We start from the raw sequence: 70932 nt of genomic DNA, 5'->3' as shown, positions 1-70932 counted from the left end.
CTCCAAGTCCAACTCATCTCTGCCAACATTTCTGCGTAAACACCACGGCCACGGGGCCATTTTGCAAGTTTCAACCAGAGCCCCTCTGTTTTGTTTGATTCTGCTTGTGTAAACTTGCGTACAATTTTGTTTAGACACAACGAGGATGTGCTTGACACATCGCGGGGGCGAAGAGGCATTGAGGAAGGGAGAGCGATGAGTGAGGGTGGGAAAACAAAGTGAAGAAAGTCATTTCAAAATGGCTTCTGGACAATTGATTTCTAGAAAGTTTGATCCTCAGGAAATCCACAAATGTGCAATCTGTCCCCTATTTTCTACCCAAATCAGCACGCATATGCAGGTCTTTGTTTTTGAAATTCAGGACAACCCGCTAAAGATAGGCAATAGACTTCTGCCCCATTGCTGGTGGCTTTGAGGAGAGAAGATCCATGAGTGAGTGTGCGCCTCTGTGTCCGTCCACGGCTTATCTCCTATTCTGCAGCAGCAGACTGTACCATATTTTGGGCGGCCAGTTACGGCTGCAGACTGGAAGACCTCGCGTGGCTGTGGTGACTCTTACAGTTTGGCTATCAGCTAACTGAACTACCAGCACACACAGTGCTGTACCTCTGTGCGACTCGGCCGCTGCTGAGCGTGCAGACAGTTTAGTGAGTTTCATTTTTTTTGGCAAGATTGTATGAAGTGTATTACTACGACGACTTTGAGCCACACACACACGCAGACACACACACACACACACACACACACACACACACACACACACACACTTTACTGTCATGTTTTCTACTGGTTTATAGATATTTGTATTTTATTACGTTGCTGACTATCACTTACACTGTGCCGGTAGTAACAGGACTAATTACAAGCCAGTAAAACCTGCTTCAGAGTTCATAGAGGCAGCCTTGCAAAACTGCTGAACTATCCTTTAACTCAAGTGTCTTTCATCAATGTCAAATTTGGGTAGCTTTTCAAACTTTGCCTCAGTTTATCTGCCCGCTCCCTCCCACCTCCGGTCCGTTACATGCTGGACCTCTCTGTGACACGCCGCGGCCGCCGGCGCCCCGCTGCGCCGCCGCCCCTCAGATCTCGCCGCGGAATGAACAGGACGCGTCAGAAGGAAAATAAACTTGCGCGAGGCACATCGGACGTGCACAGAGGGCACCGAAAGATCGACACATTGGACCCAGCTGTGTCCACGGCAAAACTAAATAAATAAAGTCAGAATCAAAAGGAAGAAAGGAGCCGAAACAGGGCCGCTCTTTAATCAGCGCACAATTACGCAATCTTAAATCAATTAGTGCCCTAACTTGTTGACACAGTGCATCTGGGACATGATGGAGTGACTTCCTGCCCGCTCACGCAAACTCCCCCCACCCCCACCCCTACCCCCACCTCAACTCTGCAATTTTCTAAAAGTGCCGTTTGTCATCCGAGGCTCGTTCAGAACACCACAAGGTTCTGAGGTTTCTCAATATCATGCTTCGGGTCTGTTAAAAGCCACAGAGTCTTTGTTGCTTTTCACAAGCGGGCCCAGAGCGTGCGAGAAAAGTAGGAAGTAAATTGAGTGTGAACTTTGACGGAGAAACAAACAAGTCGGATACAAAATGTAGTTTTCAGACGGAGCTGCTGCACTTTGATGCTGCAGTTTAAGTACGATTTAGGAGCGCCAATCTGAATAGTTACACACCACACAAGTCGGCTGCAGCGTCCGACTTGAACCAAAAAGCTCTGAGGAAGAACCTGACATTATGTCCCCAGCCACGATTAATGAGTCTGAAAGCACAAGGCTTTTCAGCAGGCTCCCACATTCCTACCAGCCATGGAAGACACATGATTTTCATTTGACTGCATCTTTGAACTCATCACGGCTGCTTTCCAGCCACGGGGCTGCCGTGCGGTGTTATGACAGCTCGTCGTACGGGAGGCGAGACACTTTCTGTCTCCGGGTGTCCACAGACTGCCAGTATTAATCGCGCGTACGGACGGGGTGAGAGAGGGAGCGTGTGCGATCGTGTGCTCTTATTCATACGGTAAATCTCCTGCTGAATGAGACACTTGAGAGCGAGACATTATGACAAACACTGAGGCCCCTGTTGACGGGCGTAGAGGCGGCGACCAATTGGAGCTGCGCTTGAACTGTGGTTTGACAATAGGCCGACGTGTTAGTCTCTCAGAGGCCTGTTTATATGATCACCATGCATCACGGGGCACTCTGCAGTCAGTGATGACAGTCAACATAAAGCATCGCAGAGGCTGGTGACGATGTGTTGTCTGTGAGTCAATACATAGGAACGCATTTCCCAATCTACAGTGTTGTATCTTCTTAAAGTGGGCTAAATATAGATCCTATAAACCCATACCTGAAATATAACCTAAGCACTTAGATTGCGCCGTCCCCCGCCAGCAGTCCTATTATTTATTCATTTTATGGGGTTTTAAAATGTGAAATTCAAGAATTTTGTTTCAAATGTGATATCCCACATGTGCAAAAGCAGACATACGGCAGGCATCAGAGTAAGCCACATGATACAGGCTCCATTAAAAACCATGAGTCATGGCAACATCTCTGCTTACAGACAGGCTGGTGTCGTCTGTTTTCTGAAATATTGACCGTGCGGTGATTCAGGAAGCAACTTTGTTTAATGTGAGATGAACACACCCAAAGCAAGATTCTACAAGAAGTGTAGACCTGGTGCAAAAACAAACAAGCAAGGACCCAAGAATGAATTGATTTGCAATGACCAGTATCTTAAACCCCCTATGAACACTCTTTCACTCCCAACTGGTGGGACACGCCGAGGGGCACTGATCCCACACTGGAGATGAGAATGGGTTTAACAGTAATACATTACATATAATACGATCATGTCTGTTTGACTGCAAAAGACCTTTTATCATCACACAGGGTTTACATAAATGATATCTTCTTGCCCAAAGTACATTTTTACTTGCCCATCTTGAAACTGTCAAGCCGGCAATCTTTTTTGATGAGGACTGTCAAATGTGACGTATTGTAGCAGAAGTAAAAGTATAGCACAACTATGCAGATACAGTCTCCCCCTTTGCTCCTTTAAACGTAGCCTCACTTGATTTCAATAAGACATTTAATGGTCTAAAGGCTTCGGTGCACCATGTCCCAGTCTCTGACATCACTTTTGAATGTGTAGGTAAGGTCGAGCAACCAGCCACATTTAGGATTCAGGAGAAAAGCTGATCCGCCTGTCCCAGTCTTCAGACAGACCGGACACATCCGTCCACATTCAACAGATCCAACATACAAAAACTATCCGTGGAGCCGAACACCGCTGCCTGATGCTACACTCTCCAGCAAGATGCCTGATGTCAGATGCTGCGGCAGGATGGGCGGGATGCCTTTTCCTCTTTTGTGTGCAGAAGACCTTTCTACTCATTGACCGGAAGTGAAAGGCCTCCAGCTGCTGACAGTTTGCACACTGTAAGTTGGAGCTATACAGCGGCAGAACTGGTCAAATCTGGTACCAAAAGACTGAAAAGGTGGGGCGACGTAAAAACATTGAGTGGAATGGGTCTGAACCGTTACTACATAATATACTTCACACTTTCACATTCATGATTTCACATGGAAATATTGTACTTTTCCACTACATACGTTTTTAATAACAGAGTGATTATGCGCCAAATTTAATAATGAAGTAAAAATGAGTGTATTGCACGTTTGCATTTTAAAGTAACGTTATCAGGACAGTCTCACAGCACTCTGGAGCAACAGCAAGTTGACATACACACATATATAGTTTATAAATCAGTTTGTTTTCTAAACAGGTACTGTTCAGTAGTAACTGTCCCTGTGAGGGACAAACCACTCCTTCTTTGGTTCATGTTCAGTCTGTTGCTTATCTTAAAGGTGTTAAAGACCAGCAAATGATGCTACGGAAGTGCGGGCGCACACCTACATTAACCGCCTTCAAAGTAACCCCACCCGCACCAAAAAAATATAAAATGCAATTATCGCATGATCAAATAATTAACGCTGTTAATCAAATGAAAACTGGGCTGGGCAAGTTAACGCAATAATAACGCGTTAACTTGCCCAGCCCTATATATATATATGTATATATAAATATATATATACAAAATTACTAGTTATTGCATCTGTATCAATAGCTCCGTTAAGGACAACACTCGTTTCACTTCAGTAAACATTTGAATATGGGGAATTTGCTATTTATTTTTGTTGCCACATTGAGTTCTTTGTGTTCGGCTGTTACAGATGCTTTCAGGCATTAGTCAAACGCTAAAAAATTGGAAAGGTCAGAAGGTCACCCAATGATGGCAGGAGGATGAATACAGTTGGATCATGAATGACCACCGTGGAGAGCAAGATGAGGGCAAATGTTAACTGCACGCCCTTCACAAGCCGTGCTAGAAAAAAGTCGTCAAACTCTCACTTTTCAAATGTTGGAAAAGAGAAATGATAGTTTATTGCGTTTCCAGGCAACTGGTTTGGAGCGAATAAACTTTACCATAGTTCGGTCAGAAATTGGTGCTAAAAAAGATAGATATAGAGGGAGAACTTGAGGAATTTGTTTTTAATTGGTCTTTCTTGTCAACTAGTATTAGGCGTGTTTCACGCTGTCCCGAGAGTGCAATCGCACTTTATGGGACTATTTAAGACATCGGCAGCAGAAACAGCTGATCAGTCGTGCTAGTTAAATGTTACCTATATGTCAGAATTATTCCGTTAAGGCGTTGCATAATTCATCCAGCACATTAACTATTTTTCACCACAGTATAAAAAATACCGTGATGGAGCGTAAAAACTTTCCTTTGTGATTGAGGAGGTTTCATCAAATGTTGACGTTTCCATACAGAATTTCTCATGCGATGCTTCAAAATACATAAGAAATATGTCAATGGAAACACGGCGACTGTCAACAAGCCCAGAAGCTCGAACATCTTATTAAATGCATCAATAGTTATGTCTTCATACCGTTCCCATAAACAGCTCTGCTGATGTTACCTGATGACAGTTCACGTCCAGTGAAAACGTTCAGTGAGCCGCCTGAAAAACAGATTGAAAATGTGATGGAAGAGACGAGGGGAGAGGAAAGAACGCCAGACAGCGATTAAGGTAATTAGATGAAAGCTAGTACAAGGTCAGCAGACAGAGAGGACGAGTACAACGGAACAGACGGAGGAAAGAAAGACAGAAAAGAGACAAAGAGACAAGTGGGTAGAAAAAAATAAATGGAGCATGACAGGAGACGCTGGGCAAAGAGAAAGAAAAGCAGACAGTAAGGGAGACAATGGGAGGAAAGGGGGAGAGAGACCGAAAAAGATAAAGAAGGAGATGGGAATATAAAAAGGGGGGCAGCAAGAACGTGCCTCCTCCATTAGTCTGTTTTAACACAGACGTTCCAAAATAAAGACAGCAAATAGAGCAGAACCTCGTCACCGCCGAGAGAAGAACAGAAGGAAAGAGGAGAGGAAAATAACGGGATATGATTGGAGAGAGCAGATGAAAGGAAAACAAGAGAGGGTCGAGAGAGAAAACGAGTGGACGAGAGGAGAGGACAATGGAGATGAGAGGAAAGGAATCAAGAAAGGAAAAGAGAGGAGAGAGTGAAAGATTAGAAAGGAGATGAAAGGAAAAAAGAGAAGACACAAGAGGAGATGAAAGAATTAAGAGAGGAGTGAAAAGGAAAAAAGGGAGGACAGGAAACAAGAGAGGATATGAGAGAGTACAGAAGAGGAGAGGACAATGGAGATGAGAAGAAAGAAATCCAGAGGGGAGAAGAGAGGAGAAACGGTAAAGTTAGAATAGAAGAAAGCAAATAAAGTAAATGAAAAGAAAGGAAAGAATGAAAGTAAGAAGAAAGGAAGATATAGAATAAATAAATGAAAAATGAATTGTTGGAATAAGAAAAAAGAGGAAAAGAAGGAAAAAGAGAACGGAAACATGAAGAAAAAAAGATGAAAGGGTTGAAGGAGGAAATGAGAAAACAAAGAGCGGAGACAAAAAAGATGATAAGGAATGATAGGAAAGACAGAACGGCGTTAGGAGAAGGCAGGAACAAAGAGTAAATAAAGACACCACATGAAGAGAAAGCCGCGCATAAATAAGACATGGCCTCTTACATTGTGATCACACAGACCTTGTGTCTGATTTCATGCTTTACCGCCTCGTTTGAACTCGGTAACCCGCTTTTAATCAGCCGCGGTTCACTAAGGCATCCAGCGAGCATCCAATAAAGCTCGTCTCCGGGTTGAAGTCAGACGTGGGTTGGCTTCCTCTCGCCGGGCCGTAAAGAGCAGACTGGAATCGTTTGAATTAGCGGCACAAACACGTGTGGTGGATCCCCGCCAGCCTCACTTCCACCTCCTTCTCCAGCCCACCACAACACAACGAACGATGCGGTGGCTAACCAGAAAGCTAACGGCTGTAAACAGCCGGGCCCGCTAACAAACAGGAAATAGGCAACACAAAACATGTGATGACACAAATACAAAGACAACCCGCTGCTCCGACATGGAAAACTGGCAAGTGTCCGTTTCTTTAAGAGACAAGAGCTTCTTTCTTATAGATGGGAATATCTTTAACTGCAATTCCTCTACTGACCGCTAGATGCTGGCTTCATAGTCATCCATGTCAACAAGCGTACACTACCAATATCTACACCGTAACAGTCTCTGCTTTGCACACAGCTTTGATATCGTTAACAATGAGGTCACTCACACAACTACACAACCTTCTTCCGTGCACTAGAACCCACACAGCAACAACATTCTCTCCTTCTGCAGAGCGTGGGTGTGACCACTTTTGGAAGTGTCAATCAATCATGTATTTCGCAGACCGCCTCCTTCGCAGCAAAGCAGGGAGACCCGGGGACCGGCTGAAGCTCCTGAGCCGCAGATGCATGGACGTTGTTTAAATTCTCGTTACCTACCGCATCAGCTTAACTATTAGGTCGTTATGACGTGCTCTCACAACTCTCACTTCCCAGCTGTTCCCCAAATTAAGATTTTCCCAAACTCACAGCCAGAATGAGCGATGCCACAGTTCATTCATAGATCTCCACGGGGTTCAACGTGAATGTGTTTGCTTGTTTGTTTGGGAAATCTACTTGCCGGATATCGACTTGCCCAGAGCCAATACTTTCCCCTTTATGAATACTTTTATTGATTGGCGGTTATGAAATTACAACAGAGACCAATGTTGAATGTGCTGTAACTCTGTTCGTTATGTATACATGACATCTGTTGCTTCTGTCCATCGTTGGAGAGGGATCCCCTCTTCTGTTGCTCTCCTTTGTTCCCTGTGAAAGTGTTTTTCTGATCTGATGTGAGGTCCCGGCACAGGGATGTCAAATGTCTACAGATTGTAAAGCCCCCGAGGCAAAGTTTTGAATTTATGATTTTGGGCTATACAAAATAAACTGCATTGAATTGAATAAATAGGTACGTCCATCACCAGCTGACTTTCTAGATATTTAGCTATAAACATGTTTAGATATAACGAACATATAACATAGTGTATATTTTAGTTAATGTAAAATTGTTTCAGCTTTAGCCCATTTGTTGGCGTATTAAAAAGGTTTGAACTTCAACTGTAAGTTGCTGGTGCGTGACTTATTATTTTAGTAATAAATAGCAATTCTGGTTCAGTCGTTTCCATCAGAGACTCCCAATGTGTGCACCGCGGTCAGCCAGGGAACCAAAGGATGACGCAGGTCTGAAGGATCTTCAGTTACGTTACATTTAGCTGACACTTTTATCCAAAGCGACAACGGGGAAGCAATTTGGGGTTAAGCTTCTTGCTCAAGGACACATCGACATGGATTAGCAGAGCAGGGGTTCGAACCACCAACCCTCTGAGTGAAAGACTGGAATGCTAACCACTGAGCCCCAGTCGCCCAAGTTAGTGAGTCAGTATAGAGCCACGTCACGTACTGACACGTTGACATGCTCATGGACTGGTATCTCTATTCCTTTCACAAAAGGAACGGTGAATTATTAGTTGGATGACATGTATGATGTGTTTTCATCAGATTTATGTAGCCAATGTTTACAGCCTCTCCACACTCCAGTAGAAAGCACCGACTGAGCTGGAGCCTAAGACCAGGGATGGAGTTTTAAAATAGTGTTTGTGCGTGGAACTTCTGAATTCTGACAGCAGGGAGGCTTTATATCAGATGTCTGAAATTCATCCCCCGGGGGGGAATCCACAACTCGACAGCTTTACTCTGCGCCGCCGCCTGCTGCTATTAGTGCGCCGTCTCTCACTCGAGCTCTCCAAAAGGCTCAAAGAATGAGGCTGCAACACTTACGAATGCCAAAACACAAGTCACACAGGGCGTCCAAAACCACACGCTCTTTTTTATGTTTGGGATCTTTTGCTCTCGTCACTCGGCAGTGCGGGAGACTGACAGGATGAGATGTGTTCGAGCACATCTTGTGCAGGACGACGTGTTGCACGGGGCAGGAAAAAGGAGGGAAAAAAGCATTACTCTGACTGACGCTAAGTCAATAACGCAGCAGCGGGGCTAAATGGGGCTGGATCTGTCAGTGGTAAAGCACAGCCAGATATCTGTAGGAGAACTCTTCAACCCCAACCGCCCTCCCAACAGCACAGAGAAACAAGCAGCAAAACAGCAGAGATCATGGAAAACCTCCAAAGGATGACAGAGGGACTCTATGGAGAAAAGGCGAGCTGAGCCCCAAACACACACACACAATTACAATCACACACATACACACAGGAACATTCACACACCCTTAAGCATACTCTCTTAAACTCAGACAGATAGACATATTCAATCATGTACTGATTCAGATGGATGCACACACCCAAAAACACTCAGGGATACACTCCGAGGGCAGATAAACATTGAGACACACCGCAGACTTCTTCAACAGCGTACGGACACTTGGGAGCTGGAAGATGGGGCTTATATTTGAGAAAAAAAACCTTAAATGGATATAAACTTAAAATTTGTAAAACTTGGAGAAAAGAAATATGGTTGATTTTTTGTCTCACTTCACCTTGAAAGGTGTGATTTATGTTAATAAAAAATAAAAAACATTGTGTGGTGGAAGACACAGTGAAATATATTGTTTCTGTAAATTATTATTAAATGATCGTTTGAATGTCAGCATTAGAATTCAAAACACAGCCCTACTGCATTTTATTTTTGGATTACCGTCGACTGAGCCCCATATTTTGTAAATAGTCCCTTTAGTCATTTAGTTCATCCATCATTCAATCATCAAGTCCATCCAGTCCATCAGCCCTGCTACTGGAGACACACACAAAGAGGAGGGATGTTTCTTACCCTGACAGTTGTGTCCGTCGTGGGCCAGCATGAAGCCATCGTAGCAGGTGCACCTGTAGTTGCCAGGTATGTTGATGCATTCATGGACACAGCCCCCGTTGTAGTCATTCTCACACTCGTCCATGTCTGAAAGAGAGAGGTGATGTTGTTACTGACACTTGAATGAGTCAGTTGGTTTACGAGTTATTGAGTGTTGTCCCACAGTTCTTCCTGTCAATCACCGAATACATGAAATATGTTTTGTATTTTAAAGGAAGGATTGGTCATCTTGAGAAAGCAGCAAGTGTCCGCTAGCTTTTCATTTTTTATTTTTTCATTGCATAAACAAAACAAAGACAATACATAGATATAACATCAACAGGAGTGAGACAGTGAGATACAGGCCAACAAGACATCACATATTCAGTGTATATAAGTATGGTGTTTGTCCATGAGAGAGACGAAGGTGTGTGTGTGTGTGTGTGTGTGTGTGTGTGTGCGTGTGTGCGTGTGTGTGTGTGTGTGTGTGTGTGTGTGGTGTCGTCCATCAGCATCCGCAAGCTTTTCAAACATATCCAACAGAAAACAACCAACATGGCTGCTGTTAGCACTCATACATGTTAAGATAGCAGCTTGAGGAAGACTCTGGTGAAGAGTATGGAGGGCGGGCAGGAAGCTCGTCCAATCATCACAATCGGGCCCAAATGAAATGATTATTGTCAGAGCATTTGGTTTATTGATTGTTTCAGGATTTAAAGAGAACAAATACATCAGAAAGAAGATTACCAACCCTGCCTTCAATGCGTTTTTGGTGGAATTTGAATATATAGTAGACGTCCAGGTGAGTTTCCCTTGACACTTTTAAGACCGCAGACGTTCCTGATGTCTGGACATCAGTCGGAGCGTAGCAGCAGGTTACTGCAACCAAACAGATGATAATGACGATGATAATAATGATGATGATGATGATGAAGATATTAGGTTTGTTTTAAAGCTTTACGTTTAACTTTGGATGCCAGTGAAGTTATCAACCGGCCTGCATTACCTTGCAGAAATGGGGGGTACTCGGTAAGGAGGGCGGTCTGGTGGGGGAGGGACAGAGGAGAGTGTCAGCCGGTGTTTATTCGTCTGGGGATGCACCCCCGCCCCCTTACCCCCACCTCCGTGCTGAGCCAGCGGAGGGCTTTCACGGGAGTGGCTCACAAGTGGTTGCCATGCCGAGCCACTTAAGCAAACAGTCCACTCCCCTCCCCTCCGTGTGAACGGCAGGAGATCCGGCAGGCAGTGAGGAAGACCACCCCTCCCCCCCCCTCGCCCCCGTCCTCCTCCTCCCTCCCTCTCTGCACTGAGGATGACACAGTGCAGGTATCTGCGTGGGATTCTTGGTTCCAAGCACCGACACCGACTCGTTCTCTCACCGTCTCTGACTTGATGTCAGGTTGTTGAACACAAAGCAACTTGTGGCATTTCCCCCGACTGTCCCTCCAACTTGTTCTTCACTCTCGTCCTCCACACTCTCTCCATACACTCACTTTACAGCATGGCTGCTGCGTGTCAATGTTACTCGTTCCTCATCTGTATGTCTGTCAGCTGACTTCATTAAAGATATTTTGAAAATGAAGTCACTGGTAGGTAGCAGCTTAAACCTGACAACATGCAAAGTCCTGCACTTTATATTCCTGCCAACAGCCAAACTTCAGTAAGAGACAAAAAACTAGCTCATGTTCCTCCAGGCAGCAGCTTTGGTTTCTTTTACATGTGATAGAGAAAAATCTTTTACTACCTAGATAGAATTTCTGGGAGACATTGTGGATGTGACAGCATGTGTGACACTGGTGTGACTTTGTGTGTTTGGTTCACAGAGTTTTTCAGGAAGTGGTTGAAAACCTTTCAGTGACTCCACTGGTCATGTAGAAGGAGGCCGATGGCTCTGAGTGGGAGTAGGACGCTGGCACACAGCGGCAATGAACGACACCACTCACACACACACACACATCCTGCATGTGGACATAACCCAAACCTGGACGCTGAGCACATACAAACACTCAGAAACAAAACTCTAATGTACGGTATGCGCACACTCGCCGACACCGGAACACGTGCAAAGTGCAATCACGCACACAGAAAACAACAGAGATTTTGTTTCCACAAGACACTTCCGTTTAGATGGTTAACATCGCCATTTAGGCTTGAGAGTGCGAGAGCTTTGAAAAGTCCAAAGGCGGGCAGACATAAACATGAAAAGATTTTCATTTGAGGGGTTTCACTTGGTTAGAAACCATCTTGACAAAAGCCAAATCAATGCCACATTCTGCGACATGAAGCGCCACAGACATGTTTACCAGAAGCCAATTACACAGGCCAACACACATCAGTGCAATTTAATTGTTTGTCTGATCCCTGAGAAAGGAACCTTGTCTCTGTACTTGAAGGACCATTCTGACATGATTGAGATGGAAGGGAACACTCTCATCCACACACACTAACAAGTGTCAGAAGAGAAGGTTATTTAATGATCTTTGGATCTAATTATGTGATATGAAATAGTCAACACAGTCTTCATCAAAATGTTCTTAAAAGGGACTTTCAAACTGCTTTATGTGAGTGGCATGTGTGTCCGAATTGCCAGAGGAAGAATTCCTCTTACAGGTATGGGAAATATAAAAAAAACTATCATTGGTGGTATTAAAGAGCTCGAGTCTTGTGTATACAAACTGTTCACGGCCATCATTGGCTCACCCCAAAAGGCATTTGCAACTAATTAGGGCGAGCTGGAATGGGCGACTGTTTGGGAAAAGAAGTTGTTTGGACACTTTGCTGTGCTGCCAGCTCGGATGGCGCGGTGCAGCATGATGTGGCACTTCCTCTGTGTTCTGCTTTTCATCTGGCAGAGATGAAGGGAGAAGGGAAAGACTATGGACTATGAGGAGGCGGTGGGGTGGTTACCACTGAGGGTGAATGAAAAGCAGCAGGTGATTAATAGTCGCCTGAATTGTTTTAAATGGACAGACTGAGACTACATTCATACTACGCTGGCAACATTTGAAAATACATCCTCTCTCTTTTGGCCTTCCTTTCTAACTAAAGTGTTTTTGTGTGTGTTTTTTTTTGTCGTGTTTAAACTTCAGTTGTCAGTTGTCAGTGAGTCAGGCTCCAAAAACATTACATCCTACATTTTCCATAAGGAAACCAAGAGAATATCTCCATTAGAGCCAACTTCTTTTAGACAGTTTGTTATACTGTTTCCCAAACGCAAGTTTGTAAACCCAAACTGATGACCTCAGAAGTGACATATTTTCTGCAGAATCACAGAATATATCATTACAGCAACTGTGTCCACAGGTTGAGTAGAGCTAAACATTACAGGCAAAAGTAGGGAGTAGTAGTAGGGTTATCATCTAAAAGGTAAAGGTAAATGCCTGCAGAGAATTCCCAACTAAAGTTAGCTCTGGCACGAACAACACCGGGTGCTTCACATAGTGGTCGAACACAATACAGATTAAGATTAGTGTCTGTATTCCAATATTATGTGATCCTAACGTAGTGCATCACACCATACATCGCTCTCTGTCTGCAGGCCTGGGTATACTACTTAAACTGGTTCATAAGAGGCAAAAGCTGCTCTGAATGGTTACCCTCTAAGGTGGGGTGAGCCGAAACGTTAAAAATCCGAGACATGATTGTGAGCGCACGATTTTCCAAAGCCGTTTTCCCAAAGACCCCTGATTCGGCGCAGTCTGAGGTTTACTTTTAGTGACCAATAACCACTGTGATAATGTAGAAAGAAGGTTGAAAGCATGCGTAGGTGCTTGTGTGACGGAGGGATTAGAGGGAGAGGCCAGTGGAGGGAGGAGGAGGCTGGCTCGTAGGGTCGACTCGGCCCCAAACGGTGCCACTTCCTGCCCCTGAGCTGTTGTTGACATCTGACAGCGGTGCCCCGACAGCTTCAGACCGGCTGCTGCTTCCGCTCACAATCGCGCACGTTTTCTAATTGCCGGGGGAAGCGTTTATGCTCCATGTCTCATCAAGTGAATTAGGCGCCTTATCTGACGGCTTCACAGCCCGTCGTCCCCCCCCCCCTCGACTGAGGGGCAGAGGAAAGAAAGGGGTAAAGGGAGAGGAGGGGATGCTGCTTAAACTTTATTACGTTGGTCATATTACATATGTTTACATACATACATAATCTGCATTTGGGCTGCTGAGAAGCGCCCGGGAAGCAACATATAACATAAATGTATGACAAATAATACAAATCAGTCAGTGTAACAAACATTCAAGTTGAACTTCATGCCACAATATTTTTTCTGCAGCTAGTATGTGTTAGTTTGCATAATTTTCTTGTGTACTTAAAACATTGTTATGACACCAAATTAGTGTCCAGTAAATGGTGTCAGTAAACTTCTGCACTTTGATGAGGGAAGAACTATGCAAATGATCCTGGATCAAACAGCAGAGCAGTGGGGTTGTTATGGGATGAAGGGGGGACTCTGACATGCACAGTCAACGTGTTGCTCTTTAAGCTCCACTAAATTAAGTTGTCATATAAATCCCATGACTACATGTAATGTGACAGGGGTAGCACACATTGACAAAGCCACACACATTATCGTCCAGCTCTGCGGCTTTGCAGAGCTCTTTGGCCTTTGTTCTCTCATAGTTTTGGTTTTTCAGCACATTTACAGTATAGTTCAGTCTGACCATTTATATCCGTACAGCTGTTTACAGCAACAACAACAAAAAAGACTGATGTATCCACTGTGTGCCCAGCCCCGAACAATACACAATTGTAGCAACTAACGTGAGCTAGCAAGTCAAGGAAGTGAAACATTTAGTAGATAAATAAGCCAGACAGTTTTCTCAGGAGTTGGTGGACCAAAACAGAGCTCAAATTAGAGTAAATGCTGGATTTGTATTTATCGCGTGTCGAGAAACTTGGCACCAAGTTGCTCACAATGTGCTGTCTGCTGCTCTTTGCGAACACGGTAATACAAATATGTCTGCCAGCTAGCTCCAAGTGGCCAAAAAAGACGAAGAAGCTTTCTAGACTCCAAATAATTATTTCTATTTCTATCTATTCTATACTTCCCATTTTGTAAAATCAAATCTCTTAACTCCAAAGGCTATTAGTGTCTGTTGAGGTTGTTGGGCCCAGCAGCAAATGGCAGAAAAAGTTAGCAACTTGCAAAGTTAGCAATAATTTAGTGGAGACAGTTCACGAGACATGAAGCTAGCACGTTCACATAAACTTGATAGAAACAAAACCCGAGCTAAAAGGATAGTAAACATTTTACGTCTACACAAGGTTGCTCTTGCAACTAGCTAGTGAAGACAGTTAAATATCTACCGAGCGAAATCCACAGCAGATTTAAAAGAGCAAGAAACATTTTACTTGCATTCAATGTTGCTCAGTGTCTGCCAAGAATTGTAATTTCAAATGTGAGACCCATTAGCTATTTTATGAGGTGATAATGGGTCTTTTTCACAGAAGACACGTTGACATAGTGCAGGAATAGCACAGGTGTAATTAATGACATTAACGACAGCAGCATCCCATTAAGATGTTGATTTCACAGGGCTCTGGTATTGTACATGCTGTTTTACTAGCACAGCTTGCTGGGACAATTAGTAAAAGGGGCCTTCGTTAGTATTAGTTTTACTCTTTTTTCCCCCTGTTATATCAAAATGTATATGAAAAGACCTACGGTTGGTGTTTGGCCATGCATCTGTGAGTTTATTTTGATTTTCTGGAGTACCCAAGTTGGCAAAAATGTTTCTGGATGTTTTAGGAAACACATGACAATCAATACAACATTATTAATATAATAAACACACCATACATTATCTGTCCGGCATCAAAGGTCATAAGGACAAAGTTGGCATATAGCTAGCTAAGTAGCTAAGAGACGAGGAAGGAAGCGAAGACACCAGAAGGCAACCTTCAGGCCCAGTGCCTTAAACCTTTTTTTAACTGGCCAACTCGGTCAACTCTTCTGGTTACACAAATAAGTCCTATAATACATTTAAGGAAATTATTCTATTTTTTTTTTTTTACCTTGTGATCGCCACCATCTTGCTGTAGTCCGTGTTTTCATGATTCAACTTTATTCCTTTCTCAGTGGGTTTTCCGTTCATGAAAGTTAATGCGGAACCTTTTAGGTTGCCAAAACATGCCTTACGTTCAACATTCAGTTATACTGAGCTGCAGCTCTTTCGTGTCCTTTCTGGTTGCAAAATTCAAAGATGACGATGGACAAAATGCCAAACTTGAGACATCAAAACAGTTATAAGAGTTTGACTGCCAAAAATTGAAAGGCTAAACGTGTGTCACATTAGCTGAGATTATTAGGTGATAATGAGTCTTTTTCACAGCAGACATTTTGTTGCAGGAATAGCACAGGTGTAATTAATGACATTAACAATGGCTGTTGTTACTCCAGGGCTTTGGTATTGTGCCTGCTGATTCCCTGGCACAGCTTACTGGGATAATTAATGGAGTGAAGCCCTCATTCATACTATTGCACTGTGTTTTTCCTGCTGTGTTTGCTATGCAAAAGACCTAACTTTACATATGTTGTTTTGCTATGTGTCTGTGAGCCTATTTTAAGGGTTTACAGTCCTCAAAGTTTGCCAAACTAAAAAGCTGTTCAGGAAACAGGATTTTAAACAGCTCTACTAAACATAACATGCACTACCTGCCTGGCATCCCAGCACAGAAAGACAAACCTGCCTAGCATCAAATGACCGAAAACCAATGCTAGTAGGTAGCTCAATGACTCAACTATGTTTACCAGGGTTTGGTGGGAGACGAGACAGATCTACAGAGTGAATGAATGTTGGACTAATTAGTCAGGTGGCCACAAACATTCTAAATGGATGTGAAAGCTACTCTGTGCTCGTTGCGTAGTGCTAAATATCTAAGTTGTTGTTACATGTAACAACGTAGCATAGAGATAAGCTAGCGCGTCACTGTGTCGCATGGGGTTACCCTGTGCAAAGCTTTCTTTGAGGTAGAAACACGACTCCAAATGAAATACAATTTCGCTCCATGTCTGCTGAAAATTGTCATTATTTTAGTAACCGGGCTCCAATGAAACAAGATGTCAATGTGTGCTGAGTTTCACGAAAAGGACATATAGTATATATGGCTGTCTGTAGGTTAAGTTCAACTTCCCACCAATGAACGCAGCTTTAAAAAATAAGCAGTACCTTTTTTCTCTCCATTGAAGATGGACCCAAAGTGCAGCCACGACTTGATAAGCTTGACTTCCCAAATATCTGCGTCACTAGTCACTATAATATATTGCAGATGATCGTGACGTTTGACTGCGATGTTGTAACTTATGAGTAAAGGAGCAAAGAACAGAGTCGCTCAGACTTTAGTAACCATTTCCACTTGCAAGTGTGCATGTATCAAAATATATTACGATGTATAAAGCTCTGTCTGCACATCAAACAAACAATTAAATCTTGGCCCTGTGAAAGTCAGAACCAAGCTGGATGGAATTTCTTTTCTCCCTGTGAGTTTTTCCCTGGGTGACACGTCCACCCGGCACTGCCAGACATCATCCGTCAAAGTCTGACAAGGAAGTGGCGTGGAGATGTTGGCGTGAGGTCACTGTATCTATATATAAAGCCTGAGCCTCAATGAATCCGACCTGCTCCACTGAGTCTGAGCATGGGAGAAGCAAATGTGGGAGAGGGAGGCAGGTGCACGGGTGGAATCTCTGTCGGGTGGGTTGCATTTGTGTGTGTGTCTGTCCGGCTAGCCAGTGAGGAGAGCGGCCGACTGATGACGGAGGTGCAGACACCAGGCAGACAATGGCCTAGTAATTGCCTGCCACTATTCCCTCTCGCCCTTCTACCTGCGCAGTTTCCCTCAACATCCATCCCTCCCCGTGAGATGCCCTCTCTCTCTCTCTCTGTCTCAGTAAAGCAGGTCAGGTGCAAAGAATAAAAGAGGAGCTGCAAATAGAATCCAGGCTCAAGCTGGCAGGGTATCTCTCATCATATGTTACGAGCTTACAATTAAAAAGAGCGCACAAACAGTGTGTACGGCCCCCCACATCACAGACTGTATTTACGAAGTGCACATAGTCGTCGTGACATCACCCATTGGTTGGTGGACTGATGTTATGAAGCCTTCGGTCCTGCAATTTCATCATCGTCATCTTGAATTACGGCCGTTGCCATGTTGTTGTTTTTCACAACCGATGAATGTATGTTACAATATTTGAAATGTGGAGGAGTGAAGCAGAGAAATGTCTAAATTGTTAAATTGGTCTATCAAATAAGATTAAAAAAATTGCAAATTTCCATATAATTTCAATATTATCAAAACATGAATGCTTTTTAATAAGCTGCCTTTACCTTAAATAAAATCAGTTCTAGGGTGACAAACTTAACATCTACATTTCAAGTGAAAAAATAAGAGAATAAAGTAAATAAAAGTGCAAGCAGTAGTTTGAATATTGGCTTTAATCGAGTTAAAGGCATTCTACTGCCCATGTGTAGGGAGCAGCTTTTTGTGTTAATCATGTTTACAGTGGAGAAAGATGACTCACTGCTGTGAGTCGATACAAACACGGTCGATTTGTGTGCTACTTTGGTTGGACGGTCTGTAGCCAGAAAGTAGTCGGTCAGTTGCTTCATCTCTCTGACGCAGTCGTTCCATCGAGCCAACAGTCTCTCCATTGTAAACAATGGCGACAGCTTCAAATGGCAGTCCACAAACCAATGGATGATGTCACGATGACTATGTTCACTTCTTATATACAGCGTATGGTCTGAACACATAGTTGCGATCAGTTTATTGCAGTTGTGATCTAATTTCACCATATAAATATAAGAAACACAATGGATCATTGGCTTAGAGAGTCCAACTGCACAGCCAAACCTTGTGTTTTAGAACAGTATGACAGTGTTCCAAGTGACGTTTTTTATCTACCTGCTTCATACTTAATTAGCTGCTTTGGCACTAAGATAAAAGCCTTGGACTTCATGGAGAACCAAATACACACACACAAGTGTGTTTGTGTGTGTGTGAGAATGGCGCTGGCAGAGGCTTGAGTGTTAAAACACATAATGAGCGAGAGGAGAAGAGGCTTCCATTCAGGGCAGCGCTGATGAAAACCAATCAATTAGCCTGTAAGTGACAAATGCCGAGTAAACACGGGGCTGCTTCTGCAGGCCTCTGACAGCTCTGTGGCAACCAGCCAGATCACTCATCCCTACGGATCCTTTTCTTCAACAGGCCAATCAATCACACTTTTATTCCAAAAAGTACTTTTTTAAAAGCATATCCTGACCTGATGTACTTTCAGTACCTCCGAAATCAGCCCTTGTTTACATCCATGTTGAGATGAGGCAAAAGTAAAGACAATGTAAAGTGTATATTGGTTTATTAGATTTAAAGATTTGACGATTAATATCAATGGCTTTTTGCAGCAGGAATGCCGTCACTTATCTCCCAAAGCCCATGGAGTTGTTCTGCTCTGAACTTTGGAATCACGGTAAAGTTTCTTGACTGAATCCAGTGATTCATCTTATCATAATCCTTTGAATTTTTAACTCTCTGCCTGATAAACAAGTGTTCACAACAGCCGGTTAGAGTTTTGCTGGATCTCTCTATAAACAGGGAGACAACTCCGGCCCTGTTCTGCACACACACACACACACACACACACACACACACACACACACACACACACACACGCAGTAAAGCATGCCTGACTGATACACAGCTCCTCCCACATACTCTTCGTTTGACAACACAGGGATAAAAGTTCACATTTTTCCATAACGAGCCGGCAGTATCAGCTTGCAGAAAAGTCTACAGAGAGGGCAGCGTTCATAAACGGCAGATCCAATTTCAGTGGCGAGCGGAATCCCATTTATTTGAGAAAACGACTCAACTGAGGACATGGTCCTCATGGGAGCACCCGCGGTCAGTGGAGGAACACACGTGGTCACCATTCATGGTGGCTGGGATGTGATCCCTGCTGAAGTCCTGCTGAACCAACCTCAGCTCACGGCAGGACAATGTCGCCTTCGAGCTGCTAATTTGTAGTGGCGAAGTGTAGCAGAGGCCGAGAGCACAGGTCGTCTCCCTTGGTCACCAGGGCTCGAATCCCAGTTACAAAAGCACAAGAGCAAGCCAGAGTTTTTTTAATGCAGTGCCACACAAGTCACATCCCTCTGGAACCTCTAAAGTGCACGTTAATAAATCATGTGATCGTCAATACGAACCATGTTCTTGTGGCTTTCTTGAGAAGAAGCAAAGCAAAAAAGGTCTGATCTATCAAAAAACAAGACCATAGAGCTTTTATATCTTGTTAAAAGGTACATCTATTTTTTTTCCCCGACCCAGAAACATGTAGCTTTGTGAAAAGTTGAACATTGTTGCTTTTTTTTGGAAGTGCTTTGTCAGTGCTCCGCTCTCATTGCTGTGGTGTTTCTGCAGTTTACTTCTCAGAGATTATACAAACTGCAAACAAATCTCTATCACTTACTCTGAGCCAAAAGGATTTTCCAGGGAAATATCTGTGAAAACATTGAGGGTTTTAATGAGAGAAACTACCAACTGTAAATACGGTCAATCTCTAATCTAATGTGTTCAATTTGTTTAGCATCTGATCCTCGTCCAAATCTGAAAATATTCAGTATTGCCAATGCAGATGGATACATCAGCTGCACAGCTAGACTAACGTAGGCTTTTATTAGGCCTTGTTTAGACAGAGATTAGCCAAGAAAATATTCTTATTTAATTTTGCACCTTTAGCAATACACCCAAACCATCATAAGCTCGAGCTATTTGCCGTTATAAATTCTAGCTCGTAACCTTTGCATGGTTGTTGAGGGAATCATAGGAGTTTACCCATCCAGGCCACATGCATTTTTGGAGACTTGCAGAAAGTTTATCACCAAGTCCTTAGGGCAGGAGGGGTACTATGGCATTATGAGGTACTGGGGCATTATGGGGTATTGGGACATTATGAGGTACTGGGGCATTATGGGGTATTGGGACATTATGAGGTACTGGGGCATTATGGGGTACTGGGGCTGTTGCTGTAAACCATCCAGCAATTATACAATGATAGAGCTTTGTCTCAGCACAAAGTCAAACACGCTTCAGTGGGAGTTGGATTCAGTTATCCCTTGTTACACATTCTGTTTGTGATCTTCACAGACATGATCTCAAAGGGCAGCTGTTTGGAGTGCAGTGTCCAGTTTGGGGACATCAGAATTGTGTCTCTACTCTTTGCAAATGATGTGGTTCTGTTAGTTTTATCGGACTGAGCTCTCAAGTATGCACAGGGCCAGTTTGCATTGAAGAAGTTGGGATTAGAGACAACACTTTAAGTCTGATAAAAACGGTGGATTGCTCCCTTCGGTTTTGCATGAGTCACTGCCCCCAAGTAAAAGAGTTCAGTGTAAGATCAACAGGCGAACTGGCGTGGTGTTAGCAATGATGTGAGCATTGTACCGGACCACTGGGAGAGCTTTCAATTTACCAGTTAATCTACGTTCTAACCCTTCCTTATGTTCATGAGCTTTGAATAGGAATGGATTAGATCACAAATACAAGAGGCCAAAATAGGTTTCCTTAATAGGTTGGCTAGACTCACTCTTGGAGATAGAGTAAGGAACTTCAACATCTGGAGGAAACTTCACCGCAACCTTCCCCCCATATTAGTGGCAGAGGATGGATGGATATTTTTTGCCTCCCTCGTTATCCAAGGAGCCTCTGAATGTACTGACTGACTATTATACTGATAGAATTTAATTTTGAATAGATGCTCAATGGTAAATGTGTTGTCCATGCTTTAGGAACATTCATTAATAACGTACATACACCTCGAACCATCTGAAAGAAAACCTTGATGTACATCCCCAGCACACCACTCATATGTATTAGGTAGTTGTGTTAGTTGTCACATTAAATGCACACTGAAATTAAATTAATTTGATAAAAGGGATGGTTTGGATTTTTTAAAGTGTGGTTGTATGAAGTACTTAGTCAGTAAATTACCTACTGTAGTAGATTTTTTTTTAAGGATTAATTAGGTTTCACCAAAGTTGCACAATATCCCAAACTAACTGTTCGAGGCAGCGGTAGACCAGCAACTACAGTGTTCTGCTTGTTAAAAATACTGTTTTTGTCAAAGGATTTGGGTGGCTTTGAAGAGAGCGTAGATAATGGCTTCAGTTTCCTGCCGGAAAGAGCAGTCTGACGCCAAAGTAAAGTGGTCAAAATATTGTAAATATATGTACACTTAAACTAACTAATGCTGCTGCCCCCATTCACAGGAGGGCATTGCTTTGCTCCAGTGCCGGTACTCCTGTTTGTTGATCCAAACTGGGTGCATGTTGACCACCATCCACTGGAGGTAATACACTGACTATTGATAAGTACCTCATAGAGAAAAGAAATCCTAACTATCCCTTTAAGAAAGCCACTTAGGAGGCTATACGATACTAATTTCTTAATGAGGTAGAGGATAAACGTGACTCCCCAGTCAGGAGGATGATGGATCTCAGTGGTGAACTGCACATATGAACGATGATTAAGTTTGTGTTATTGATCTCGTAGAAGGACATCCTACCCAGCTCATTATCTTCAATCAGCTCCACCTTTTCAGTTTTGTCACAATTGACTTTGCACATATTGCTCCTAGTCGTTCTGCCAGAACATAGGGCCAAACTAAACAGAGAGGCTTGGATGATACAACATTCTCGCCTCACTGTATAAAATATAGCACATCGCATCCAATGATGTGGAGGATGAAGGGTGCATCTGGAGGTCTCCAAAGAAAATGCAGGTGTTCTGGACAGAAACATCTGATAAGATGACAAACAAGAGCTAACCGCGTGGACAGATCACACATTGACGCACTTGTGAGGATTGTAGAGCCAAAAGTCGATGACGTACCCTAAATTGGATTCACTTTCCTAATCCACGGCAAATTTTACTAAACTGCCAAGTGAGTCTGTGTCGATATAGAAGGACGCTGATAAAAACAGCACAGACCTGGGGGAAGAATCGAGCGAGCAAAGGCGCTCCGCCGCTCCCAGGTGCTTCCAGGAATAGCATGGACGCTAATGGCGCGCTGGCCAGCAAAGTGGCCAGTAATGCCTGTTGATGGAAAACACAGCCGGCCAATTACAGCGGCCATATCTAATCATTTGGGTCAGGGGGTCAACTCCCATCCCACCATCTGTCTTCATTTGACATCTACGTCGTGAGCTGTTGCTACGTTGCTCGGAGGAGAATGATAGAGCTTAGCGTACATTCTGGGGGTGTTGTAAATACATGCATGCAGAAGCATTCAAATGTTGGTTGAACAGCGGTAAACAGAACAGGTCGGCTCAGATAGCGGCCGCTTTATTGAAGAAGATCATATTCCATGGCTGTCCGGTGCCATAAATCACATGCTATATAACGGAAAAGACAACAGAGCTGCTTAATGACACAATCAATGATAGTTGATGTAAACAGTCAGTTCAACCAAATGACGTCAGATACCAGAGCATACACATGTTAGAAAACAAAAACATTAGGGCTTTCGGGAAGATCAACTTGTAAAGTAGTTTTTATGCAATAAACCCCTTTGTAGTGGCAGGCAGGTTCTCTGAGCTCGCCTCTGTTCCACAAGTGTCACTCGCAATCACTCGTTCAGCATTCCTTTCCAAATAAGCACTGTTTCCGGATTAAACTTTCCATATTCTAAGACAATAATAGCACTTATTTGTTTCTTAATTCCTGGGTATGATCAGTACATTTCAACAGTAACCACCATAGGACCAGACTGTACAGAACAATACAACTAGACACTAGACAATAAAATACAAAAAGATGTTACAAAAGTAGCACATTTGTAAAGACAATAAAAGTATATGTAACCGCAGTGCCAGAGATGAGGTGGTATGATTATTCGTGATAGCATCGTTTGCTTTAAGCACTCTCCTTAACTCAATAGGAAGGCTGTTTAAGTCGTGGGTGGCTCTGACTGAGAAGACCGTTTGCCCAAACTTGCTTCATCTTTATTGTGCAACACAGTCCCCTCTTGAGTTTGCCCTGGTTAACAGTGCGGGAAGTGCAAGCCCATTAATAACCTTAAAAATGAGGCAAGCATCTGCAAATTGTTATATACTATAGAAAATATATAGATTGTGCTTTTGAACTATAGGCCAACGGTGATCACGATTGGCCTTTTGGTCAAGAGTTTTTAGTGTCTTGGGGACTCAATAGGCTTCAGAGTTGTCATGCTGGCGTGTGATCAGCTTGTAAAACAGTATGTAATGTGGGAAAAATATCAGAGAATGCCGAAGGAGTTTGGCTGCCTCAGTATTTAGGTCCTGTATGCCCAAAGTTAGCCAGGTTGAATGTGACGGTATTGGCCACATGCGTTTTGTTGTCGTGCTGAACAGACACCTTGGAATAGGTGTGAATACCATTAATATTTCTGGAGAGCAACTTTGTGACATAGGATATGAGGATAATGGATTTGGATGGAAACCCCATCACTTTGTTACATACTGTGTATATAATTGCTTCCCATGTCGTTTAGTGAAGGTCTGTGACTGGAACCCACGTACAGTTCACTTCTCGCTGCGTTGCCTTTGTGTTGTCTGGGTTTGCTTTATAACCGCTAGTAGGTGCCATTTCTCCCAAATTAATTTGGGAAGGAGAGTTTTATCAGGAATGACAGACAAAGCTACAAAATTTAGACCCAATTTGTAGTAAATTATCCTTTGCCATGGTTCTGAAAAATTGGTCTCGTTATGAGCAGTGGAGCACACGGTACATGGGAAAAGATTAGAGGATTACAGCGTGCGTGTGTGTGTGTCTGTGTGTGTGTGTGTGTGTGTTTTGACATAACATTGAGGGAGAGCATATCTGTGCAGTCCAATGGAGCTCCAGCTGTGGTGTGCTCCGAGGCAGAAGTGAGTGGAGGTGTGAACGCACAGCCAGGTGCTGCCCCCGTCTCAGCCGGACACCCTCGCTCAGTCCACTTCCTCTCCGTTAATTAGGAGAACCTGCAGGGGGGGTTGTGAAACAGCTGTCCAACCAGCCGTTACATCAGAGGCCTAGTTCTTGGAACCAGATCCAGTCCATAGCTATGTTTAACTGAAGTTCACTCCTGACTCACATTTGATTTCTACTGACGGCTGAAGGGGGGAACTTTGACTGTTGTTACAAGTCATGTCCCAATGATCCTGATGCGAGATCATAGTGTTCAATCTGATACTTATATTCACCTAAACGTGGATTAAATATGGATCTGATACACTGAAACAGCAGCTGTACCGAGCTACATTTTCCTCATATCTTCTCCATCCATTTACTGAAGGTTCTGATTTTAAAAGGTACAGTATAGAATACATAAAACATATAAATCAAACTGTAACCGACACAATGCAATTGAAGCTGACCATGTAATGAACAGCTGGAGAGAAGCGGCATCTCTAATTTTCACTGGTATATGCAGGAAAGTGGAGGATCTGAATGAGAACAACACTGCAATAGTCGCAGGATGAGGAGGACACAGTAGGGTTGAGTAACGAAAGGATCTGCATTCCATCAGAGTTTAGTCGGTCGGTCATTTTACAAAATAAATGTAGCTTACTTGTCTTTGCCCTGTAGCTTTGAATTCAGTTAATTCAGGTGTTTGGTAATGTCAACCAAAAAAGCTACATCATTATATTATTCTCTTATAAAATGATTGAAGCCACTTGTTTCAGCTCTCCAGTCTTTGTTAACATTGTCGTTGAACAGTGAATGAATTTGGGATTCTGATCATATTGGCTCTTAGATTCTGTTCCTTCGTTTCAGAACTGAGTCGATACATTTGCTCAAAAGAGTTTTGTCTAGTCTTGTAGCAAAGCTTCACATTGCTCTTTTAATAATCGTCTGAACGCATGAGAGACCGTTTTGAAGAATGAACATGGAAGAGTCCGGTTAAAGAGTCAGGTAAAGCCTCTGGTTAAAGACCAGAGTCTGGTTAAAGACTGGTTATCGACTCACTGATCCGACTGTTTGGTCGCTCATCCAGTCTTTCTCGTTTTTCACTCAAGCCGCAATCATTATCCGAATACACATATTTGATTGGCCAAGTAGCATCACACGATGTATTTTACATGCATGTGATTGGTCAGTGTGTTTGCTGGACTGTTGAACGAGTGCCATAAAGGCTGAAAAAGCTGCACCAGTGAACCTATAAGCACTCTGTCAACTTTTAATAATTCTCAATTATCGGTTGTCAAAGGTCCAGGGTCCAGATACAACGGCGTACAGGCCTGAATGTTAGTGACCCGTGATATAGAGGCCTCAGAGTTACATTGAGACTTATTCATATGGAAACCAGACAACTAGTGAATAGATTATCTATTTCAAGTTATTCTTAATGCCTGTGATCTGTGCCACCGGGTCAGTTCCCTGCGAAATTAGACGGAAACCATTTCCAGCGTGCAGGTTCATTATAAAGTCCTGCAGCTCAGACTCCAGCCCGAATATATGGCTGCAACCAGTCCGCTGTGATAGCGGGACCGAACCAGATCCCGCACTTTTGCTGCTTTCGACCTGCCGTTAGGAGCTCCTGGCAGAGAGGAGAGCCCAGCTCCCTGCAGCAGCAACATCTCCTCCTCCTCCTCCTCTTCTTCCTCCTCTCTGGGACCCGAGACCAGCACCACACTGATGGGAGCCCACACCGTATTCCAAAGGTGCTCTGGTGCTCGGAAACACTACCGCATTCGCCCACAGGGACCGCCAACATCCACACAGAATGAAAGTTCCACTTTAAGCACTGGAAGCCGGAAAGTAGAGGCGAAGAAAAAAGCACAATGGAGCGGAGAGAGGTTACTCACCTTCGCACTGCTTGCCATCTCCCTTGTAGCCCGGCTTGCAGATGCAGTTAAAGGATTTGGGCGTGTTCTGGCAGAGGGCATCGATGTGGCAGTCGTCGGACCCTTCAACACACTCGTCTGCATCTGCACAAACATTAAGGGAAAAAAATCAAGAGTCAACAGACGAGAGTCCCCATGGATTCAACAACCCCTGGTGTTGGGTATGACCAGGGAAGCACCGCTCTGACCTCATGCCGCTACCTTGTAATGCCACAGAAATCTTATTAAACTGCATTTCAGAATTGGTTCAGAGTTGGATTACTACATCCCGAGGATGGAGTGAGTAAGCATCTGTCCGTTAAACGCTACACTCAGTTAAAAGAGTTACACTTGTCCCAATTGGTCACTTTAGCGTCCTCTACAGAGATGTGTGCTGCTTCACTGATGTCACATTAGAAGAAGTGTGTCTGTGTAGCATTTCTAATCACAGAGCACTGAGTGCCAACCAAGTAGCGCTAGATGATAACAGGTCTGTACTGTCTGTATGTACTTTTCATTTAGCTTGTTGACACCAGCAAGGACAAAATGATGAAATGTTTTGCCTTCGAAGGAGACACTGATGAAGGTTCATGAGCATACATCAGTGATTGTGAACCTAGAGGTATGGGCCCCCCAAGTGGTCGCAACAAGATTACTAGGATAGATAAACAGATAAACAAACTAAATTAAATTATTGGATGTAAAACATTCCTCTAATTTCTGCTTTTTTCCCTTGTTAATTACTGGATAGTTTGACCTCTTCATATCATAAAAAATTGCTGGATAAAATCCCTCTTAACCTGGTTATAACCATCGACTGTACATAAGAAGTGGTCTTACTCATCGGGATGTCACCCATTGGTTTGTGGAATGCTTTTATGAAGCCTTGAGTTTGCCGTCACCATCTTGGCTTTTTGAAACCGATAAACCATATTTGGAAAGCAGAGGAGTGACAAAGAGATGTCGTATACATCTTTGGTAGCAGTGGCGACCTGTCAATCACAGTAAATCTTCCTTAAAGCATCCCTTGCTTTATGGTCTATTTAACTCTAAATGAACCATCATTTATTAAATGAACATCATGCTGCATTGAAGAAGACTTAAAACTAGTGATTGAGACCATAAATTCATGTTTACTAATAGGATAAATCAAAAGAGAAGTAGAGAAATCTTCCCATAGACTTCTATACAACCAGGGAACTTGCCCCCTGGTTGTCAGTTGAGAGAATGCAAGTTTGAAGACTTCACTCCGCAAAACTGCAGGTTGCTGCCTGATATACACTTCATTAAAACACTGGAGCACTATTGGGGGAGCCCCTGATATCTACCGGGTATTTTGTGCACTGGTAAAAAATGGAAGGACCAGAGTCTGAAACCTGATTTTATTTGACCAACAAATTCTAATCAGTTCATCCTCAAGTCCGAGAAGACGTTTGTGTCCCGGATGTAATTAAATTCCCTCAAGGCGTTCCTGAGATATTGCGTTTTCAAAAATTGCACAGACATAAGGTCACAGCAATCTTGACCCTTGACCTCCAAAGTCAAATCAGTTGAGGTGGACGTTTGCTCCAAATTGGAAAATTGTCCCTCCAGGCATTCCTGAGTTTATTGTGTTCAAGAGAACGGGACGGATGGACAACCTCCAATCATAAGGCCTCTGGCCACGGCTATTGCCGCTGCGGAAGCCTAAAAGAGCTGGATACTTCGTTTCCCACAATTCCATTCCACAGCAGCTTTCTTTGGAGTCCACCTGCAGAGGAAAGGGCCAGTGTGCTTCAACCATAAGAGCTTTTTACCCCGCTTCCGAGTGAGCTATTTGGCCCACACTTTTGGCGTCATCAGAGGGCAACACCTCTGGTTGAAGTCTATGAGAAAATGTGTCTACTTCTCTCTTGATTTATTCCCTCAGTAAACATTGTAAACATGAGTTTATGTCTCAATCTCTAGTTTCAAGTTTTCACTTAGTAAATTATGGTCCATTTAGAGTCAAATAGACCAAACAGAGACCGCTTTAGGGCGGGGCTACTGTTTGTGACAGGTCGCTACCAGAGATGTATATGGCGTCTCTACGTCGCTTCTCCACATTCCAAATATGGTAACCCCTGTTTAGTGGTTATGGGAAAAAACATGGCGATGACCGTAATCCAAGATGGCGACGGAAAAATTACTAAAGGTTTCATAAAATCAGTCCAACAAGTAACTACGTCCACTTCTTACGCCTGTGAGTCTCTCTCTCTCACACACACACACACACACACACACACACACACACACACACACACACACACACACACACACACACACACACACACACACACAGTATTACACATTCAAATTGCAATACAGCCTGCAAGCTTCAATGTATGCAAGCCCATAAGGCTCCTCACGCAACTACACAACCTATTAACAACTCTGTCCTGCAACAGAATCCACACAGCACACACAACCCACACACACTCATGTGTTGCTGCAGCCTAAAACACGGCGGCTTCAGCACGATTCAGTCACAGCGCACACAGACTTGAGATAGAAACATATTCTTTGGCTTTAAGAGAAAAGAACGGCCCACAGAGGCCTGATCTCAAAGCAGAGGCTGATTATTACCATGAGATCCCTCAAAATGTCGCTGTTGAGGCATTCAGGAGGGCTCAAAAAATCTGAGACCCCCTGTATTTCATGCAATTTAGTTCTAGTAAGTGTGACGCAAACTGATAACCTCTTTAAACTTAAGAGCCACGAGCCCAACAACATATTGTTCCTTTGCCTTTTTTATAAATAAGTACAGTGAAATCATGTCGGAGCCAAAGTTTTCCAGCACATTGTAAACTGCTTCTGTGTGACAGAGAGAGAGAGAGAGAGAGAGAGAGAGAGAGAGAGAGAGAGAGAGAGAGAGAGAGAGAGAAAGCACCGGACAGCATGCAGAGAACAAAGAGTTAACAGCTTCCTAATTGATCAGGTTATTGATAGAGGTGCCAGTCACATCTGGGCCCAACTCATTACACACACACACACACACACACACACACACACACACACACACACAGATCGGGGTCGAGGAGGTGATTTTGATTTCTCCGTCAAACGACATGCTCAGCAGACCTTTGCATCACCACAGAGCCCCTCTGCTCGTCCTCTGTAATATTAATAGTGTGTGTGTGCGTGTGTGTGTGTGTGTGTGTGTGTGTGTGTGTGTGTGTGTGTGTGGGTAAGTTAGGCCGACCCGGCTGGGAGCTGCCTGCGGTTCGGCCCCTGCTCTCTGTCTGGCCCTCCGCCCGGCTCAGCTGTGTAAAGACAATAAATAAACGATAAAACGGAATTTACAATAAATATTTTTCCTGTTTAAAAAAAAAGAAGAAAAAAAAAAGCCAGTGAGTGTTTTATTGGAGCCGGAGTGAAGATAGAGAGATGGGGAGAGAGAAAGGAGTAAAAGCAACAGCAAGTTCTGAGTCTTTTTAGGGTTTTTTGGTGCTGCAGGAGGAGGAACTGTTTTTTGTGTGTTTTTTTTTTACACTTCAGATCCCCTTCCTCTCGGTGTTCTGTATAAACCCCGAGTGTCCCTGGTTCTGACAAAGCCTCTATGGTGGCTCACTGTCTCAATATTGACTCCTGGCGCATTCACAGCGGTGGGAGGCTGAACAATGTGCTGCTGCTGCGCGGTCGATATTGGGCCCCTGCTGCCTGCCTGCTCCTCCTGGGACTCGGATGGTTCCTGATGCCCCCCCCTTCCCTCAACCCACATTTACACACATTTACACACAGTCTCCGCCTCCCTCCTCCTCCAGCTCCGGACAAGCCCACGAAACCTCGGTGACGAGATGCTCTGTCGCGGCTCAGCCCTCTGCCTCTCAAAGTCGCCCTCGGTGTAAATCATTTGCACCGTTTGCATGCGTTGGAACATTATTAAAAAAAAATAAAATTAAAATTAAAAAAAACTCACTCCGAATCACAGCAAATGTTCTTAAGTTTCAGATTGTAATTGACCTTTGCGCGCAGGAAACACAAACTTCCAGTGATGTTACGCCGACTGGTCCCTGTCACAATGCGACGAGGAACTGACTTCCCAACACTTTGACATTTCATAAATCAAGCATGATTTACCAAAACCACAGAATCCAACATGAAAATATATATATATATATATTTAGTCCCCCCTTCCCCCTCCAAAAAAACCGCAGATGCTTCTGTGTAAGATTATATTGTAATGTCATTCATTCAGGTACAGTCGCGCGCTAATCAGGAACAGAGCGCACGCGCGTGTGATCGATCAGAAACTTTAAAGTAGCTCACTTGTGCCTAATGGTTTTTATTTGAAATCTCTTAATGATGGTGGCTTCTCCGGTCCTTTCCATCACTTCTCCCGTTAAGCCGGTGAGACTGAAACCGGCAAAAGAAAGAAAGAAAAGTGCGACCCGTGGCTGACAATAAAGCAAGACGGAGAGGAAAGGGGAGCTCTTACCTGCGAGTCCGACATTCCCCATCACCCTGCAAGTATTTATGAGGAGGATAAACAAACAAACGTCCCGGGAAAAACAAGCGCTCCCCATGCTGACAGACGGTGTGAGGATTCAGCAAGGCTTTTTCTGGGGGTTTGGACCGTGCGTGTGTGCGTGTGGGTACGTGTGCGTGTGTGTGTGTCTCTGATACGAGAGGAGTAGGACCGCTCTTTGGTGGACCGGCAGCGGCGGTGGGAGAGAGAGAGAGAGAGAGAGAGAGAGAGAGAGAGAGAGAGAGAGAGAGAGAGAGAGAGAGAGAGCGGAGGCAATTCGAGCCCTCTGATTGGCTTGTTTGAGCCGGTAGAGAGAGAGAGAGAGAGAGAGAGAGAGAGAGAGAGAGAGAGAGAGAGAGAGAGAGAGAGAGAGAGAGAGAGAGAGAGGTTTTAACGAGCAGCACAGCGACATGATGGAGATAGCCTCGGGGTTCTTTAAATCTAAAGAGACATAGATAAATATGAATCAATGTTTTATTCTTATTCAACACTGCAATATTTCTTAAACGTAGTTCTTCTGAGGAAATAATACTGAGGTTAAACTGCACAAAACCCATGTTCATCACCAGTCGAAGTCACAAAACAAGTTGTGAACTGCTGATTTGAAGGACTTACGTTTTGTTTTATGAAGAGTTTTTAAATACCACAAAAACTTTGTTACAGCTGAACACCATGTACATGTGTGTATGTATGTTGTAGTGCTGTTGATGGATTCAGGTCCGAAGGTTGCCAATGAAAAGCAAAGTACTTGAGTTCTGCATAGTGAGTTACGAATGGGTATGGTGTCTGCCCTCTACTGGTTAAAACCCGCTATTACAACACAATGTCCCTATTGACTGATCTGCTAGCAGATCAGGTACATGGAGGCAGCATTCATCACCAACCAGGTGGCAACCTCTGGTTCAGCTGAGTGATGCCAGGCGGAAGTGTCTTAAAGCTACATTCTCTTTTCTGACCACCAGGGGCGACTCCTCTGGTTGGAGAAGTCAATAAGAATGACCCTACTTGGATGTATTCCCTCAGTAAACATTGTAAACATTAGTTTATGGTCTTAATCTCCACTTTCAAGTCTTCTTCAATACAGCATGATGTTCATTTAGTAAATCATGGTCCATTTAAAGTCACCCAGACCATAAATCAGGGGATGCTTTAGGACTGGGCTTACTGTGATTGACCGCTGCTGCTACCCAGAGAGGCGTTCATTCTGTTCATTGGTTCATTGGCGCGCAGAGCCAAAAATCTAGGGTTTAGTTTCTTTGAAATTTCAATTTGTAAATACAACCTCTCATTGTTGCCCTCACTGTGCCCACTAATAAACCATCAAAGGTCCCGAGGACATAGTTTAGGAACTACTTAGGCCTGATTGTATATGGGCATTTTTAGAAGCAAAGACTTGGGCAATATCAAGGAGTATATACATGCTTTAATTTACTCACTTTTACTTATTGGCACAATGTCCTGACTTTTTTAAAGGAGGTTTCAAGGAGTTAGAAGTACTGACACCTCGTGGTCTGACACCAGGGTTAAAGAGTGGATCACCAATGTGCACCACTTTATATACTTTAAATATAGTGTTTATAGACCCCTTTTAAAACCCGAAATAGTGCCCGAGTTTTATAGAAATTAAGATTTAGGTAGTAGTGAAGTGAACACGCACACAAAGAGGGCCGATGATGGCTAGGAACTCACAAAACTTTTCCTGAAATCCAATTTAGGAGTGTTCTTCATCCCGCTGCTGCCAGTTTCGGCTCACCTTAAAGCGACGCTGGCGTAAAGAAGACAAACATCGCCATCTGCTGGATGAGCTGCTTCGACGTGACTCGTCCCTCTCCTCCCACTTCATGCGTTTCTAATTTCTATCCAATCACGGAGAAAAGACAGGGTGTTGCGTTTAGGAGCAATCCACGTTAACCGTACTAAGAGCCTTTTCTTGCCCGCTGCGACTCATTCGCTACATTGTAATAACATCTAGCTAACTCACTACGACGTGCTTACACTGCAACAACGTAACAACGTGTAACTGTACCGGCTGGGTTAGTGCCTTGGTTCTTAGGACTGTATTTATAGTAGCAGAGCCACTTCACTGACGCATGCCTTTTTTCATCACTCTACAACGACAGAAATTGACTAATATTATTACCCACAGGTATCCCAACCTGCTACATTTTGTGACATTTCATCTGCCGTGTTTTGCTAATAAATATGCTCATAAAACGAACCCAATGTTATGTAGCCTATAAAGACACTTCCGCAAGGTTACCGTACAATAAAACGAGTACTTGAACGCAGCACGAGATCTCGCCAACTGTCATGGCGTCTCCCTTGAAGGGGGTTTGGTGCTGGAGAAAGTAGCCGCTGTCATTTATCAATTTTCACGCTCGTGCAGTGCAGCTAACCCCGACCGAAGAGGCTTTCAGGAGCGGGTATTGACCATGGGGACCGTCCATGCTAAGGTAAAGTCTATTTCTCCCTGACCGCTGGCCTCTCTGTGGGCTTTTGACCATGACCTCCTGCCCAGTCGGCGCTGAAGGCTGCACGCGCACCAGCGTTCGTACTCGATGTTCTGACACACACCGTCTTAAAAGGGTGGACCGTGCAAAAGACTGACGGGTGGACTTGAGTGTTTACCGGTGAACTGTGCATGGTGAAACGGTGTAACTTTGCCTCAGGCTAATTTAAACGGCTGTAATGCTGGTAGTACGGGATGGGCGGGGTTTTCAAAATAAGATATCACATTAGAATAAGAAAAAAAAGCCTCGTTGTACTCAGTGTTGGGTATTTTAGTGTGCCTTTTAATTCAGTCCTAACAGTCTTACTTACAGTTGAGGTATTCTGTTTAATTGTATCACCACCTTAGAATAACCAACAACCCAGTATCAATATTCTTATTCATTTTCTAATTCATACACCATTGTTATGAAACAATTCGACCCTCGTGTCCGAGAACCAATGCGCAGTGACTTTCACTGTCAGTAGGACATCAGACACTCCCCAGCTGTCTCCTCTCATGAAACCCCACCTATTGACTTTGCTGACCTTTAAAGGTGCCATACATGATTTGTTTGTTATGTTGTTGTTTTTTGGACCGTGTTAATGTAAACTGTACAATGCTCAGACTGTTAATTTAACGCCTTTTGCTCATTACTGTCCCAGAGCCTGGATCCTCTCCCGATGCATGGCCGGGACTTGGGCGTCCATCCCGACGACCTGGTGGAGCCTCCGGAACCGGAGCAGGAGTCCAAGCAGGAGATCCTTGAAAACAAAGATGTAAGTAGTAGCAATGGTGCTACACATTAGCTTTTGCAGTTGTTAAATACATCCAATAATTGTGTTGATTCCTAACTGTATTTAGTTGGTTATTACGGGCTACATCTACAAGTTACAGGCCCAGGTTTTTTGACGTAAAATAATCTTATTTTGATAGGTTGCACAGTCACAACTTTTGAATTGATGTATTTGCTTTGATGGAAATATTTCTCTCTTCCTGTGGCAGTCACTTATAACTTAGAAGAGTGGAAGAGCAAGACCCAAAAGGGTTTCTTCCGCTTGCTTAAAAAGAGAGCGTGGTGTTTTTTTTAATGCAGTTGTGACATGATAGCGGTCGTGAACGTAACCCAAGTGAAATATGTCTAATGGCAGGTGGTTGTCCAGCACGTCAACGTACAGGGTCTTGGAAGGACTAAAGAGGACTTTCTCGGCTACGAGATCTCTGAGGTTTTCCACGCCAAAAACCTCATCGACGTATGTATTTAGGACCGTGACGTGGTGGGACCACATTGACTCATAAGTTTTCTAGAGATGGAAGTAGTATTTTTCTATCTGATGTGCAGAGCTCTGCTTCTGTCTCGCTTACAGGTGATGAAAAAATCTCACATCGCCAGACAGAGGCTGCTCCGCCTGGGAATTTTCAAAGAGGTGGAGGTTCTGATCGATACGACTGAAGGTAACTCAGATGTATAGTCCGTATTTTTCTCATCCTTTTTGGGCGAAAGTCTCTTTGAGAAGGGACTGCGTGCTGTGTTTTTATTGGATGACGGCCGTGTGGCGTGAACATGCAGGAACGCAAACAAACCTCCCTCGCCTTAATTGGTTCTCCCCTCCTTAGGTTCGGACGCTTTGCCCAACGGACTGGATGTAACTTTTGAGGTGACGGAGGTCAAGAGGCTAACGGGAAGCTACAACACCATGGTTGGGAACAATGAAGGAAGCATGGTGAGAAAAACACTCCAGAGTGAGGGGAGGAAAGACCAGAGCGTAGTTTACTGAGGTTTCCTCTGCACACACTGTAGGGCTATTAGATTGTAACTATAGCAACAATAGCACAACTCTCTGGCTTTCTTCACCTCCTGCATTTCTCTGCGTGACACCTGGGAGTGCTAAAACATTTAAAGCCTCTAATGTTTTTTGTGTGTTTTTTTTTTTTTAATACCTTTAAAATTGTGGAATTTACAACGCTTTGGAGTCAGAAACAATCGCCCTGCAACCACCGTTAACACCTAATTCTATAAGTTTTATAATATTAATGTATTTATATTATATTAATGTATTAATATATCTGCAACTGTGCAGAGCTTTCAACACAGAGAACAGACATGTAATAAAACAACCAAACACCTGGGCAGCATTTGAATGTTAAGTCAGTGGATTTTCCAGATATTGTGATCAGCTCTACAAACATGGTAGGCCATTCTCACAGCAGACATTTGTTCCTGTCACACAGCAGAGAAGCCCATGTGTAGCCAATTGCATTAATAACGTCTGCGTTCCATTTAGACTGAGCTGTTCTATGCATGCTGGCCCACTGGTTACTGGGTTGCTTGAACAGAGCGGAGCCTCCAATAACATGTTGATGGTAGCGCCTGTGCTTTTTCACACGATCACAAGTCAAATGTCATTGTCACAGTGGGTCGTTAGTAAATAGTGAAAGTGACCGTTGGCTAACAGGATTGGTCCGTCTTCTAGGTGCTGGGGGTGAAGTTGCCCAACATGTTGGGTCGAGCAGAGAAACTCACCTTCCAGTTCTCTTACGGGACCAAGGAGACGTCCTACGGCCTCTCCTTCTTCAAGCCCCAGCCAGGCCACTTTGAGCGCAAGTATGTCTGGTGAATGTTCTGCACAGGCCAACACGCTGGCTCCCACATGTGGACGGCAGCGGTTCTGGGCTCGTTTTCAGATTCTGTGTCCTCTGTTTCAGCCTCACACTCAACATGTACAAAGTCACCGGTCAGTTCCCATGGAGCTCCTTAAAAGAGACCGACAGAGGCGGATCTGCAGAATTTAATGTAAGTATGTGAGTGAGATTTTTAACTAGATACAGAATGAGCACCCATGAACAAGATACCAGTTTAAACATTTAACTCAGCAACAGTGGAAAATATGATAAGTTTTTTGACATGACAAGGACATCTGAGCAATGTTTGAAAGAATGTCTAAAGGGATGCACTGTTCACTAAGACTTCTCCATCTCCCCGTCCTCCTGCAGTTTCCTCTGGGGATGACCAACCACACGCTGAAGTGGGAGGGCGTGTGGCGGGAGTTGGGCTGCCTGGCACGCAGCGCGTCCTTTGCCGTGCGAGAGGAGAGTGGACACTCTCTGAAGTCTGCCCTCTCAGTGAGTTTGTCCTTGCTCTGACTACACCTGACATTTTATATCATTTCATATCATTTAGCCCATTCTGAACTTTTCTTTTCCAGCCTGTAGCTTTTCTCTGGCTCTGACTTCATGCAAAGTTTCTTTTTTTTTTTGTCTTTTCCATATTGCCCCTTGTGAAGTAGATAATTAAAAAAAAAAATTATGGCCGCTATAAAACTGCCACAATTGCGTCCACCTACCAGCTTAACAGAGCTCCTGTTTTTGTTTGCAGCACACTGTGTCAATCGATTCAAGGAACTCCGCCATTTTCCCCAACCGGGGTGCCTTACTCCGGATCAACCAGGTCAGTGTTTGTTCTTGCCTCACCCAACAAATGAGGTGCAAAGAACATTTCACACTGTGAAATCATTCTAAGAGGCCATGTACACTGCCTGGCCAAAAAAAAGTCGCCACCAAAAAAAAAGGTCACACATACTAATCTTTTGTTGAACTGCCTTTAGCTTTGATTACGGCAGTGTTCGCTGTGGCATTGTTTGGATAAGCTTCTCCAATGTCACAAGATTTATTTCCATCCATGTTGCATTAATTTCTCACCAAGATCTTGTAGTGATGATGGTAGAGTCTGAACGCTGTGCAAAGCTTCTCCAGCACATCCCAAAGATTCTCAATGGGGTTAAGGTCTGGACTGTGGTGGCTAACCCATGTGTGAAAATAATGTCTCAAGCTCCCTGAACCACTCTTTCACCATTTGAGCCCGAGGAATCCTGACATTGTCATCTTGGAATATGCCCATGCCATCAGGGAAGTAAAAAATCCATTGATGGAATAACCTGTTCATTGCTGAACCTGGTCGTTGCTGAACCTAGACCTGAGCAACTGCAGCAACCCCAGGTCATAGCACTGCCCCCACAGGCTTGTACAGTAGTAGTTAAATCCCGGTGGCAACTTATTTTTGGGCCAGGCAGTGTATTTAGATACTGATTCAATTAATTAACTTTTTCTAAATTAGTTTCAAGACCAGTTGCAGTTTTCTGACCTTAGTTTAGTAGCAGCTGGATACTTGGGCAGAAGATGAAAATGCCTAAAAAATAACCTTTAGGGGCTGAATGGCATCTAAAATAGTTTCAGTTGTTACCTAAACTCCAGTGTGTGTTTCTTCAGGGTTACCTGACAGAGGAATATACAATTCCCCCCAAGGTTGAACAGATGAGTTGAAACTTGACTTAGTTCGAGGTGTAGTTTTAAAACATTAAAGCTGATCTGGTGGGACATTTGGGGATTTACATTTTTGGCACCAGCAGAAGTTTTTCTGAACATCCGTCCACCCTGCAGGAACTGGCGGGGTACACCGGAGGAGACGCCAGCTTCCTGAAGGAGGATTTTGAGCTGCAGCTCAACAGACGCCTCTTCTGGGACTCGGTGAGAAGGAAACAAGTCACTCCAGACCTGTTGAATGGAGCGTAATCTTTTTAGTTGGTTGCTTTGTTTGTAGTTGCATTAAATAAGCACCAATGGGCAATGAAAGAGCATTCAAGTAGTTCATTTCCACTGAATAGCTTTAATTTAGTTGAGGTTGTGTGTTCATATGTGTATAACGGCAACTCTTTGTGTCCTCTCAGGTCTTGTCTGCATCTTTGTGGGGGGGCATGCTTTGTCCCATCGGAGGACAGGCGTCCTGCATCGCTGACAGGTACAGAGAGGTCATCTGGCTCTGACACATTCAGACCTCACAGAACACAAGAAAATCTACTCCAAACATAATTAATTATAAGCTTCCTAATAATTACAAAGGTTCATTTTTAAGACACGTCACATGGACATTGACCCATTTATTTTTACATGTTGTCATCTGTTCCCCCCCAAATGTTCCCATTTAGTTTATTTTAGTAGTGTTTCTGCTTTAATGTTGTGCTGGTAATAATGGTAGATGTGTGATTTTTGTCTGCACACTGCACTAGATTAAGGGTTCATGACGGTTGTGTGTTTGGTCCAGGTTCTACCTTGGGGGTCCCACCAGTGTGCGAGGGTTTGGGATGTACAGCATCGGGCCGCAGAGCGAAGGTAAAGAAAGAAAGCAATTGTTTTAATGTTAGCTGTAGTTCAAATCTGGATTTTAGAGAAAATTACCAGTTGTTTTGAAAATGATGTCTTTTAAAAAAAATCTATAACTTTTGTACTTTATGAATGTACTCTAAGTTAAGTGGCGTAGTACAGCAGCTCACTCTGTGCTCCAGGTGACTATCTCGGTGGGGAGGCATACTGGGCAGGCGGCCTTCACCTCTACACTCCGCTGCCCTTCAGACCGGGTAAGGGCGGCTTCGGAGACCTTTTCAGAACGCACTTCTTCCTCAACGCAGGCAACCTCTGCAACCTCAACTACGGTGGGTAAAAACAGAGCCCTTTTTATAATTCTGAGCCATCAAATAGAAACCATAAATGGTTTCAATTGTGCCGTATGTCCCGGACGGGCTTTGACATTTGTGTGTTTGTGTGTGCAGGCGACGGCCCCCGGGCGCACCTCCAGAAGCTGGCTGAATGTATCCGCTGGTCGTACGGAGCAGGCATCGTGCTGCGACTCGGCAACATCGCCAGACTGGAGCTCAACTACTGCGTTCCCATGGGAGTCCAGAGTGGAGACAGGTAGGCTACTGCGGGGGACCAGCGGTCAGCCATGTTGCTTCTAGCAGAGGAACAAAGATTAGGGTTAACCAGTTTTCACTCGGCAAACTTACAAATTTGTATCATCTCACCAGCATGTGTGTAAAATACAAACAAAAAGCTTTACTAGATTGCAGCATCGTTGATGTTGTAGTAAGCAAAAGGGTTCATGGGGAACATGCTCTTAAAGGGGAACTGCACCAATTTCACACATCAAAGGTGTACAAAGCTTTTTGAAGTATGATAGATGTCTTCAAGTGATGGCACTTAAAGGTACAGTGTGAAACATTTAGAGGAAGTTATTGACAGCAATAGAATATATTCATCTATAACTATATTTTCGTTAGTGTGTAATCACCTGAAAACAAAAAAAGGTTTTGTTAGTTTTGAATGAGCCCTCCGGGACTACATGCGTCTACAGAAGCTCAGAATGGACAAACCAACTGATGGCTCTAGACAGAGACAGTCACCTTTTTTTTTTTCCCCTGAAGGCAAATATTAGTTCTCTGACATTCATAGAAAGAGAGGAGAATGAAATGCAGAGTTGGATGCAATCTGAAACCTCACCACTAGATGTCACTAAATACTACACACTGCTTCTTTTTAGTTGAGTTAAGTTGAACAGAAGTGAGTTTACCAGACTCCTCGACTCTGCTTCAGGCTACATTAGCTGTAACTAGCATAACACACCTGACTCTGAGGCCAAGCTGTGGGTAGTTCAGTTGCATTGTGGGTAATGTTTGCACTAGGTATTGACAAGAAGGAATAATGCGTGGAATGAAAATTTAGATGCTACCTATATACTACTGCGTGATATAAGGACGTGTCTTATGGTGACAGCAAGTCCTCACTTCTCTCCTCTGCTCTCGTAGGATATGTGACGGTGTCCAGTTCGGAGCAGGGATTCGCTTCCTGTGACCTCATCACTCCACTGCCCTTTGTGCTCCAGCAGAGGCCGCGACATGAAAAAGGGTCTTGTTGTTTGTCACCTGTAACCTGTTGTAGAGTGTGTAACACGAGCATGGGTCCCTTGTCCTGGAGAGACGTGCCTGCCCCCCCCCGCCCCCCCCTCCCTTCACCACCTTTTGACATGCACCGGTTGAGGCTTTAGAACAACAAGGTACCTTGAAAAAAGTTCTCTATCGGTGACTGTTTCAGAGTAAATTATTTTCCAGAATGTTTAAGAGATTTCGGGCATGTTCCCTGTTTGCCTTCCAGGAAAGCTTCTTATCCAGGAGAGAACAACTTGTTGGTGGTAATGTTTTCACACGTATCCGTACACCACACAGTCTCTCGTCGCGTGGTAGGGATCAAACCAATTTAAAGGCACTTTTTAATCATAGCAGCGGTGTTGGAAGGGAATCAAAACCTTCATGCCAAAGCAGTTGTTGTCTGATGTGAAGAACGGTGGGTTGACCTCTCGAGGTTGGCAACCCCCCCCCCTCCCCCTCCTGAGCAACATCCACCACCAGTGCTCTTAACGTTGGTCCTCTTTTTTTTGATGTTGTTGAAGCTATTCACAAATAAAACACTTTGCTCCCCTCGTTGTTTGTCTTTGTGCTTTCTCAAATGCAGATTCACTAATCAGGTGGGATCTTGTGCTTCCTTGATATGTGTTAGTGATCATTTTTGCTTGCCTTTTTAAGTTAAGTATTGTTCTTTATCAAGGCTGTTTTAGGACTGACCTTGATTAGTTATGACAGTTTAGAACACATACCTTGTATCAGGTTTAAAAGTTAAGGACTTTATTTTGCCAGTGACACATTGTCAGTGACATCAGCAAAGCAGTTTTGCATAACATGCCTTATAATTCGATTTATGGTTAGTTTTATTACCTTGATGGGATAATGAGATGTGCGGTCCAGGCAGTTATCAGGACTACAACTTAAAAAAAACGTTTCCCCTCCAGCTGACATGTCACTGTGGAGAGGTCACTGCCCGGCCCACCTCACAGGTTTTGCTTTGACTGTTTGAACCTTTGCTCCGCTGGAACCTGTGCAGGGCAGTTGAGTGTGGATCGTGCCAGATGTTTGTTTGATCAGAGCTTGTTCTGTGTGGGAGTCTTGTCAGGTGTGCAGCAGGGGAAGGCTAGTAAAGGCATGTTGCTGAAACTGGAATCAAATGACCTAGGTTTATCTGAACACATCTGTTGCCAACCACTGGCTAGTTTGATGCTTGGTGGAACACTTATATTTCATTATAATTATAAGGGACATTGCATTCCAAGTTTTGTCTGTTTGAAGAAAACTAAGCAAATGTGTCATCTTTGATGACCCTAAAGTAGATAAAAACATCTTAAAGTGACCTCTACTTGTGGGCCAATGTTCAAGCAAACGTGATGAACTTCCCTTTCAAGTGGAAAACATGTAATGAAGTGTTCCAGGGTGCTGTTCCAGGGGAGAACATGTATTGAGATGCTTTCCAGGGTGCTGTTCCTTTGGAACAGCACCCTGGAAAGCATCTTAATAGCATCTTAAGCATCTCAATACATTCATATATTAATTATATCAATTTAGTTTTAGACATTTTTCAAGTTAAACACGTCTTTTTAAACGTCAAGCCTAATACAAAAAATATTTAGCCAACAATACAAATACACAACCAATACTCAATAAGTCAATTTCTTTGCGTGTTGGCACAATTAATATAATATCATAACGCAATCAAACCCCCACCACATTCCGCATGGCCTTGAGTCTTTGACAAATTCCCACGCGTGAACGCGCGGTCGTAGCGCTGGTTAGCGAGCAAGCACCGCGTGACCGCGCACGCACAGCACACGTACTCGATGTGTCTGCTGCCGCTGTCGAGTATAAGCTGGCTGTCGCGAGCCGTACCACTGCCACTCCTCTGACTCACACACAGAGGCAAGTGTGTGTGTGGGTGGGTGTATCCAGCAGCAGGTCGGGCAAATCCTGCAGCGTTTTGGATTATTTTTTTAAATAATTTGTTTTAAATATATACATATATATAAAACACCGACATTATGTTGTGGACGGCGAGTCAAGTCTTAAGGAAATTCTCCACCTCGTCCGTGAGTAACGTTTATTTTGCTGCACCAAAGAATGAATGAAAAAAATCGACCGTTTCATAGTAAACGCATGCCCGTTTGGCGGTGACATGACGGTGACTGAACCCGGGCTCGACCCTCATTACGGATCAGTGAGTCACAGTTCACGTCGAGGTTGTCACCCGGTCACCCTGCTGCCATATTTTCCAGCAAACGGAGCGAATGACGGCGTAACAGTCTGCCACGTTCCTTGTCGGCTCGCCCGCCTCTATCTCCTCCCCTCTCTCCCGGTAGCTACTGTACAATCTCGTGGACGAGTTGCATCAGCATGTGAGCTCCGCACTGTACGCCAGGGATGAGCCCGCGAGACGTGCACAGCCTGTCCATTCATTCCTACCGTCCCCCCGGCAGGGTGCTGCCTTGCTCGGATGCATCATAGGTCGCCGTGCTAAAATGCAACGTAACCGCTTCCTCGAGCGGCTCGACACCTGACGGGACCGATCAGAGGAGCAGAGTAACCCGAACCGTCCCGTCCTGAGCACATGAGCGCTGCAGTCAGGCGCGCTTGAGTCTTCCCCCTGCGGGTCGGAGCGGGTCTCTGCCGGCCAGTAGCTTTCCTCAGCCGGCTGTAGCCAGAGAGTGCACGGCTATCGGGCCTGGGACTGTGCTGCCCTCGGTCTTTCACTTCTTGCTGTTTACAGGCCAATTCATGAGTTGATCATTGGGTAGAGAGGAAAACACTATTTAGGTAATTGGTTCGTTAGTCAAGTCATTTTGTCAAACGTATGGATTGGCAGTTTGTTTTCTTCTCTAATTTCAATATTTGTAGTTACATATTAAGAACCTAATAACTTTTGGACAGTTGGTCAGATACAGCAAGACATCTGAAGACGTATTTGGTAGACTAAACATCAGTTGATTCATTTAAAAAAAGAGATCAATAATACATATCCAGTGTTTCATAACATTTCGAATAAATAGATAGATACGTGTAGTAATTGTTTACTGTTTGTTTAAAACTTCACCCAGATAAGGAGGCAAAGTCCTGCCCCTTCCACGAGACCAGTGCTTCTCAAACTTTTTCCGTTACGCCCACTTTGGAGGAAGAACAATGTTCATGCCCTGCCACCTCAACACAATTGTAACAGAATTTGTTTCGAAATAATAAAAAAACTTTATGTGACTTCTCCAGCTGTGATTTTTCACACAATACAAACAATTGCAGATTTCTCCCTGAGACAAAAACAAATACAATGTCACTTTGTTGGAACAATGCAAATAAAGTTTATCTGTTTTGCAGTGAATATCTTTAAGATAGTAATATAGATAATAATAAAGTGGAACCTGTGAAAAACTAAACACAACTTCAACTATTTGTCAATAAAGAGTTTTACTGAGTTTTTTCACTGCGTAACTTTTTAAAACAACAATAACGTGCAACCCGTGCAAAACAAAACATAATTAGTGCAGATATACTGCAGAAGACCTTTAGTCCAAAGGCAAAAGGATGGATAACTTTGAAAAATATTATAAGTTCCCCAACTTTACATTGTTGTATTTTAAAGAATAGTTAAAAAAAATACAATAGATGACTTGTGGGCCCCTTTGGCCTCTCTGGTGCTCAAGGGGCACTCTCCTGCAGTTGCCTGCTGTCAAGGTCGCCTTTGCATTGGGTTTTCCATTGCCCGTTCCATGACATCCCCGGAGCTCAGCAAGAGTGTTGAAAGTCCTCTACTGAGGCCAAGCTCTATGTACACAGACGTGTATGTGCAGTACGGTGGATTGAGCCAGGCTGAAGCTGAAACTAACGTGTCTGTGTTTGCTCTCTTTCAGAATTACTACCAGAATAAGCTTAAGCTCGCTATAATAGGCCAGAGCCAATTCGGACAGGAGGTGTACAGCAACCTGAGGAAGCAGGGTCACAAGGTGGTGGGCGTGTTCACGGTCCCTGACAAGGATGGCAAGGCCGACCCCCTGGGTGAGTCACCTCGCTTGGTGTCATTTCACATCTAGTTGCACTAAATACATTGGAGAAAATAGTGCTTTTTAGTGGGATTTGAAAACCCAAACCATCTGCAGGAAACAACCTAAAAATACCAGGTTCATTGAGTAGAAAGGGAATAAATATTTGTCAGATAAAGTTGGTGTTCGGAATGTTCATAAGATAAAATAACACTTATAATTTGACAATGAGAAATAAATAAAACCCAACAGAGTAAGTGTGTATTGGGTTTGGTTCAAAATCACAAGACGGAAAATCTTGGGCCCCCGAACATCCGGGTCTTCCATGGGTCATCACAGGCTCTGTGCCGTGGCTGAGGTGGATGCCTGTCGACTCAGCAGTGCTCCTGGACAAAGACGTGCCTTTACCCCGCGTTAGCTGTGGGGTAGTGGCTCCATTGTCTGTGTGTGTGTTAACCCGAACTCTGGAGAGAGGCCCCGCGTGGCCCCGAGATGCAGCTCTGACGAGAAACGTCTACAGTCCAGGCCGCATATGATGCAATCGTTCCAGGAAGCGGCATCCCCGGAAGCTACCGGCTGCCTCTTGAATCCTGGCTCTCCATATACGCTCTGAAGTTTATTCTTTAACTGTTTATAGAAGGTTTCCATTGCTGACCTTTCCAAATCTAAATCTAAAGATCGGACTAAAAAACGGTTTTAATTGAACACATTTTAATAATATATTAATAAAGTTCCTTTGGGGATAATTTGCAGTTAGAAAATAAAACAAATTGCAGTATATCACAATAGCTTAATGGACCTCATTGCAATATTGTAAAAGGTTCAAATGCAACAGTTTGTTGTGATAATCTGAAGTCAGGCTTGATGTCATCGGCTTTTCTTGTTGGTTGCATTAAGGACAAAAGAAGAAGATGGTCTAAAACCGAACAAAAAGCATTGCAGGTGAAACGGAAAAGACGGTTCAGAAAAGGTCCTTACCTCCAAATGCATTGCAAGTTTGAGCAATTACATATCGTTAAAATGAGCTGAAGGATGAAATGGAGCTAGACCAGTAAATCTGCTGGGCTTAATTCTCCGGTCCACTTAATTTCGGTCTTCTGAACGGTATCAGTAAACGCACTTCTTTTCTTTCAGCGGTGGCGGCAGAGAAGGATGGGACGCCGGTGTTCAAGTTTCCCCGGTGGCGGGTCAAGGGGAAGCCCATCCCAGAGGTTGTGGAAGCCTACAAGGCAGTGGGCGCCGAGCTCAACGTCATGCCCTTCTGCTCTCAGTTCATCCCCATGAACGTCATCGACGACCCCAAGCACGGCTCCATCATCTACCACCCCTCCATCCTGCCCCTGCACAGAGGAGCTTCAGCCATCAACTGGTGAGGAGGAGAGGGGCTAGTGGGGCACATTCTTCTCAGGAGAAACCTTGGTTCACATCCTCTTTCAGGTTAAAAGGATGTCATTGCTCTGACTTTGCTCTTGGCTCATTGCCCGCATGGATTCACAGCAGTAAAGGAATAACAACAGTGACGGCCAAATTCCTCACAGTAACCGACAAAAACAAGGTGTGGAGATAATCAGTTAAGCAGCCATAAATGAAGGGCTAGGACAGCAGTCACATTCTGTTGGCGGCAACTGGCCAGAAGAAACGACAGTATTAAATTACAAAAGACAGCCTGCATGAGAGACTTACAACATTGGCAGTCGGTCAGTTAAAGATGCTTTGTCTATTATGTGGCAAGTGGTAGTTGCAGCTCATTAACAGAATAAATAGATGAGATTTTTATGATTTGTGTCATGCACATTACTATGTTCATCGAGCATGGGCTTACAAGACTCAGAAAATCCGCCCAAGTTAAGCCCAGAGAGCAGCGCGTTAGCAAAAGTAGGAGTGACTACGGTTGAACCACATCAGGTGTGGCGGTGATTAGCACAGGGTCTGTGCGGCGCTGTGTGTTTATCTGGTTTCATATTTGGTCTGGCTGTCCCTTTTTCTTTTTTTGCCACAGGGACTTTTTTTTGTTGATTGGGCAGCTCTTTCTCAGCCTCTCCCACCTGCAGCAGGTGAACACCCCCCATGGGCTGGTAATTATAGTCTGACTGATAACCTATCTTTGAATGTTTGTGTCTCTCCTCAACACAGACAAACGTAAGATCTACTGATTGATTTAACAGATTTGTGCTATGCTTAAGCAGGTAAAACATTAAACATATGCAGAAGGGCGAGTAATAGGAAGCCAATAATTTAAAATGTATTGTTTTTTATATTTGCCATCATGTACCAAATAACAGAACTGTAGTCATTTGGAAGAAAAAAACACCCAAAATAACCATCCCAAAGAGTGGTTCTTTATCATTGCCATGTATTAAACCCATCCTTGATAAAGGAGCAGTGAGCTGCCCTGTGAGGCGCCCGGGGAGCAACCAGGGGTTAGGTGTCTTGCTCGGAGACACTTCGATGTGTGAACTATGGGGGGGACTATAGATCGAACCGGCTACCTTTTGGTAACAGGACGACCACTGAGCTACAGAAACCAGAAGTAGTTCTGGAAAAGCAACTTTTGATTTCAGACAGCATGGGGGAGAGCGCAACATTGAAGGTGCGTGTCGTGTCTCAAAGAGACGGAGCTTCACACAGAATGCTTTCATGTGTGCATGAAGTTGTTGTACTACCTGGTCTTTGCCTTGCAGGCTTTTGTTCAGTGTGTTGAGATGATAAGTAAGATCGACTAGAAATGCAAAGTCTGCCAACCACACTCACGTAGCTCACGGAGAGGTTGGTCCTCTTTTAAAAGGTGGCAAAAATATGATTGTGGAGCTAGCAGGCTAGCTGCCAGTTGCTTGACTTTCTCTCCATTATATTTTTAGAATCTGCTTCGGGCCAATAAAAAAATGGGCTGTAGTTTGGACACTCCTGGTCTAAATGGTTCAGTTTTAAGAATGTTAAAGGGGAGACTAACAGAACGAAGAAGTAACGGTTTATTTATCTAATTTAAATGAAATGTTTAATTTATAGAACGCAATCCTTGCTGAGTTCAGTACACTCGGGGGGATCTGTTGTTGTTGTTGCCTGTGGTGGCTAATGTTGGCTAGTTTGAGCTAACTTCAGATAGATATTGTGTTGTCTAATTGTAACTTGTATCACTGAGTGAAGGTGTCGGCCGGAGGAGTCTTTTTCTACACTAACTTCACTTTTAAGCGGTAACTGTCACTTGTGGCAACAGTTGCCGCTGGTTAGCAAATGCTTCACGAGCTAGCGTCGTCTGCAATGTTTTTTTGTTCTTTTTTTCTTCACAACAGCTAAAAGGCTAGGAGTTCACAGGTCACAGGCCGTCTGTGTTGCAGGTCAGAGAGGAGGGGGAGCAGTTTGCTGCTATCTGTCTGTTAAAACCAGTTCTGTTTGACCCTCAACTCCTCGCTAGCTGGTTTTCTTATCTCTCTGCGAGCCAGACTGTTCTCCACCCTTTCTAGCTCTCTCTTCCTGTTATCACGGCGGGTAAATAAATAGGTTCCGCTATCTTTTAATTTGTTTAAACACAAGTTTTCCATCTGTCCACCACACATGACTGTTTAGTGGTTGAGTAATTTAGGTCATAAAGAATACATTGACAAATGGTGAAATGTACTTCTTTTTTCTTTACCAGAGTGTCTGTCCGTTGTGAATGAAGCTAAAGCCAGGAGGTGGTGTGGGTAACGGCGAGCTTAGCTCTGGCCAAAGTAAATGCAATAAATAAAGAAATGCACATAACTCCCTGTAAAACCATAATTTGTCATTTACATTTTTGTAAGAATTGGGCAAATGAGAGAACTCGTTAATTAATGATGGTACTAGGTAGGTGTGTTTGTTTTGTTTGTTTTCGGACAGAGAAAGGCCCTGCTTAGTCTTTATGCTAAGCTACACTAATTATTCAATATCTGCCCCGTCTGTCAGTTACAACCACTGCTGTAATGTTTGATTGAATTAACAGCCAATAAAATATGTCTTGCAAAAAGTGTGAATGACTGTAATCATGAGAGGTCCTTCAGTCCTAAAGGAGCACAAATAGCATCAGGTTGATGGGTTCAGCAGTATGTAATGAGCCTCGCACAGACACACACACACAGACATGCACACACAGATGATGAGCAGAACTAATGAGTCTGCATTTCAAATGTCAAATAGGGAAAAGTGAAATGTGTTGTAGATATGTCATCCGCCCAGTTTTTAAACTTTATTCATTTCCCGGACATGGCATGCCTGGACCTTATCCCAACATGCATTTGGTGAGACGCTAACACATTTGCAGTCTTTGGAAAAAACTGATGGAAAAGTAACTTGAGTCTCACTAATTACAGCAGAGATATGTCTTTCATATTTTGGCCTCCAACTATCTATAAATTAAACTAATCTAAAATCACTTTCCATGAGCCTTAAAAAACTATGCTTTTATTGAATTGCCCAGTGTCTGATTCCCTCCAGGTGCAGTTAGCTTTTATCTTTTCTTTCTGATTGCTCCATCTTGTCAGGTTTATGGTCCACTTCACATCCTATATCTCAGACCATTACCGCAGCGCTCCAAGGTTGTGTTATTGTTCTGTGTGTCACCAGGACCCTGATCCATGGCGATAAGAAAGCTGGATTCACAGTATTCTGGGCTGACGACGGTCTGGACACTGGCCCGATCCTGCTGCAGAAGGAGTGTGCCGTGGAGCCCAACGACACCGTGGACGCCCTCTATAACCGCTTCCTCTACCCAGAGGGCATCAAGGCCATGGTAATCACCTGGAATTCAATCATTCACATACGCTACTCCCTCTGATCACATGAGTGAAATCAAGGATATATTATAAGTATCCATTTATATAGAACCCTTTTTTTCAACTTGAGTAATCAGTCAACATAGTGAAACGACACAGACTGATCTCCCTGTCTCCTGGTGCAGGTGGAGTCGGTGCAGCTCATTGCTGACGGGAAGGCCGCTCGGATTCCCCAGAAAGAGGAAGGAGCGACCTACGAGGGCATTCAGAAGAAGTCCAACTCCAAGGTGAGAGGCCTATCTTCAGACAGCAGCCCCACACGTCAGATAGATAAGTGTTAAAGCGCTTTGAGTGGTCGGAAGACTAGAAAAGCGCTATACAAGTACGGATCCATTTACCATTTACGTGAGTCTGATCTGAGTTCTTTAATGTGCCGTTTTCATTCGTTCAGTCTGGAGCAGCAGCATGGCCTTTGCTGGGCAAAGGGAGCCTCCCAACCGGATATCAAATAACGAACACCGAAGCGTGTGCGTGTAATGTGCAGATGGTTTTTAACAGCTGGTTCTGTTTTGGATGTGTCTCCCCGAGCTTCATGACGCTAACGAGTGTCTTATCAAATCTTTTTTTTAAATTATTTTGGTCTCTTTTATTTACCAACAGTTCTTGATGGAAAATGTTGAGGTTCTCGTTTTAAGGGAGAACGTGTAGCGTTCTCCCTCAAGCCCCTTAAGTGCTGTAAGGGGTCGTGGGTTAACTGCATGTCACACTTTATTTAATAAGGCTTTCATTGTTTAGTTTTTTCATTTCACACATTTATCTTTGTTTAAATACTTTCACAGAATGATGCATGTAATGAAAAAGAAATGCAGTTGGAGAGCACAACATTGAACATGTTTTTCTTTTTTTAAGTTTCCATTTGACGGGCCCCAAACAAGCAGAAGTGTTAAGTTTGAGTAGCTGGCTGATGTTGCTCTTACAAAAGTGAAAGGTTGAGGTGTGGCTGATCCTAGCTGCTTTCTGATTTGCCTCCTGGAGCCACGTCTGTTGGCAGTGAATCTAGATGTGCTATTCTTAGTTTCTGACTTTTTTTTTTTTTCTTTCCCCCAGCATGGGTGAACCACGTGTCGCCCAGCGAGTGGCGACCAGCTGCTGGGCTTCCCTCTCATTCTCAGAAGTGTGAGTGACCCGGTCTGGAAAAGAATCTGACCCGTCAGCATGTCTCTCTCTGTCCCTGCAGGTCAACCTGGCCCAACCGGCCGAGGCGATCCACAACTGGATCCGCGGCCATGACAAAGTCCCCGGTGCCTGGACCGTCGTTGATGGTCAGGTGCGTTTCCCTGGAACGCAAACAAGCAAAGACACACACACCACACACACACACACACACACACACACACACACACACACACACACACACACACACACACACACACACACACACACAAGGTGGATATTTCGTAACATAAACATATTTGTCGAGTCCTGGGGCTGTTTCAATGTGGGCTGACATGGTGTGCATTCAAAGAATGGTTTCAACAAACCAGGCTTTCAGACATCTTTACTTTTCATAGCATTGACATTTGACATCTATTTACATCTTGTTTACATAATGTTTTTCTGGCATAACGGAGCTGAGCAAGAATAAAATAACTCAAAGAATAATGAAAGAAATAAGAAAAAAAAGGGATGTCACACAAAGCAGTCGCAATTACAAGACCAAGTTGCCTATAAGCGTTTGGGCAGTACAGAACCAATGGTTTTACTCAAAACATACATTTGATATTAGGTCCTCATTGGCCCAGACATCAGTCTTTGGGCCTTGTTCTGTGCCCATATCGTCCAGGAGACTCGCATCTTCTCAGATGAGAAAGGTTTGTCAAGTAAAAACCAATTAACAACTGTTACACTTTATTTTTATTTTTTTATTAGACTAAACAAATGTGACACAATGTGGCCATCGGAGACCTTTAGAGGGGCTGGTAGGCGGATGGCCTTCATAATGGAGCTAGGTTAGCTGTCTCTCCGTTCATCGTGCTAAGCTAACTGCCGCAAGTTTCGTATTTAGTGAATCAATTTCCTCTGAACTCTTGGTAAAAAAGCGACAGCTCTCAAAGTGTCAAAGTATTCCTTCAATAGGTTGGCTGGTGAAAACCCTTGAAGAATCTCACAGTCCCACATACAATGAAAAGGACGTTACAATAATGAAGTTTTACTCGTCTTCGCTTCCTGAACTCGTAGGACTAAATGTGAGTTCATCAAACATCTGATCAACATCCTCCCTGTTTGTTCTCCCTCAGTCTGTGACCCTGTACGGCTCGTCCATGCTGGGGGGGTCTGCACCCGCCGGTCAGCTCCTGGAGATTGAGGGGGCGTCCCAGCCCGGCTTGGTAACCAAGAACGGCCTTGTGCTGTATGGAAGTGATGGCAAAGCCGTGAGTGTGTTCGTCACCTTGTCGCAGTACAAAACAAACATTCCGAGCATACGAAGGCAGCTTACGTCTCCCGCCTCCATTGGCTGTGGATCGGATGCACTCCAGACACAGTTAAACGCAGCTGGAGGTGTGTGTGTGTGTGTGTGTTAGATCTATTATCCATTCTGTGTTTGGTCCCCAGCTCCTGGTGAAGAACCTGCAGTTCGAAGACGGGAAGATGATCCCTGCCTCTAAATACTTCTCCTCTGGAGAAAGCTCCAGCGTGGAGCTGACCGATGATGAAAAGAAGATGGCGGAGGAGATCAGGGCAAGTTCCAGGCGGGCAGACTGTGTTTTAGCTGATTGTGGGCCGAGCGGGAGCTTCCGCTTCTCTTGAATGTGTCTTGGTTTTAAGATGACCTAATGGTCTGACTAACGATGCTTTCATTCATCACAGAACATCTGGAAGAGCATCCTCAGCAATGTCCCAGCCATTGAAGACACAACAGACTTCTTCAAGTGCGGAGCCGCCTCCATGGATGTGGTCAGGTGAGGGAGGAGGCCGGTGCAGCGAGTTCACTCGTTGGTTCAGAACGGAGTTAGAAATCCGGCTTCAAGTTCGTCGTCTTTTAATCAAGTAAATCCCAAAAGAGGCCAGTGTGACATGAACTAATTCTGATCTGAATAATCTCCTGACTTCAGAATATGGGGAAGAAAAGATTTTGTTCTTTAAAAAAAATAAAAATGTCACCTGTGAAAACGGATTTAAAAAAAAGTCTTCTCCAAGCATCTAAACATAAGATACATCTATTGTGCGCTGGAAGGCACCTCTTGTGGACAGAATTTGTCTTACGACAACACTTGGATAAAAAAAACAGGGATTTATTAATTTTGTATCGTGCCTAACTTCAGCCAATCATAACCAAATCAGATTTGCAATGATCCCAGTTCAGAATGAGTCCAAATATTTCAGTTTTTAAACCACACCAAAGGCCAGAATGTGGCCCTCAGGTAGGGTTTGTTTTTAGCCCTGCAGATTGACGGATAAAGCTCGTTGTCGCGTAAGCAGTTGATCAGCATTTATTCATAAACGAGCATGTGAAACATTAGCATGATGGGTCGAGTAGGATGTGAGAGCAGCTGTGGACAGACGGACAGGTGCACACTGCTGAACACATGAAACCCTCCAGAGATTAAAAAAAAAAAAAAAAGGAATAGAAAAAAAAAGTGTAAAGTTTTAAATGCAAATAATAAAGTCAGAATCAGAGTCAAAATTACTGTAATGGAAAAAATACTGCACTTCCAATGTGCATTTGTACTTCTTTGCTGGACGTTCGTCGTCCTGCAGACTTGTTCCTTCCTGCGCAGGAATAAATACTCAGGTGGTTGTTCATCTCTTTATTTCAAACATCTCATCCAAAGCTTGTGAATAGGAGTTACAAATCATTCCACCACATTGCAGCTCGAGCCCCATGAGTTATTCTAAACCCTTTACGACCCTAAAGAAAGAGAGACTCCTGCCTCTGAGCGAGCGCTGTCGCCTGTTGTGTGCAGGCTGGTGGAGGAGGTGAAGCAGAAGTGCGCCGGTGTCCAGCTGCAGAGCGAGGACGTGTACATGGCCACCACCTTCCAGGACTTCATCCAGATGTTTGTCCGCAAGCTGAGAGGGGAGGACCAGGAGGAGGAGCTGGTCATCGACTATGTGAGTCCCTCACTTTCATGTCTCGGTGAGCCCAAACCGAGCAGTGCTGATTTCTAGTCCAAAGTGGGGTCCTTTTATTTGTTGAGCCTCCAAACAATCTCTGATTGTTGCACTGCTGCCGTTGTATTTTTTTTCCAGGCAACGAAAGAAGTAAACAACATGACCGTGAAGATGCCGAACCAGTGTTTCATCAATGGAAAGTTTGAGGACGCAGAAAACGGCAAGGTCTACGAAACCATCAACCCCACCGACGGATCAGTGAGTCACTGTCATGCAAACACACATACACACACACACACACACACACACACACACACACACACACACACACATGGAAGGTCTTGATGTCGTATTGGACCGTGTGTGACCATTGCATCCTTCCTCAGGTGATCTGCAAGGTGTCCTACGCCTCGGTGGGGGATGTGGACCGGGCGGTGGCGGCTGCCAAAGAAGCCTTTGACAGCGGCCCCTGGGGCCGGATGAACCCCAGAGACAGAGGGAGTGTGCTTTACAAGTGAGTAGCTCAGCCTAGAGGCCTGCAGTGGGACTGCGCACAGGTCTGCTCTGTAAATAACACGTCCTGTCTTCTGCTTTGTGTGGAAAAAACAAAAAGGAAAATTTATTATGAATTTTTTACCTGTCTGTCATATAAAAACTCCCTGATCCACTGAATGTGTGATGGTGCCGTGTGTTTCCCCCAGAAGTCCAAGACTTGGATGAGTCCAGGAAGTGTAAATAAAAGAGCCTATTTGCAGTTCACATCTGTTCAATTTCAAATCAGGAAGTCTTTTTGAAAGTCATTTGAAAGGTGAAGGCGACGCACCACATTAAACTTCATGAGCCCTCGTCAAGAGCAAACCGAGAATGTTTGGAAGTCTTTTGCTTACTCTGAGAGTTAAACCTCTCAGTCATTTTCCTGATGGAACTAAACAATATCACGGGGACGGCAATAAATAGAGTCCGGAGAGGTTTAGTTAGAATCACCATCTATGGGGATACACAACATGTTCTACCGTTTTTCATCTTTTTAAAATGTCAAAGTGTTTTACAAATACATGTTTTGTGATATTGCTTATATATATATATATATATATATATATATATATATATATATATATATATATATATATATATATATATTAACTTTAAGTCTGCCAAGAGAACGATTGTGCTATAAAAATGCATTCCTCCCCAGGCTGGCAGACCTGATGGAGGAACACCAGGAGGAGTTGGCCACCATCGAGTCCATAGACTCTGGAGCTGTGTACACGCTGGCGCTCAAGACCCACGTGGGCATGTCCATCCAGACCTTCCGATACTTCGCCGGCTGGTGCGACAAGATCCATGTAGGGTTTAACATTTGAGCGCACACACACACACACACATGCTGCAGTTTTAACGGATCGTGACCCCAGAAGCCTATCTATATATCTATATATCTCGGTTTCTCTGTTGCAGGGCAAGACGATCCCCATCAACCAGGCCCGGCCCAACCGCAACCTGACCTTCACCAGGAGAGAGCCTCTGGGGTAAAAGCTCTGGGGTTTTAGCCAACGCTTCCTGCCACGTTGTCACTGACTGTTTTTTTTTAACTGGGTGTGTCCTTTACCCCGCCTCAGGGTGTGTGCCATCATCATCCCGTGGAACTATCCGCTCATGATGCTGGCGTGGAAGAGCGCCGCCTGCCTCGCAGCGGGGAACACGCTCGTTCTCAAACCTGCGCAGGTGAACTCTCGTATTAGTCCTAAAATATTCGTGGCTTTTGAGATGAATCTGCGTGAATGATGAATGGGATGAAGGTCGGAGGGACCCGGTGAGTGTCTCATACATTGTCCCCAATATTTACAGGTCACTCCGTTGACGGCGCTGAAGTTTGCAGAGCTCTCGGTAAAAGCCGGCATTCCAAAGGGAGTCATAAACATTTTGCCGGGCTCAGGTAACACACACAAACAAACACACACACAAACAGGATCCGCGTAGTCTGTTTTCTGTTCTAACCACCTGTGGGTTTGACCTTGAGGTCATTAGGTGAGTTAGAAATCATGAGTCAACAGCGCAAATCATATTTGGGGGCTGCTAAAACTAGTCACTAACAAATGCATGGTTTACTCCTGTTCGAGTAACATTTGATTAAAAAAATTCAGGGACCAGTTTTGGAAAATAATTGAGCACAAATGTATGAAACGATACATTTGCAGGCCCCCTTTTTTGAAGATTTACATCTTCATAAGGAACCCATGGGTTGAGAGCTGAGGGCCACAGACATGGGAGGGAAGTGAGGAAGTATGGAGGGACGGACTCGTTGACAAAAGGAGTAATCCAGTAACCGCTCCGTCCTCCAGGTGGTATGGTGGGGCAGCGTCTGTCCGACCACCCGGACGTCCGCAAGCTGGGCTTCACTGGCTCCACGCCCATCGGCAAACAGATCATGAAGAGGTATCAGCGGACACACTCGGCGCTCTGTCGACTAAACCGTGTGGTGAAACTTCATGCCCCTTCTCTCCTTGTCTTGTGACTTCCCGTTGCAGCTGTGCGCTCAGCAACCTGAAGAAGGTTTCTCTGGAGCTGGGGGGGAAGTCGCCCCTCATCATCTTCGCTGACTGTGACATGGACAAGGCTGTTCGCATGGTGAGAAAAATACAGCGAGAGAAAGAGAGAGAGAGATCGTTCTTATCAGGCTAACGTGGTAAAAACCCACGGTGTTAGTTCCCCCCAAAAAGGTTTTATTTTATACAAACTTTTGGTTCCAGAGATTCTAAATGTGAGGATTTGTTGTTTTGTACGATTTAAATTGGATATGTTTGGCTTCAGGATTGTTGTTCGAACAAAACAACAAAGTTCATTTTTTGCTATTTCTTCAGAGACTATTTTATTTATCTAAGAGAGAACGATAAGGAATACAATAACACATAAATCAATAATACAAATATTCACAAATCAAAGCCGTACACTAAGTCGGTCAATGCTTGTGTGATTGTTATAAAAGAAAGACTAATTCATTCATTCATTGTATTTTAATAGTTAAAGAAGGCTCTAGTTGAAGTGCCTCATCTTCTCATCGCCGTGTGTGTGTGTGTGTGTGTGTGTGCGTGTGTGCGTGTGTGTGTGTGTGTGTGTGTGTGTGTGTGTCTGCTCGCTGCTCCACAGGGCATGAGCTCGGTGTATTTCAACAAGGGGGAGAACTGCATCGCTGCCGGACGTCTGTTCGTGGAGGAGTCCGTTCACGATGACTTCATCAGCCGAGTGGTACGCATGTTTTGCACTTCCGGTTCCCTCATGTCGAAGTCAGTTTCATATTAAATAGGTTTTTGGTTGGATGAATGAAATAAGGTATTTGATTAACGCAAACTGAAGAGATTTGTATGTTTTGTTCTACGACATAAAATATGTCCGTAAATATCCCTCTCGAGAATTAAGAGTTCTTTTCAAAAAGCTTTTTGCTGAGGGAACCAGTGCGATGGTAAAAATGCGTGATCCCTACAGCCCTCTAACTACATTAAAGGGGTATTTCCATATAGTTAGGGGACAGACTCCTGCACTTCCCATACTGCAAATTTATATTAAAGAATTGAGGAACGGCATCATGAATCGCTCCACCCTTTCCAACCTCTCAGGTGGCAGAGCTGAAGAAGATGAAGATTGGAGACCCACTGGATCGCTCCACAGACCACGGCCCACAGAACCACAAGGCCCACATGGACAAGCTGCTGGAGTACTGCGAGGTCGGACTGAAGGAGGGAGCGACGCTGGTGTACGGAGGGAAGCAGGTGGACAGACCAGGTAGAATACACACCGAGCCTCGCTGAGTGCAACAGCTTCAGAGCCAATGGGACATTTTACAGCGATCACAGATGCTTTTATTTGACGTACCTGCACAAGCCTGTTCCCTGTTCTTTCATCCAACCTGCCTTTTAAAAGATTCTTTAGTGTAAGTGCAGATTAATAACAGGGTGCAACTAATAACTGGATTCATTACAGAATATATGCATTATAGTAATTATTACCTCAGTTTTGTTTAAATGTTGCTTTCCTATTGTTTGGTTTTAGCATCAGTAAAACAAGCTAGCACAAAATTGCCATGGTTAGATATGCTAAATTTGGATATATGTTATTTATGCTTTCAAGGGTAGTGTGTGGGAAACGCTTAGTGAGCTAGCGTTAGCGAAGAGCACTATTACCATATCAGTTGTGTATGAACCTTGGTCTAAACCAACAAGTGAATGAGACCAACGTCTGCGTCTTCCTGCCGTGGACGTTACAATACAACTTGAGGGAAATATCGGTGCTCAGCCGAAAGAAGGAAGTTAGCTGATGTCATTTTGAAAAGGGCTTTTATCAAAGTTATAAATGATACGTTTTTTTTGTTTCTTCTTTCAGCTACTTCGTCTTGTTTTTGGTGCTCTCTGGAGAAGCGTTAGCATTATTGTTAATGTTAGCTAATTAGCTAATCCTGGTCATTTCCGTTTAGGTTTCTTCATGGAGCCCACAGTGTTCACTAACGTAGAGGACCACATGTTCATTGCCAAAGAGGAGTCCTTCGGCCCCGTCATGGTGGTTTCCAAATTCAAAGATGGGTGAGTCATCAAAAAGGCTTCTTGCTGGAGTTGCTGGCTTGCTATTCGAGTCGCTAACCTGTTTTCTCTGTACCTCCTGTGAACCACAGTGATGTGGACGGCGTGCTCCAGAGAGCCAACGACACAGAGTACGGCCTGGCCTCGGGCGTGTTCACCCGCGACATCAACAAGGCCATGTACGTGAGCGAGCGGCTCGACGCCGGGACGGTATTTGTCAACACCTACAATAAGACCGACGTGGCTTCACCTTTTGGGGGCTTCAAACAGTCCGGTTTTGGCAAAGACCTCGGTGAGTAAAGACATGAATGTCATGGCATGGCATTGGTCTTTTGGCGGAAGATTAGAGTCACTTTATTTTCTTTTGTTTATTTTTTTTCACTTCAGTTAAACATTTGTGTCGTTGCTATATTGACTGAGATAAAGAGGGAGAGGGGGAGGGAGGGGATCAGATCAGATCAGGGGATCAGACCAGGTCACTAGTTTTCATTTCAACTGGACCTATGGAGACAATTATTAATTAATTAAGGAAGTAATTATTACATAGTATTATTATATTCACTTGGTAACTTCAACATAATGACTTAGAATATTTTAACTTTTACGTGTCTAAAACTGCCCGAAAAATGCGGCGCAAGAAAGGAGCGCACGCCACACCACAGGAAAACAGGTTTGTGGGCAACCCGTTTCCAGCGAGGTGTCTCGCTGTGATCAACTGGACCTTTCTCTTCATCACATTGGCAGCGTTGGCCTTTTATATTTTTCAACGTACACGTCATCGATTTGGTGTAAACTTGATCAAAGAGAGGGATTGGATTTAATCACAGCTCAGACCAGTGGTTGTCCCCCGAGGAGATAAAAAGGCTCATTATTTCTGGATTTTTGACATACAGGATACTTCAACCTCTTTGGGGCCTCTTAAAAATCAATCAATGAAAATCTGACAAAGAAAAATCCCTGTGTGGTTAAAGTGTTCTCTACTCAATTCAGTGATCATTGATTTCACTGTGGTCCACAGGAGAGGATGCTCTCATGGAATACCTCAAGACCAAAGCAGTGACTGTGGAGTACTGAGGCACAGACTCTCCCGACGAACTCTGACCCACATCTGAACAGGGAGGGACTCTCTGTCTGCTCCAGTCAGACATCCAGCTTCATTCAGCTGTGTGTGTGTGTGTGTGTGTGTGTGTGTGTGTGTGTGTGTGTGTGTGTGTGTGTGGTATGAATGAGAGCCACAGTTTGGACAATGTGCCTGTCTGTGTAAAAAATAATAATATTAATAATAATCACATCATGGTTCTGACCATTGTCACGGTTTCGGGCTCAATGAGAGTGTGTTTTACGTTAAAACACCCTTTTCAACCTGAAACCAATCATCTTCAATAATGCTGATCCGTTTTATTGAAAGTTAGAAAATCATCTGAAATCAGGCTTTTCTCATTCACTGCCTTCGTCATTCCTTTCATATCTCTCTTTGTTTCCTTTTAAACAGCATTTGTTCTGTTCATACCAGAAAATACACCAGATTCTCAGTTTATGGATACAACCCATCATATAAATGTGAATGTTGAATATTTGTTCAGCTGCCCATGAGTTGAGTTTTCATCATTGACAGGATGGGGAAACAGGATTCGGGTCAAAAAGTCAGAGTTTCATTTGAATCGTTAATCCACTTGTTAATTTGTTGAAATAGTCTTAACTTAAGGTCAATTTACTAGGTTTTTTTTTTACTTGGAGGTTTTCAACTGGGAGACTGGTTGTGATTTTGTCGTCTGAATCTAACTCAAGGTCATTTAAAGCCCACGCATGATGCTTTTTCAAAACCTAATTAAGTGGTTTGGTTGCTTAAACCTAACTTTTGTTTTTAAACAAAATGCTGTCCGGAAAGAAAAAAGTTATTTTAAGTGACGTAAAAATAAGAACAATTCGTATCCCTTTACATAAAATCATTAGATTGCATTTTGTGACTATTTCACATTGAGACTGTGTTGATAGTTCTCATCAACAGATCTTTGTTCAATGCAATGAAAAGCTTGGGAAGGAGCCAGTCAGTCAGCCTCGAGTCAAAGGACGTCTTAACGGTGTTGTGTAGGATTTAGTGGACTTCAGTGGTTACTCGCCCCTTCCTTTCTGAGTGTGTCAGAACTACGGTGGCCTTCAGGTAAAATACAAATGTGACCGTCTCTCTCGAGCCGGTCGGTTTATCCATTCTGGGCTTCTGTAGAGACACAGAGACATGTAGATAAAAAGAGCTCATTCTAAGATAACAAAGCCACAATTATTAGTTTCAGGTGATTAAACACTCATGAAAACATAGTTATGAATATTCTATTCTGTTTCTGCTAATAGATCCCCCTCTGGATAGCTGCAACGACAAGCTTTTCAGGGGTTGTTACTGTCTACTGTTTCATTAGACAATTATTTTTAAGGCAAAGAATGAACATCCACACTCATTAATAACTAACTGGTGGCAGTGAAAGAAGGGATTGTTGACATGTTTTGTTCTGTATTGATTATTAAAGTCTTAATGAGGACAGCTACAGTAGGTAGATTCATCCTATGTATACAAATTCTGGGACTTGGAACTTGATGCTCTCAGGCCTGTTTCAGATGTGTTGTGGATGGTTGTCCTTTATTTTGAAATCTGAACTTTGGGTCAGAAATATTTTTCTTCAGTATTTCATTGTCACAACGTCAAGCTATTTTTTTTTCACCCCTCCTGCACACTTGAGATGTTTAAATCATGTCTGCTCCCACATCACTTTAGACATTCAGTCTCCTCCCTTTGGTAAATTTGACCTTTTTTTTGTAAATATTTTTTTAAAATGGAAGGCAAAGGATTTGATATATTTTTGTCAGACGGAGGAAGACTTTTAAAACACTATTATATTCGTTAGACACACCAGCTAGAAGTTTTTTTAATACAAGGGATCATGTACAGCGGGCGTATGACACGGCTGCTTATTAAAGAAATCAATAATTTAACTCTTTTATTGCTTTAATATTGCTTCCAAAAAAAACAGTCCTCTCGCTGTGCACTTGGGTCAGAACTGCATCCACAGATGTGTCTGCTATTCAAAAATACTAGACCACAGAAAGCTCTAAATTTGACCAATCAGAATTGAGTATTCAACAAAGCTGTGTGTGGGCATCGCTACGGTGACAGTCGTGAAATGAGTTTTCTTTCTGTCCCACATCATCAGTAGAGGCAGCAAGGGCTAAGAAGCAAGTGCTTTTTCTTTCTTTTCTTCAACCTTTGTGAAAGAGGTGCGATCTGTCTCCTTAATAAACAACATGTCTTCAGCCAGTTATGTCATACAACGGTCAATAAAGTTTGATTTGAATTTGACTGTGTAATGCTGCTGTGACTCACAAAACATGCAAACATTGTGCTGTCCCGACTGTGCTGCTTCCATCATTATTTAGAGTGTGTTTCTGGAACGTATGTTGGAAGTACACAAAATATCAAACACCTCCTCGTATTGGCCAGAGTAAAATGATGTTTTATTGCTTATGTATTGAACTTCTCATTCAATAGCATTGTACCCGTGGGTTATTCAAGGTATTGAAAAGCAGTTCATTGTATATTCTCAAATAAGGCCTTCAATGTGTTTTGTAGTGTGATCGGAGATCTTGCCGGGGGAAGAGGAGAGGAGGAGGGGGGAGAGGAGGAAGGCAAGACCTCTTTACCTAAAACGGTGGCACTCCGTCAACTATTATCTCAGTGATTCCGGAGGAAATAACAATCCTCATCCGACATGAGTATGATGTTTTTGGTCTTTTATCTCGCCCCGGGCTAAATCTTTATAGGATTTTTGAAATTTCGAGTTAAGTTAAGTTTTGTTGAGGGTGTTTTACAGCTGTGTGCTGCCAGGTCCCCAGAGTGGGCTGTAACTTGTCCCAACCCATATAGCGAGTGCGTGCATCGTCTACACCTCATCATGATACTAACACTGCACAGTTTTCACCGAAAGAGACTTACCTTAAGTCTCTTCGGTAGATTCAGTCGTCACTTCTGTATCTCACGGTTGGTCGACAGGGAAAGAGGGTTACATTGTTCTGAAGAACCAGAACTTTATTTGGTGTCAGTCACTCACTCAATCGTGAGGCTGAGATTTTTTATTTTGCGCTCCAATCACTTACAATAATTTCAACTCAATGAAACAGTGCTCAGTGTGAAAAGTAAAAGTGAAATAAATCTAAGTTCAGAGTTGGTTGAAAACCAACACCAAACATGCATTTTCTCCCCTCTTTTAAACACCAAAGAACATAAATCATGCTGTCCTCAGGACGTCCCAAGAGGAGGGCTTACCACCTTATTTGGTCTTATGACAAATACACATCACTTAGACAAAGGAAAAACATATAATACTTATCACCTTAAAAAGAGTATATTTCACAGCAACTTATAACGTTCTATGCATTTTATATGGTCGAATCACAATCCACACTTGAATTAAAGACCAAACAGTATATAATTTCATTCATTGATCATAAAAAAAAAGATTATACTTAAAAATCTAAATGATTATGCTTAAACATCTAAACTATTATGCTAGAATAACTAAGGGTTATACAAGAATATAAAAAATGGTTATACATTTATTTGGTTATACTTTTTTACTTTCATAATTTTCTCGATCATTCAACATCCTCCTCATGAAAGTAACAAAGTTCTTGGTTCTCACAAAGTCCTATTTTCAATCGTCTCTGTTGTCCCGCACTTCAGATCACTTGTGAACCATAAGACTCTTCGGTTGAACCAGAAACATGGTTTCCACATGTTTTCCCTCTTTGTTCACTACAAACATCTCACACCATTTCAGACCACAACTGTGATCCCACATCCGAAGCCTCAGGGATAGTCTCCCCACTTTCGGAGGTGGCAAAGGTCGCAAAAAACGATCAGACTGATTTTCTTTACTCAGGATGGAACAACTTCTCATCTCTTTGTACTTTGCAATACTCCATCCTCTTTCCACACCGGCCCCGAAATCTTTCCCAGGCTTCATGTATCTCAGATCCGGCCAACACAGGGGCTTGGACATGTGATGCCAATTCACACGACCTGGGAATGTGCCAAAGAACTGCCGATATTGTCCACCAGGTGGCGTCGTGCGGCGTATTGGCACTGACTTCGGTGTCAGTACTGTAGAGCTGTTTCTGAAGAAGCTGGTCCTCCTCCCAGCTGGTCCTGTAGAGACTGGTCCAGATGAAGCAGCTCCAGTTGAAGCTGGTCCTGATGAAGCTGGTCCCGCAGAGATGGATGTCATCTCAGCTGCAGCTGGTCCCTCTGGGGTTCCCTGCTCCATTTCCTCAGCTTCCTCCGGTTCAGACCCCGACAGGTCCACTGCCTCTGAGTTGGGTGATACCTGCAAATCTAAACCAGACTCCCTTACAACTAAATCCAAATCATTCACTAGCTGAAGAATCTCCTCCTCCTCCTGATATTCATAATCAGGTTCAAAACTGAGCACATCCTTCAACTCTCCCCAGTATGATGTATCTGGTTCAAGCTCTGTACTCAACCTAACTCTCTCTCTCCTGGATTCAATATTGGCAGTGCTCCTGTTGCTTGTAAGGACAGGTTGAGACTGCTCTGTGCCCTCCTTCTTCTTGTCCGTCTGTCCTCCTCTAGAGGCGTTGGGTCCATCCTTTTTAGGAGAGATAATTATTTTCACATTATTTCATGTGCGCTTCATCACTTTGAAACAAAACTCCACTCTCATCTGTCTTTCTAGACAGTTGAGGTAATTTATTTGTCAAATTTACATTTTATTTTCTTTTGTCTTTTTCACATTATGTTTTTATTATTATTGTTATTATTATTTTTCTAAATTAAGACCGAGTGATTGCTTTCCTGTTTTTGAAGGATGATCTCTCAATTACAGCAACCTGACATTATCACATTTGAGATCTTTAAATTCCTCACAGGTATAGTGTATTGATTTTTAACCAAACATTTTCTTTTAACCACAATGTTTACAGACTCAATTCCTTATTTCATAATAAAAGGCAATAGTCATTCCAAACATAAAAGGATTGATCCTACCGTTGTCACAGCGCTCTGAAGACCAATTAATCCCTTCTGTAATTGTTGCTCATAAGTTTCTTCTTGAAGTCCTTCCATTTTGTTAACTTTCACCGGGTGTCAGTTAAAATTTTTCTCACTTTCTCATTGTTTATATCCTGTTAAAAAGCTCCTCCCACTTTATTCCACGTAGGTGGGGTTACTTCATTGTTCCTTTGAGGAGTGACCCTTTGATCCTTCCCCTTTTTCATCTTCCAGATGCTTTTCTTTATTATGTATACTAACAGATTTATGATTAAAACAACTCCTATAATGCAGCCTAAACCGATAGCCGCATTCTTTGCAACAGTTAATATTAACCCATTCCTGCACTCAGAACTCCATTAACTGCATCTTGGCCTCCTCCTAAAATGGAGGAGCCTATGATACTCAGGCCTTGTCCTGTGGCATAAAATATGCCTTTGATTGCTTTCCAATTGGTTATTTCATTTTTATTTTTCCCCATGCGATCAGGGATACAAGTTCCAAAACCTGTTTTAAATTCCCATCTTTTATTGAGAACTATTGTATCCTCTCTAAAGATAGCTTCTCTGTGTGGTAGATTTTCTTTCGGCTGAATCCAGTGCAATTCAGATTCTCCACAAACTTAACCCATAATTCATAACCCCTTTTCCATTCATAATCCCAGGGAACTAAACTGGGCCAATTAGTTGAATCTCTCACTATGTTCTTCGCACTGGTTTGCAATTTTATACTCCTCCTCATGCATCTGGTAGCATCTATTCCAGTGATACATTGGAGGTATGAGCTGATACAGTTTACACATATTGTTCCATTCACATATCTGGGATATGCAAGCTGGGGACTATATGTCACTCTATTTTCTTTAATATGGGTTCTATTAAGGGTTCTTTTTAACAGAATGTCCCTTACCCAGTCTGATGAATCCAGGTTTTGTTTTCTGTAATTAGTAAGATAGTTGTGGGAGTACCAGAAATCACCTTGTCGACTGTGACTATCAACCTCTTTGTAATATCCATATTTTAATCCCGGTATTTTTCCTGGGTTTTGCCATAAAGAATGGGGCCACCAGGTTACTTCTGAAACTAGCATTCTGTAAATTAGTTCTTTGTATCTCTTACTGTAATGTAAGGCAAAGCGATGCTTCCTTCTCTGGTCGCGTTCCGTTCTCCAATCAGGTCTAATACTTGATTGCTCCAGAATTTCTCCATCTTTTGATCAAAGGGAGTTCCAGATTTGTTTTGATTTTGTTCTATGCAGGTAGTTAGATTTTTTAACCATTCAATGCTTCCGCCTGGACCATTAGTACGTGGGCGGCCGTTAATATCAGAGTAGTACATTATCATTTCCTGCATGTTTTCCATAATTGAACTTTTCTCCCACTGTCCACATCGTTCATCACTTTCACACTCGTGTCTCCCCTCGTGTGTCCCTTGGACTCTCCACTTCGGCCACAGACTTGTTCCTTCTCCTTTACTATCTTTCAGGCAGAACGCTAAGTTTTTCTCCCATATTGGAAGCTGTTTCTGATGCCATGTGATCACCTTAATATTTTTATAATCAGGAACCCATATGAAATGTTCAAAATGGATATTATCCTGCGTATGTATATCTAAGGTTTGGCCTTGAACAATCCATAAAGGTGTGTCTGAATATGTAACAAATAAAGTCCAGTTAAATCCCTCAGAATGGAGAGATTCTGCTTTTAATGCACAATATTGACATGTTTGTTCCTTTATTTCAGTGATCAAAGATCGACGCTCTCTCTTTGATGTTCTTATCTGTTGCAAGGGTGTGGGGAGATCAGGCTTAATGTGTTGAAGCAGGTCTAAGGTTTCATGGACTTGGCTCGGGGGAAACGAGAAAGTTGTAAACGACTGATTAGGGTTTTTTGTGGCCATGGCTTAGTCTCTTCCTGTCCTGGAAACCAGGCTTTTCTCTGGCATTGACAGGTGTTAGAACGACTGTTGTTGATACAAGAGCAATTACTGAAAATGGTTTTGTGTTCTCTCTCATTTAGAGATAAACCCGTTACTGTCCTTCCTTCTACACGTATCTCGGAGCAAGATAATATTGGTTCTGCTTCTTCCGAGTTTGTGCATTTTAATATCAGGTTTAATATTCCTTTACTATAGCCAAAGGTGTGAGTAACACATGATTTTGTGTTCTCTATGGTGTCCCCTCGGACCTATAGTTGGTTTAAGAATTGCCATTGCCAATTTGAAGAGGCCAACGGAGGAGGATCCTTCAATAACTTACACTGGGCTTGGTAGTCGATCCAGCTTGGGCTTGTGCAGTCTGGTTTAACGACATTTAACATTTAACTTAGAAACGTCTAGCTGATATAGAAACATTAACATGAAATTCTTCCTCCATGACATCTTATTGGTGTGGCATGCAGCAGATGTGTCAGAGGTTTGAAAGCATCCAGTAGTAGGTATTTCCACATCAACCTTCTCCCAGGTTATAATCTGGGTTTGTTTATACGTGGTTGTTTGGGTGGGCTCTCCAGATCCTCTATAGGTGTTATGACACCCATTCTCCTCTGATCCTAGAGAAGACACAAGAGCACCCTGAGTTATTTTCTTTTTATTTTCTTTTTGACCTGGTTGCAGTTGGAGAATCAGAAGGCTGGCTGCACAACAAGTGCCATCCTTTGTCAAGGTTGTGTTTATGATTACATGTAAGATCTTTTTCACCCCTTTCCATTTCATTTCTAACTTCCTCTCATACTGTCGGGAGGTCACTGGTTCGTCCCCTACACATGAGAGGCCAGTTGCCCAGTCATGTGAGGTAATGGGGCATGCATAGTATTTAAAAGGCTTATCTGCATATCTCCATGTCTGCCAGTTGTCAGCAATAAAGTCCCCTAACTGGGTGTTTTTGTAGGGTTTTATCATCCCTCTTTCATGTCTCACTTCAGTCAGGATTATCCTGCCTTTATCAATCTTCCTGGTGCACTGATGGCGAATGATTTCAGTTAATTCCATCATGGTAAGGATGGAAGTTGTCCTGGTCAGGACATCTGTTTTAAGACAGGTATAAGTCTGTCTATCACAGGTAGTGAGTCCCATGTATCCTCCTCTACGATAACTACAAAATGTTTGTTACCTTGGGTTGATGGGATTAAAGCTCCTGCAACGTCAGCGGAAAAGTGTTTTCCGGTTTCATGCGTTTTGATATTTCTCATATCATATTTTACGCGCGGCATCCCGCCTTTTAACGCGCAATCTTCGCATTGTTTCTTCATAATATTAAAATTTCTTTTTAATTCATGAAAGGTTATTCTATGGTTTTTGAGGAATTGTCTCATCCTCTCTAAACCAATGTGAGCCAGAGATCGGTAGAGTTTCAACAAGATTCTTTGTGTTTCATCTTTTGGTACAACAGTCTGTTCATTTTGCTCCCATTCCTTGGGGAAAATGCAGATTGCTTTATGCAAAGCGCTTTTCACAGTTACTTCCATGTTTGCGCCTACAAAATGTGGATAATCATCTCGATTTTGTGCCATTCTGTCTACCTCTTCGTTGAAGAGTGCATCATTTGTTTTTTCTTTTGTGTGGCTATGAATATGCCTCATCACAATGTTCTTCTTTTTCCTAAGTTCAGCAATTATTGTCCAATAATCTGAATGCGCTAAAGGATTTCCTTTGTAGGTCTCAAAGCCTCTGAGTTCCCACATTTCCAAATCTTCATTAAAGCTATTACAACAATAAAAACTATCTGTAATTATTGTGCACTCTTTTATCTTCTTTTTGTCCATCCAAGCCAAAGCTTGCATTATGGCTAGAACTTCTGCTGTTTGTGCTGTTCCTTTCTCATAGCCTGAGTCTTTAGCCAGAGTTATACCATTTTTTCCTTTTACAATAAATGCCCATTTTGCAAATTCTTCATTTATTTTCTTTGAGCCATCAGTGTAGATTTTCAGGTCAGGTTCTGATACTGTCGTTATTTTATTTTTGACCACTGGTTGGTTGGGTTTGCCTTTAAACGCCACTCGCACGTCTGTCATCATCATGTCCCATTTTCCCCACCTACTGGCCAAAGCCTTTGATCCTGTCACTGTATTCTTTGAAGCCTCAGTTAGAATATTATGCGCAGTGATGAAAGTTACTTTAAGTGGGTGTCCTAAGTTTATTAGTCGGGGGTAAAAATGAAAAGCCAAAGCTAATTGTTTTTCAGCATCTGGATACCTTCTTCAGTATTACTCCAGGTTTTGGAACGGTACATTGTTGGTTTTTTAGACCCCTCATTTCTCACCTCAATTCCTCCTCCTAAGTCATTTGTGGTTAAATAACATGTCAGATTAGTCTCTCTCTTCAACACCTCTAACTCTGTTATATTATCAAGGACATATTGTTTATATTTCCCCGCTTTTTCTTTGTCTGTTTTAGAAAGTAGTAGTGTTTTGGGGGCACCCTTAACTCTTAATTTTCCTTTTAGAGCATGCAAAGGAGCAGCATGTTGGCTGTATAATGGAATATGGGCAGACACATATTCTGTCTTTCCCAAAAGCTTTTCCAAATCATTTACAGTCAACTTGTCATCTCTGTTTCGGATATCGTTTATATAATCATCCGTGACCTTTTTGCCAATTTTTGACAACGTAACTCATTGTCTCTGGCCATAAAATGCAGTATTTGACGTGTATGATCTTATACACGTTCAACTGTCACATCCCTTTCGGGATTTGAGCTACTTTTGAAGCTTCCTCCTATTGGGTCCAGCACTACTTAAATCTAAACAGCTGAAGTGCAGCGTATTTAGTCAGTTACCTGAACTCCCAATAAGACTTTAAGTTAAAACCCCAAGCGACACTTTTTTTTAATAAACAAAATATTTTTAATACGGTCCAAAGATCAACATTTACGTTTAAATTTACATTTATGTAACGATTTGTGGGGAGCCATCATGTGTACATACCTAATATAGTTTACAACATAATAAACAAAAGAGATAACTTGAACTACAGGGTTCTGCCGAACCAAAGCAAGTGATCCAGACTACGTGGTTTTTAATCATATTTCAGAGAGCCAACATGTGGACATAATAGAGTAGGTGCAGAGAGGCTGCATTTTATTAGCACGCCCCTTTTGTGGTCGCCCATGTTCTTTCAAAAGACCACAACGTTGCCTCATGGAAGCACAAACTGTTCAAGCTAAACTGATGTCAACCAACGAGGCGATCCACAGTGATCCGAACATGTCAAGCTCAATAAGGTCCGCTGGCGGCCGGACTGGATGAGGCGATCTGTTCTGGCTCCGAAGGCACTTTGGCAGACCATTTAAATGTACAAAACGATATATAGAGTTGTTTCTATGGTTCTGGAAAAAGACCTGCGTCTTCTGTGTCCATGAAGTAAAATCCCTCCTCGCCCGACGCGGATGTTTGGGTCAGTTTCGTCCTCAGGAGGGCAAAGAAACTCAACAAAAAAGTATGTGGGGCCACCAGCTCTACTCTGCCTGCTGATTGAGAACCTGGATGTTGGCTTTCTTCTTTTTGTATTTGTCTCCAGGTAATACGAGGTTCTGCTCTGTGACCTCGCGCCCCCCACCGGAGTCCGAGTCCTCCTCTGAGTCAGAAGTCTCTTCTTTGGCGTCGGAGTCGGCTTCAGACCCGCTGAGCTCCACCAGCGCCACGTCCTGAAGGACGAGAGGGAGACATTGCATGGCTCGATCGTATGACACATGACGGAAGGACATTCAACGTTCGTATCTGGGGTTCTCTGGTCCGCCAGAGGGAGGCGGACCGACGCTCACCATCTCTATGACCCTCTCCTCCTCCCCGACGTTCTCTATGTCAAAGTGCCCGGTGGGAGCGTCTTCCATCTGCCGCTTCAGCTTCTCGTTGGCCTCGGCCATCTGGGGCAGGAAGCTCTGCAGCCGCTCCAACACTGACGCACAACAGCAAACACAAAATAAATAAAAACTCACACATCATCACACCTCTGGCTCAAAAGGTGTTTGTTAGGGGGTCGTGTACAGGGATTTTATTTTTAAAGAAAGGGTGTTACATTCATGTATTAAAAAGAACAAAGTTTGTTGGCAGGGTTACTAACGTCGGCCTGGAGATAACAAGCAAAGCAAAAGCTGCGTTTGAAAGAAATCACTTCAAATAACTACTGTAAAAGTAATAACTGGGAATAACTGAGAGACTCCACTCATCCTCCACCATATAATACAGTTTTGTTTTCTTTCCTATGCAGCAAACCGGGACTACAATATAAATGTAGTAATGCAACCCCCGAAGATAAACCTTGTAACTCATAGCAAGCATGCAAGGAAGTGACGTCTGGTCTTACCGCTGCTTCTCGGGACTCTCTCCGTCTGCAGGACTCTGGCTGCCTTTGGCTTGAGGAGAAGCTTCTCACCGAGACCTGGTAGCAAGACAAACAATGAGACCTGGCAGCAAGACAAACAATGAGACCTGGCAATAAGACAAACAATGAGACCTGGCAGCAAGACAAACAATGAGACCTGGCAATAAGACAAACAATGAGACCTGGCAGCAAGACAAACAATGAGACCTGGCAGCAAGACAAACAATGAGACCTGGCAATAAGACAAACAATGAGACCTGGCAGCAAGACAAACAATGAGACCTGGCAATAAGACAAACAATGAGACCTGGCAGCAAGACAAACAATGAGACCTGGCAATAAGACAAACAAGTCATCCGTCAAAACTGAGCCCGGTTCTCCATATTATTATCTTGGTTATGATTTAACTATATCCATCCTTGTGTCTTTTATATATATATATATATATATATATATATATATATATATATACACACACACACACACACACATATATATACACACATATATACATATGGGAAACGTTTCTGTCTTTGACAATATGCATATAATGTACAGACGCTGTTGTGAGTCATATTGAAACATTTTGCAAGCCATAACAATGTCTGACATCCTATTTTCATGAAATTGTGCCCAATTCAAACATGACAATTTTTCTTGGCAACTAGTGAATATGATTTCAGACCTTTGGCAATAATTAGTTTTTCATTTCCATCGCTGGTAAACAAATATGAAATAATATGGAGTCCCTGCATTAGTGTGCAGCGGGCTGTAGTGTAAGCTAACATTAAATAACTTTTTAAGGTATCGTAGCTCTTTTCAGTCAAACTGTTACTTCGTCTGTTTTAAAAACGTTCAAACCTTCTCCGTTCCCGCATGACAGCAGAGCCTGTGAACTTGTTTTCTTGATATTTAAATCCATTTTAGAGACGACACGACCAGCGTCGCTATCAGCATGTGTTTCTAGAGAGATGAACTTCCGGGTGACGGGGAAAGAGGATTTATTGAAGCAATGCCTTACATGGCGCCCTCTGGTGTTTCGGAAGACTTCGCGAAACGAGATGGTGAAGTTTGCTGTTAAAAATTGCACGAAATGTGAATAGACAACGCTAAAAAAAAACATCTGAAAATGCACGCAAGCCTTTTAACAACACATCCCAACCACTCCTAAATGTGTTTTCGCACTACAATGAAAGTATCTGTGTGGCATTGAGTACTGCACGTTTTGTTCTGAATTTAAAGCTTGTTGGTGAAGCAAGAGGTCTCACTC

The 70932-nt window shown here is 43.3% G+C and overlaps 4 protein-coding genes across 5 annotated transcripts in view; 2 read left to right on the top strand and 2 right to left on the bottom strand.

The window, feature by feature from the left end:
- The window catches only part of scube1 (signal peptide, CUB domain, EGF-like 1), a 96900-nt gene extending 66068 nt beyond the window's left edge, over nucleotides 1-30832 (bottom strand). For both annotated transcript variants that reach the window (XM_068586424.1, XM_068586425.1), the window contains exons 1-3: nucleotides 30628-30832; nucleotides 26154-26276; nucleotides 9312-9437 (exon numbers count right to left, since the gene is read on the bottom strand). In XM_068586424.1, the coding sequence (XP_068442525.1) occupies nucleotides 9312-9437; nucleotides 26154-26276; nucleotides 30628-30715 (337 nt within the window). In that variant the 5' untranslated portion in view covers nucleotides 30716-30832. The remainder of the gene's footprint in view (nucleotides 1-9311; nucleotides 9438-26153; nucleotides 26277-30627) is intronic.
- Nucleotides 30833-32970: 2138 nt separating this feature from the next.
- Nucleotides 32971-40452, top strand: samm50l (sorting and assembly machinery component 50 homolog, like). Its single transcript, XM_068586473.1, has 15 exons — nucleotides 32971-33110; nucleotides 33811-33924; nucleotides 34297-34398; nucleotides 34513-34600; nucleotides 34763-34869; nucleotides 35620-35750; nucleotides 35852-35939; nucleotides 36140-36268; nucleotides 36522-36593; nucleotides 37583-37669; nucleotides 37870-37940; nucleotides 38244-38311; nucleotides 38485-38631; nucleotides 38749-38890; nucleotides 39781-40452. Exons 1-15 carry the CDS (start codon nucleotides 33090-33092, stop codon nucleotides 39824-39826), a joined length of 1413 nt encoding a protein of 470 aa, XP_068442574.1. The 5' UTR covers nucleotides 32971-33089; the 3' UTR covers nucleotides 39827-40452.
- A 1278-nt stretch (nucleotides 40453-41730) lies between these two features.
- On the top strand, nucleotides 41731-60640 carry aldh1l2 (aldehyde dehydrogenase 1 family, member L2). Its single transcript, XM_068586500.1, has 23 exons — nucleotides 41731-41942; nucleotides 43752-43896; nucleotides 45015-45249; nucleotides 48459-48624; nucleotides 48793-48894; nucleotides 49845-49934; nucleotides 50905-51039; nucleotides 51221-51346; nucleotides 51476-51567; nucleotides 52573-52720; nucleotides 52859-52978; nucleotides 53107-53234; nucleotides 53916-54066; nucleotides 54179-54249; nucleotides 54340-54445; nucleotides 54569-54656; nucleotides 55063-55156; nucleotides 55249-55348; nucleotides 55868-55966; nucleotides 56335-56500; nucleotides 57189-57294; nucleotides 57384-57583; nucleotides 58310-60640. Exons 1-23 carry the CDS (start codon nucleotides 41895-41897, stop codon nucleotides 58363-58365), a joined length of 2772 nt encoding a protein of 923 aa, XP_068442601.1. The 5' UTR covers nucleotides 41731-41894; the 3' UTR covers nucleotides 58366-60640.
- An 8137-nt stretch (nucleotides 60641-68777) lies between these two features.
- On the bottom strand, nucleotides 68778-70698 carry nopchap1 (NOP protein chaperone 1). The gene is made up of 4 exons (XM_068586785.1): nucleotides 70524-70698; nucleotides 69645-69719; nucleotides 69103-69236; nucleotides 68778-68985 (listed from the first exon to the last, which is right to left on the bottom strand). Exons 1-4 carry the CDS (start codon nucleotides 70582-70584, stop codon nucleotides 68797-68799), a joined length of 459 nt encoding a protein of 152 aa, XP_068442886.1. The 5' UTR covers nucleotides 70585-70698; the 3' UTR covers nucleotides 68778-68796.
- Nucleotides 70699-70932: the final 234 nt, after the last annotated feature.

Source organism: Clinocottus analis, unplaced genomic scaffold, assembly GCF_023055335.1.
Source record: "Clinocottus analis isolate CAN_PGR_092001 unplaced genomic scaffold, fCliAna1.0.p SCAF_20, whole genome shotgun sequence".
In the NCBI taxonomy this organism is placed as follows: Eukaryota; Metazoa; Chordata; class Actinopteri; order Perciformes; family Cottidae; genus Clinocottus; species Clinocottus analis.
Note: the sequence above shows the minus strand (reverse complement) of the source record. Positions and strands in the feature narration are given on the sequence as shown.

Excerpts from the sequence above, each read along its gene's own strand:
- nopchap1 (XM_068586785.1), bottom strand. The coding sequence starts at position 70,584 with ATGGATTTAAATATCAAGAAAACAAGTTCACAGGCTCTGCTGTCATGC. Across the intron at positions 69,237-69,644 it reads GAGAGTCCCGAGAAGCAGCG|TGTTGGAGCGGCTGCAGAGC; the intron begins GTAAGACCAGAC and ends GTTGTGCGTCAG. Across the intron at positions 68,986-69,102 it reads AGGAGAGGGTCATAGAGATG|GACGTGGCGCTGGTGGAGCT; the intron begins GTGAGCGTCGGT and ends CTCGTCCTTCAG.
- aldh1l2 (XM_068586500.1), top strand. The coding sequence starts at position 41,895 with ATGTTGTGGACGGCGAGTCAAGTCTTAAGGAAATTCTCCACCTCGTCC. Across the intron at positions 43,897-45,014 it reads TGGCAAGGCCGACCCCCTGG|CGGTGGCGGCAGAGAAGGAT; the intron begins GTGAGTCACCTC and ends CTTTTCTTTCAG. Across the intron at positions 53,235-53,915 it reads AGAGGGAGTGTGCTTTACAA|GCTGGCAGACCTGATGGAGG; the intron begins GTGAGTAGCTCA and ends ATTCCTCCCCAG.
- samm50l (XM_068586473.1), top strand. The coding sequence starts at position 33,090 with ATGGGGACCGTCCATGCTAAG. Across the intron at positions 34,601-34,762 it reads TCTGATCGATACGACTGAAG|GTTCGGACGCTTTGCCCAAC; the intron begins GTAACTCAGATG and ends TCCCCTCCTTAG. Across the intron at positions 35,751-35,851 it reads CCAGGCCACTTTGAGCGCAA|CCTCACACTCAACATGTACA; the intron begins GTATGTCTGGTG and ends CCTCTGTTTCAG.